Genomic DNA, 72,089 nt, shown 5'->3' on the forward strand with positions numbered 1-72,089 from the left:
CTAAGAATTAAAACAATAATTAGGAAAGAGATCCAGCATTTAGGAACTCTTTCAACTACTGGTATGCATGTCTGTCCATGTGTTAAATCGCACAGAATTGAGAGAGAGAGGCCATAATGAATAAGCTCCGTGGTCTCCCTCCCTAGACCTCCCGTGAACACTTCATATTGATTCTCAAGTGGAAACCTGAAGAGGAGACAACGAAGAACACTGGCTCAGAATGCTGAAGAAGAAATCATCTGCGTGTTTCAAAGCTGTTAATCTTGGGTGCCGTGATTGCCACATGCTGGCCTCCTATAAATAAAGATGATGCTGAGCATCTGTAACCCCCACCCACCCCACCCTGCATTTCTGAAAGAATGGGGAAGCTGGTCCCTAGAATTATTCATGTTCCATCCCCCAGATAATGAAGTCGTTAGGCTGTGACTTATAGGGTGACTTGTTAAATTGAGAACATTAGTATAAACTTCATGGGTTGGAAGCTGAGCAAATGAGTGCATGTGGAGTAATGAGGATGATAAATGAGTGACTATGCCATAACTCACTAGATTCCAGGTTGAAGGCTTTCCAAAGAACTTCTTAAAAAAATAAAACAGTAACACTCATAAAGGAAGACAACAAAAATACGATCAGATGGTAAATGAGAGTTGCATCAATAAATCAAGAGGACCAACTCATCCTGCATTATCATCACCTAAGGGTTGTGGTTAGCCATGAACATACATGGCCCAGGCTAGCCTGACCTCAGCACATCATTGAAACTAAGCAGGAACAGCCCTGGTTAGTACTTGGATAAGAACATCAGAAGAGCCCTGCTGGATCAGACTGATGGTCTATCCAGTCCAGCATTCTGCTTCACAAAGTGGCCAAGTAGAGCTTCTGGAGGGCCAGCAACTAGACAGAGAGGTCCAGGCCTTCTTAAGAAAATAAGAAGAGCTTTGCTGGATCAGAGCAGTAGTCCAGCTAGTCCAGCATCCTGTCTCACACAGTGGCCAACCAGTTCCTCTGGATGGCCAACAGCAGAGCATAGAGTCCGAAGCCCTCATAAGAACATCAGAAGAGGCCTGCTGATCAGATCAGTGAAAGTCCATCTAGTCTAGGGTCCTGCCTCACAAAGTGGCCAACCGGTTCCTCTAGAGCAGGGGTAGTCAAACATCCATGGACATCTGGAGGGCCACAGTTTGACTACCCCTGCTCTAGACAGCCAACAACAGGAAATAGCAGCTGAGGCCTTCCCTTGATATTGCCTCCGGGCTCTGGGATTCAGAAGGTTATTGCCTCTGAATGTGGAGGTTCCCCTCAGTAACCATGGCTAGAAATCATTGGTAGACTTTCCCCCCATGAATCTCTGTAACACACTTTCAAAGCAGGTTGTGCCTGTGACCATCATCCTTTTTCTTTTTCAAGAGTCGAAGCAGCAAACTAGAAGCCTCTTTCTCCTGGTTTGGTAAGGACAGACCAAGAAGTTCTTCCAAAACAATCAGCTCTTTTATTCAGTCCAACTCCAAACACCGGACAAGAAGCACAACATGAATTTATATACACTTTGGATGGGTTGCCCGCCAAAGAATCTGATTGGTCTTTAATGGGCCCAGTTCATAGGTTCATTTCTAGAGTCTTACAAGAGCCTGTGATTGGCTCCAACTGAGAAGCCTCCAAGCCTTCATCTGCATAAGGTTATTACTGGCATAGGATGCGCACCTACATAACAGAGTCTGTGTCCTAAAGATAGCCCCAAAAGACTGGCAGAGCACCCGGGGTCTGCTAGCATAGCTTTTGAGATAACAGAGAGAGGAAAGCTCCTATGATCAGCGTTTGAGGGCAGAACTCCTTAAGGAAATAAGCAGGTTGGTCAAATGTACAGAACACCATTTTTCTGATGTTGTCCTTCTATATGATATGTGAAGGAAGGTGGCCCTGGTGAGATCTGAGAGGAGCAGGACAGCTCAGTGATAGATCTGCTCTTCTAGCGTTCCAGTCCCATCTAGCCTGAGTGACAAACAACAACAACAACAACAAAAGGGGGGGGGGGACAAAAAACACCAACCTGAAATGGAGTTGAGAACCTAAAAAGGTTGAGAAAGCTGCACCTTTATCTAATATAGATAGAAGACAGATATATTACGTTTGTATTTTATTTAGGGAGCTCAAATATATACAGATATTAAAAACAATAAAAACAGCAGGCAGCAACACCTTTTCTATGGGTCACACACATATAAGTTAGTTGTATCCTAACATCCAAAGACCCAATGTGTTTTGACCTACACAGGTCTTCTGCAGAGGTCAATATTAAGCGTACCCAATAGCCATAAAATATGCGTGTAAAACGTTTTTTCTCAATCACAGGGTAGTAAACCAACCAAACGTATTATCTCTACCTATATTCTGTAAAGGTGCAGCTTTCTCAGCCCATCTAGCCTGGGATCCCAGTCAAGACCAGAGTGCGGAGTTCTCCATGCCCCCTCTGGGATATGAGCCGCAGGCCCTTCCGAAGACGGCCGCCCCGCAACTTGGCAGCCTCACATCTTGTGTGACATTTGGAGAACCTGGAAGGGACCGTAACGAGTCTTAAGGGCCGGCTTCCTGCCACCCCACTCCTTTCCCACTTGTTCGATGGGTTTATCCTCCTTGTGGAAAGCTAGTCATTAGGAGCACCGGCCTTTATAGCTGACAGTCGATTCCACCAAGAGGGGGGAAGAAATCAATGAGAAATGTGCTTCGTGGCTGAAAGCTGCTGGGTTGCATCCAAGAGACACAAACTAAATAGCTCTTTAGACTTCAGGTGCCGGTTTTGAGGATTTCCAGCCGCCTCGCGCTGCAGTCTGCCTCATGTTCACAAACCGAGCTCCAGAACCGGCAGCTGGAGCCGTGACTAAGTGGCACCACAGCCACAATGATGGCAACGCAGCATCGACTTGCAGGGAAATCGATTCTTGGTTTTACAAGGTCCAAAGCGGCAGATAGCAAAAGAGAAAGTAGACTTAATTATATAACGATAATCATTATTCTGTATGGATACCCCCCCCCCCCCAAATAAAAAGAGTTGCATGGCAAAGAAAAACACCCTATTGATCTACTAGTACTAAACCTGGCCTGCTCTGGTTGGTCCCGAGTGGCTCGTATCAGGAGATGGAACCGTATTAATTGAAAGCTGGGAGGGCCTTCTTATCTGTAAAGAAGGGGTGCTCCTCCAGGTCTCAGCACTTAGCAGCTGTCAAAGCCCAGGGGGCACTAAAAGAGCAGATGTTACTGCAAGGAGGGTCAACAACTTTTATTTATTTATTTTAAATGTTTCGATGTCACCTTTCCACCCAGTCAGGGTCCCCAAGGTGACACAGAAAAGGCAACCACGACAAATGGCATTTAATGTTTGAAAAAATTCAATTAAACCAGGGAAGAGGGCCAGTATCGATTATTGGAGGGTATGGATAACAAAATGAAAAAGTCTTTGCCTGCTGGCCGACGACCTCAATAGAGGGAGACAGGTGACCCTCCCCCCCCCCCCGGGAAGGGAGTTCCAAAGTTCTGGAGCCTCATCCGAGAAAGCCCTTTATTGGGGTGCCAGGAGTGTATGGGTAGGTTTATATGGGAGAAGGTGGTCCTTGAGCTATATTGGTCCCCTTTTATTCAAAATATTCTGACAGATGGGGGAGGCCAGTGGGTGATGCTCCAGGAGTGGAACCAAGTGACATGTGACTGGTGGAGAGCAGTTGTGAGAAGTGAAAATGTCCTGTTAATTGCAAAATAATTAACCCCCCCCCCCCCCCGTGGCTGAGAGTGACATGGCTGGTCTCAGCACCTGAATTGTAGCAAGTTGTGGAGAAGCTGAGCAAAGGAGTGCATGAGCCATCTCTACTGATGCTCAGCGTATGACTAAAATGTGAGTTTCACCACCGAAAGATCCCAGGATGGTGCAGACCGCTTTAAAAAGGGATTAGATCGATTCATGGAAGGTAAGTCTTAATGCCAGTCATGGGAGACGACATAGGTTTGGCAGCCCCTAAATGACACCTGGATATTACAGTTGTTCCCACTATGACAGTTGTTCTCCCTATGACCAAATTCAGTTACCCCACAGATAATGGCTGCTTTGGCTGGGTGGGTTTATTAATTATTTATTTATATTTCATCGTCTATACCAGGGGTAGTCAAACTGTGGCCCTCCAGATGTCCATGGACTACAATTCCCAGGAGCCCCTGCCAGCATTCGCTGGCAGGGGCTCCTGGGAATTGTAGTCCATGGATATCTGGAGGGCCGCAGTTTGACTACCCCTGGTCTATACCACCACTCCCAAGTGGCTTGTGGCAGTTCCCAAAGGAAAATCTCACAATAAAATCCTCATATCTCTAAGGCTCCAGTCATAAACAGTAAAAACGTTGATGACAACCACCCCGTTGGCAGCGACAACACCCACCCATCCCTCGGCTCACAGAACTCCTGATGCAAAAGTGTCAGAGGAGCCATCTTGGGAGAGCCACGATCTCACACATCAATGAGTGGCCCAGATCTTCCTTGCCCTGGTTTCAACAAAAAACCTTGTGGAACATCTCCATTTTGCAGGAACTGCGGGACTGAGAAGGTTACGACAGGGGCCGCAGCTCTCATGGGAGCTCATTCCACCAGGTAGGGGCCAGGTCCGAAAAGGCCCTGGCTGAAGCCAGGCAAACTTCCCTCAAGCCAGGGACCTCCAACAGAGGAATGGGAAGGTGAATGTAAGCCACTTGGAGCCTCCTTCGGGTAGGGAAAAGCGGCATATAAGAACCAACTCTTCTTCTTCTTCTAGATTCATACCTATAGAGTGCAAAGCCCTCTGGAGGGCATAAAGAACAAAGTGGTCCTGCAGATATGAGGGGCCCAGACAGTGGATGGCCTTAAAGGTTAATACCATAACTGTGAACTTGATCCGGTCTGTAACCAAAAACCAATGCAGCTGGCTCAGCACAGGCTGGATGCGGGCCCTCCAAGATGTACCTGCAAGGACCCTAGCAGCTGCATTTCGCACCAGGGTCAGGGACAAGGGCAGGCCTGCAGAGAGCAAGTTTCAGAAGCCCAATCTGGAAGTCACTGTTGCATGGATCATTGTAGTCAAGCAGTCCGAGGACAGATAGAGTGCTAGTAGCCTCTCCTGGTGCAGGTGAAAAAAATGCCGCACAGACACCTTTTGTGACCATTGGTAAGGCGGCATCCAGGACCACTCCCAAATTCTTGGCTGAGGGTGAGATCTTAAGCTACACCCCAGCCAGGGTAGGTAGGCACACTTCCTGATCTGTTGCCTTTCAGCCCATCTTGGAGGGGCTGAGTTTCAGATGACTCTGCTCTAACCATCCAGCTACAGCTTCCAAACATATGGAAAATGGATCTGGTGGGAATCCGGGTAGCCATCCATCAGGAGATAGAGCTGCGTGTCCACCACTTATTGAAGACATCCCAGCCCATAACTTTGGACCAGCTAAGCCCAAGGGCACATAAAGATGTTAAACAAAAAGTGGATGAGTACCACACCCTGAGGAACCCCACAAGGCAGTTGATAGGGACATGACAGCTCTTCCCCCACTGCTACCCTCTGTGTCCGGTTTCAGAGGGAGAAGCATAGTAACTGTATCCCTGTCCCAGCAGGGCTGCAGTCCAACAACTTGTGGTTGACCATATCAAACTCGGCCAACTGGTCTAACATCATGAGGATAGCCGAATTGCCCTGATCCAACTGGCACTGGAGATCATCCATCAAGGTGACCAGAACCATCTCCATCCCATGACCAGGACAGAAGCCCAACTGGTATGGATCAAGTGCTGAGGTTTCCTCCAAGAATGGCAGGGGCTGGTCTGCAGTGGCCTTTTCAACTACCATACCCAGAAATGCCAGACGTGAGACTGGTTGGTAGGTGGCTGGGTCCCATGGATCCAGCTCAGGAAATGGCAATGGGGAAGGGGTGTGGCTGAGTAGAAGAGCCTCTGCTTTCCACACAGAAGATTGCAAGTTCAATCCCTGGCGCCTCCATTTTTAAAGGACCAAGAAAAAAACTTCCGCCTGCGACTCTGGAGAGCCGCTGCCAACCTGAGTAGACAGTAGTGACCTTGATGGACCAAGGCTCTAATTCAGTATCAGATGGATTACAGCGTCGAGCAATGGATCCTGTCATGGATACAGTAATAGAGGCATAGTCCAAACAAAATGGCAGGCTTGGATCGTCTTCCATGACTGCAAGGCAATCTCTGCTGTGGAATGCCCTGCCTCTTAGGATGGTACGCCCTTGATGGATGGTTTTCGAGGAGCTTTGTGCATAAAGTATTGTTAGTGAAAGAGAAACTAACTGTCCAGCCAGCAAAGAACGCCGCACAAAACCAGCACATCCGAAATGCTGGCTGTGTTTCCTGGGATTAAAAAGTTGGCTTTGGCTGCACTTGTGACTGAGGTGAGCATTTATCCTCAGAATTCAATGTTCCGCAGGAAACTGGTTTTTAATTGATCCATTTAAAAAAGCCATAAAGTGGGAAAAAAAGAAAAGGTCCTCTGGAATGGCATTGTTGTTTTGTCAAGCTAAGACACGACACGGGCCACCAGTCCAGACAATAATACTCACAATATTGTGCCATTAATATCATTGGGTTTGAATTGGTGGTATTGTACCAGGGGTAATAATAATTAGTTACCGGGGGGGGGGGGGGAGGCTTTCAAAAAAGCAATGCTCGGCCCCCTCTCTTTATGCCTGTCCCCTGAAGCATGTTTAATGACACCATTCCTTCCTGCTGTTCTGAACAGACTGGCATGTTCCTTTATGTTTCAATAATACAATAATAATATAGTAAATAATGAAAACCATTGATCCCGGGAGTCAATATTAATGGGCTTTCTGGAGAACGCTTGTGATTTGCATTGGCAGCTGGCAAAAAAAGAAGAAAAAAAGGAAAAGGGAAAGGAAAGGAAAAGAGTTTGATGTAAACCCTGCAGTTGTTTTTCCAGGACTAACTTAGTCAATGGCAAGGGGAAAAACTCCTATTCGTTTTTTTTTTTAAAGACAAGAAAAGAAAGGCAAATCAGGAGGAACAAATACTTCCTTTACAAACTGGCTTTTAAGCATAACTTACCCATCCCCAAACCTTCCTCAGGCTCCACCCCAAATCTCCAGGTATTTCTCACCCCAGAGCTGGCATCCCTACTTGTGTGGGAGTTCAGCTAACTCTGCCCCTTGCAACCATGCATTTGCTTTCAGCCAAGGGGGACTTACTTCTCTGGCAACCAAAGAGGATTGAGCTATAGTGGCAGACCAGCCTACTGGGAGCAAATGGAGATGTGGGTGGGTGGTGGCTTGAAAATATGAGGGACAGAGAGGTTGGTGACTCCCCCCCCCCAGGCTCTCCTTAGCTGCAAATCTCTGGCCCTTCCAGAGCAGGGGGAGTGGAAGGCCAACACTGACAAGGAAGGGGAGAGGGAGGGCTTCAAGGGAAGCATGGCAGTGACCTTGTGGCACCTTGGAAGGTGATCCTTTGCCAAGTGACCTGGCTATACACAGCTTTGGGCAGGCTTCCCACAGTCTCAAATTGAGACAGGGGTCCCTGATCCACAGATTGTGGGAGGCCATTCCCCCCCTGCCCTTTGACCTTTTGGGGGCGGGTTTCGCATGGAGTATAGCTGCAGGTTCTGGGACAAGAGAAGGGAATGAACAGCCAGCCCACAGAGTCTTGCTTACCCGGTGAGTGGACCCACCAAGCACCTGCCAGACTACTGTCTTTCAAGCAGGTGAGATGTCCAGGATGGGCAAACCAGCCCCACTGCTAACAGTCCAGGGCTTCTCACCTGAATGGTCAGTCACCAGCAAGACACAAGGCCTCATTTTCAAAACAACTGGCTAGGAGATGAGAGTTCACGTGGCTGTTTTGGAGCCTAGCTGGAAATAATAATAATAACAAGAAGAAGAGCTGGTTCTTATATGCCGCTTTTCCCTACCCGAAGGAGGCTCAAAGCGGCTTACAGTCGCCTTCCCTTTCCTCTCCCCACAGCAGACACCCTCTGAGGGAGGGGAGGCTGAGAGAGCCCTGAGATTACTGAAGAAGAAGAGCTGGTTCTTATATGCCGCTTTTCCCTACCCGAAGGAGGCTCAAAGCGGCTTACAGTCGCCTTCCCTTTCCTCTCCCCACAGCAGACACCCTCTGAGGGAGGGGAGGCTGAGAGAGCCCTGAGATTACTGAAGAAGAAGAGCTGGTTCTTATATGCCGCTTTTCCCTACCCGAAGGAGGCTCAAAGCGGCTTACAGTCGCCTTCCCATTCCTCCCCCCACAACAGACACCCTGTCGGGTGGGTGAGGCTGAGAGAGCCCTGATATCACTGCCCGGTCAGAGCAGTTTTATCAGTGCCGTGGCGAGCCCAAGGTCACCCAGCTGGCTGCATGTGGGGGAGCACAGAATCGAACCTGGCATGCCAAATTAGAAGTCCGCACTCCTAACCACTAGACCAAGCTGGCACTTCCATTCCATCAGAAGACCTCTAGCAGAGTGTGCAGGTGGAGGGTACAGAAGGAAAAAATTCAGTGGCACCCCTTTCAAATAGCACCCTGCTTTTCATACCCAAGACAGGCACCTGGCTACAGTACATTTCCCTTGAAGTGCCAATAGTGCTCCCAATTCTGCCTTGGTGAATGCTGGGAACTTTGGAGGTGCCACCTGGAGATGGTGGACTTTGGAGATAACACAAAGTCAATTCTGGTTTATGTACCAGTCTGACTTGCCAATCTCTGTGGTCCTGATCATACGGACAAGTGGAGATTCCTAGAATGGCACTATAGGAAGGCCATTTTTTCTCCCACATCTCAATTCCTTTTGGTCAGAGCATCAATACACACACACACACACATACTGGTGGCTAAATGGGTGGCTTAAAGTCAATGTGGGGACAAGAATGGTACTCTCTGAACACTTGCACACAAAAGGCATCATGCACAGATATTTTTGTCTCTATTAAACCAAAAGTGGGACAGGTCTGCTGGCAAGAGATCTGTGCTTCTCTTTTTATTATTCAAGATTAAAGGATTTGTTTTTATTTATTTATTATTTTCTTATGTTTATCCTTTCATTTGTGACAGATTGTTGCATGTAAGAAATAGCTAAATGCTTGTATGTATTTCGGTTAGTGTTAAAAAAAATTAAAAGCCTTGCAACTGTCCGGGTGATTTTGCATCTCCACATGTAAACTCTGAACATGTAAACCTTGCAATGAAAACCCCAACAGTTTATGCATTCATGTCACCTGAGGAAGGGGGAGCTTCCGACCTGCCTCTTTGTTTTTGCACATGGGGATCCGATCTAAGCCCCCTGGACTGAAGAGGCAGTTCATAAATATTTTGATTTTTGATAGTGGATATGCTGCCTCTCCAGGACAGTGTAGACAAGATAATAATCTGAAAATATTTACGTGTGAAAAGGACAGTACAGCTTTTGAAGGTAGCCATGTTAGCTTGCAGAAGAACTGCCAGATTCAGTTCCAGAGCTTTGACTCTGAAAATCTTGTTGGTCCCTAAGGTGCCACTTGTTGGCAGATTGCCAGCTTGCCAGGAGTGGTGGGGAATAAATTCAAAATAAATAATAATAATTTCAAATATGCAAAGGAGGAGCAGAGCATTGGCTGCTTAAAGAATAAGTCACTTTATTAAGAAAGGAAACAACTGTGTAAAGGAGAAAGGAGAGAGACAGTCTTAATAGTCTAACTGACTAACTGTTGTTCTCCTAGATGCCTTCAAGAAAGAAGTGTGCTCCAAGAACCAGAAAGTTTCCAACTGAGCCAGGAGATCATTTGAAAAATACCAGGATGTTCCTGATTTAAAATTGCTAACTAGACTGTGGGAGTCCAGCTGATTGTTCCCAATAAGCAGACTTTGTTGAAGAAAATCTCTTTATTGAAGATACAATGATGCTCACATCTCTAAGTCATTGCTAAGACTAAACGTCCAGAAACTGTTGCTGCGTTTTAACCTCCAGCTTCCTGGCTCTCCCCACCTGCTTATTTGGGTGTGAAACTCTCCAGATGCCACCCCTCTAGCCAGGCCAGAAAGACGAGATTGGTGCCTCCTGCTGCCCCAAGGTTGGGGAGAAAAACAACACATTCCCACACATCAAAGCATTGCAGCCAAAATTCATAGTACAAACTACACTACCCTAACCAATCTACAATTCACACCTAGGGCAGTCAGTTATGCAGAACCAACAGCAGAGTGCAAACAACAAATGACATTACATTTACAAAAGACTCACACCCCTGCAGCAAGACATACACGTGCTGATCTATACATAACATGGGAACAAAACAACCGGAATGGAGCTGGGGAGTTTCCAAATGCACGGGTTCCACTTGGAAGACAAGGCCTGCCAACATGGATCTCCGGAGCCTGGAGAGAAATCAGGATGAGAACCCTTTCAGAAGCATCCCTAATGACTGTGATGTATAAACAGTGATTGTTTCCTGTACAAACATGCCGAGGAAGGATAAATATTTGAACATTATGCAGTTGTGTAAATAGGGCCAGCAACAATGGAAATGATCTTCTTTATTAATAAAGGGAATATGTGTGCTTTTATCCTCCCTGAGACCATCGAAACATCCTCATTTCATGAAAAATCCGTAATGCCTTTGATGTGCCATTAATGGAATTGGTGTTACAAGACTAGGGTTGCCAACCTCCCCAAACCCTTCGCTCCTCAGGTGCCACCCCCCATATCTCCAGATATTTCCCTACCCAGAGCTGGAAACTCTGTCAAGGCTACATTTCATTCATTCATTCATTCATTCATTCATTCATTCATTCATTCATTCATTCATTCATTCATTTATATACCACCCTCACTGAAGGCTCAGGGCAGTTTACATAGGAACAAAGAACAATACATACAAATTGTATTTGACAGACATCCTTTTGTTCTCCTTTCCTCTTCCCCATATTCTCCTTCCAGTTGAACATTGTTTGCCCTGTCCCCATCTCTCGAAAGTCATGGATTGGTCATAGAATCATACAATCCTCAAGTTAGATGGGGACATGCTGGTCAACCCCCTGCTCAATGCAGGATCAGCCTCAGGAGAAGGATCTGTCCAGCCGCTGCTTGAAGACGGCCAGTGAGGGGGAGCCCCCCACCTCCTGAGGCAGCCCCTTCCACTGCTGAACTAGACTCCTAGAATCCTAGAGTTGGAAGGGGCCATGCAGGCCATCTAGTCCACCCCCTGCTCAGTGCAGGATCAGCCTCAAGCACCCAGGAGAAGGATCTGTCCAGCCACTTCTTGAAGACGGCCAGTGAGGGGGAGCTCCCCACCTCCTGAGGCAGCCCCTTCTACTGCTGAACTGGACTCATAGAATCCTAGAGTGGGAAGGGGCCATGAAGGCCATCTAGTCCCACCCCCTACTCAGTGCAGGATCAGCCTCAAGCATCCAGGAGAAGGATCTGTCCAGCTGCTGCTTGAAGACGGCCAGTGAGGGGGAGCTCCCCACCTCCTTAGGCAGCCCATTCCACTGCTGAACTAGACCCGTAGAATCCTAGAGTGGGAAGGGGCCATGCAGGCCATCTAGTCCCACCCCCTGCTCAGTGCAGGATCAGCCTCAAGCATCCAGGAGAAGGATCTGTCCAGCCGCTGCTTGAAGACGGCCAGTGAGGGGGAGCTCACCACCTCCTTAGGCAGCCCATTCCCCTGCTGAACTAGACTCCTAGAATCCTAGAGTGGGAAGGGGCCATGCAGGCCATCTAGTCCCACCCCCTGCTCAGTGCAGGATCAGCCTCAATCATCCAGGAGAAGGATCTGTCCAGCCGCTGCTTGAAGACAGCCAGTGAGGGGGAGCTCACCACCTCCTTAGGCAGCCCATTCCCCTGCTGAACTAGACTACTAGAATCCTAGAGTGGGAAGGGGCCATGCAGGCCATCTAGTCCAATCCCCTGCTCAGTGCAGGATCAGCCTCAAGCATCCAGGAGAAGGATCTGTCCAGCCGCTGCTTGAAGACTGCCAGTGAGGGGGAGCTTCCCACCTCCCTGTCACGTGCCAAGTCCTGCGGTTGTCATTGGCTTAGCTGCTCTGATGTCACAAGGGGGCCTTACCGACCTGGAGAAAGAAAATTGCTTCTAGGAAGGCTTTGGGGGCCTCAGAATTTTAATGATGATAGCTATTAACATCTATGCTAAATGGCATTAGCTCATCTAAACCAGACTGCCAAGAAATTTCAGAAGTCACCCTGTTGGTACATATTAGACATGGTGCTTTGGAGACTTAATCTAGAGAAGCTGATTTTATGAACTTAGGCAGATGGTGAGTGGGTGGGTAGGAAGGGTGGGTAGCCCTCCAGGCATGCTGGATTCTGGAGATTTTTGGTGGGGGATGGATCACTTGGGTATGAAATTGGGGCCACTGTGGGTGGGGAGGTAGTTGTGAGTTCCTGCATTGTGCAGGGGTTGGACTAGATGACCCTGGATCATCTCTATGATCTATAATTCTAAGACAGGTATTATTTCTGTATATGATGACTTATTGTCACATATCTGTCCATCCATCCATCCATCCGTCCCTCCTAGCTTCCCTTGTGGCTTATCTGGCCATTCAATCAGCATCCACCGTTAACTGAGTAGTGCCCTTGAATTCTTTGACCACCTATTGCTATAAATGGTATATTGGGTAAATTGGGATTTTATTGTTTTTACAATCTTATGTTGTGAACTGCCGCGAGACCTGTCAAGGATTGGCAGTATACAAATCCAATAAATGAATGAATGAATGAATGAATGAATGAATGAATAATCCAGTGTTCACATTCATTTGCTGGCTCTGATAAGCAGGAATTGCTTGCCTTCTATTGATTTGGCTTGTTTTTCTGGCATTTTTACTGTGCAAACCTTATGGTCTTTATTTAAACTGTTGCAAAAAGTGAATTCTAATCTCTTCCTATCACACCAAACAATGAAAAGATGATAAATTCCCTGCATGACTTAGTGGGCATATCAGATCCCAACCGGAACAGATAACAATCATGTTCTTTAGGAAGTAACATGAAATAGTCCCTCACCTCAGCACTTACAAGCCTGGATGTTGGATAAAATAACTTCTTGCATACAATATACACTGAAAAGTGTGTCTGTGCAGGGAGGCAGGATGCGTATCTCTTCCCGTTCCTTAACTGACCATGTGCAAAACAATGCTAAGTCATGTGCTGGAAGTATGCATTATGTGCCAAGCGTATTAATTGGTCTATGGCCCTCATTCCATACTACATCACCATGAACGCAATACATTTGAGTGCAGCTGCTAACCTTCTTGAGCTTGAGGGTATTCCTACATACTGAGCATGTGAAAAACTAAAGAAGCTGTCCAATCTCTCCCCTTGGTGTGGGAATGTGCACCATTTCTCTTTTGATTGCATACCTTATTCTGCATGTCCCCAACATGATGCCCACTGACAGTATTCCTGGCACCTGCCCAGTGTTTTTGGAAAGTGGCAAAATTTCAAAGGGGCTCACGGGCTCAAAAAGCACGGTGATCCCTTTGAAGTATGTTTTCCACAGATATAAGGGCTGCTTAGAAAAATATTTTCAAAAGCCTGAAAGTTAATAAAACAGGATGAATCCGGTTCAAAGTTCAATTCAGGGCAATTTGGGGCAATTCACACTCCTTGTCAGAACGCCCTGCTTCTGCCATGATGAATGGTAGCTTTGTAGTCTGTTAGTTTATTTAGCCTACTTCTTTATGCGCACAAAAAATGATCCCCAGAACTGAACTGCGTTGGCCGTCAAGGGGTCCCAGACCTTGAACTCTGTCCCACTGCGTCAGACCAACGTGAAATGGAAATGGAAAGCTGATGTTCTGAGGATGCCCCACATCTCGCTCTGGGCTTCCCCCTGCCCTTCTGCTGAACCAGGGCTTGTGTTTCTACAGTGGCTACAGTGATGTTTCCATTAGGGGAGAGAAATGGTGGTTGACAACCTTCCTGGATGATTGATTGATTATTTATTTATTCATTACATTTATATACCGCCCTCCCATTCTTTTATTTCAGGATATTCAGCCTCAATAAGATTAGCAACAAAACTCCTTTCCCCTTTTCAGGAGAGTTCAATGACTGCATTTGGTCAAGAGCGGTTTGGAGACTCAAAGCCTGTTCCAAGCACGGGAAGGGGGAACTGCCTGCCTGCCCTTCTACCAGTCAGGTTCAAGCAAGCACCAGCCACATCCAAACCTCCCTTGGGTGCCATTCTTTCATCTGTGATATCAAACAGGGTCAAGCAGATCCCAGCCTCCCAGGGACTGGCTCTTCCTCACCTTAAGGCTTAATTTGGGAGAATGTTAAAACCAGTTTTGGAAATGGTGTAGAAAACAGTTCAATGTCCTTTCCAGTCTGAGCCAGTCGGTATCCTTTTCAGTAGGAGGAAGGTGGCATGGGACAGCTTGCTCTCGTCAGATCTGAGAAGCTAAGCAGGGTTAACTCTGGTGGGTCTTGGGTGGGAGACCTCATGGGAGGACTGCAGAGGGAGGACATGGCTCTGCTCCTCACCTGACCAGAAAACCATTTGCTGGGGTTGCCCTGAGTCAATTGTGATTCAATGGCACTTTACACACATACAGCTTCTTTCATTGTAGATTATTTTGTTGAATCATAGAATTGTAGAACTGGAAGGGGCCATGGAGGCCATCTAGTTCAGCCACTGCTCCATGCAGGATCAGACTAAAGCATCCATGAAAAATATCTGTCTAGTGAGAGAGAGCTCACTACTTCCTTCGACGGCTGATTCCACTGCTGAACTACTCTGACTGTGAACATTTCCTCCCTGATATATAGCTGGCACCATTCTACACTTCGTTTAATGCCAGTGCTGTGGGTCCAATCCTCTGCTGCCAACAGGAACCTTTCCCTGTCCTCCTCTAAGTGACAACCGTTCAAATACTTAAAGAGGGCTATCCTGTCCCCTCTCTGCCTCCTCTTCTCCAGGCTGAACATTCCCAAGTCCCTCTGGGTTTCCTCAGAGGGCTTGGTCCCTCGGCCCCGGATCTTCCTCATCACTCTCCTCTGAACCCTCTCAGTTTTGTCCACGTCCTTTCTGAAGTGAGGCCTCCAGAACTGCACTCAGGACTCCAGGTGGGGTCTGACCAATGAGGTAAACAGCAGGACTAGGACACCTTGTGACCTTGATGTGATGCCTTTGCTGATGCAGCCCAAGGCTGCCTTCGTTTCAGAGGCTTCTTGTGCTGCTCAGTGGCAGAATCATTTGATTCGAGTGCAGGAGCACCGCAAAGACTCTTGGGAGCTGATGCCCTGTCAGTCTTGTTGGCCTCTAAGGTGCTCACATCTAACTGTTTTGCATTGCAGATTCCCGGGGTGTATCAGTATATACAAGTGTTGTTTAAATTATCACATTAAAAGACCCAAACACCTAGAGGTGAGACAGAATCCCATGATGCTTTCTTTTGGAACGGTCCTTTCATCACAGGCACCCCTTGTTTCTCCCCCTATTGCTTCAGCACTGAAGGAGGAATCCCTTGGATTGATTCCCTTCTGCTGGGAAAAAGTTATCCTGGGGTCTATTCGCATGAGGTACAGTGGCAGGCCCTCAGGGCAGGGGCAGGGGCTGGGGCTGGGGCAGGGGCAGGGGCAGGGGCTGGGGCTGGGGCTGGGGCAGGGGCAGGGGCAGGGGCAGGGGCAGGGGCAGGGGCAGGGGCAGGGGCAGGGGCAGGGGCAGGGGCAGGGGCAGGGGCAGGGGCAGGGGCAGGGGCTGGGGCTGGGGCTGGGGCTGGGGCTGGGGCTGGGGCTGGGGCAGAGGCAGGCCCTTGGACCCAGCAGCAACAATCACTTGGGCAGAGCGTGGGGTGGGTGGGGACCAAGGTAGGTTTGCCAGCTCTGTGCAGGGAAATAGCCAGAGATTTAGAGGGTGGAGCCTGAGGAGGAAAGGGTTTGTAGAGGAGAGGGACTTCATTGGGGTGTAATGTCACAGAGAGAGAGAGAGAGAGAGACAGAGACAGAGACAGATAGAGAGAGCGGGAGATTTCCCTCTTTTCTTTCACATGCAGTGAATGATGAAGCACGAGTGCCTCCCCAGAGAGTGATGAGGAAGCGGAGCCGATGGAGATGCAGCCTGGCGGTCCAGATGGCCTTTGGACCAGGCAGCCTGACCAAAGTGTCTTTGTACTACCAATTAACCATCAAATGAGGACGCTGATGGCCCTGCTGTGTTGGAAGTTGCCTGTTCTCAAATGGGTTTCTGAGTTGCTTATGCACAAACAATGCTTGGATGTTCGGCTAGTCTCAGAGCAACACTAAGCAAAGTCCAAGGAAAGCTCACAAGCACTGGCCCAGGGCATTGCACTGCAGCCATTCCTCTCCTAGTGCCCAGCTTGCCATTGTGGGTGAGCGGATGGCTCCTCCTGAGGAGTGTTGGATTATGCAAGATCTCTAGTATGCATGATTCAAATGCATGTCAGGAATATCTTACAGGGGGCATTGGAGGAGACGCGTATTTAGCATAGAGGAACTTTGGGATATTTTTCAAATCTCTTCTCTGGCAACATGATTGGTCCATGTGGAGACTTCCTGCTCCTTTGAGCACACCTCCTTCCCCCCCCCCCCCCAGAACACTGCAAGGCTGAGGTAAGCGGTGCGGGATCAGGGATCATGGTAAAAAATTGTGCTATGGGATCAACAAGAGTCAGACACAACTGAATGGCTAACAACTACCACAACCTTTCTGCTTGCATCCAGGGCAGACTAAGGGCCATTCCGCACAATGAGCAACATTGCTAAATCAGTGTGCTATTGAAAAGCGCTGCAATCAAAAGCGGCAGGTCTCGTTAACCCACACAGCCATTTCTATAGAAAAAAAGGGTCTCCCGCTAGCGCTGTTCTCATAACGCACAAATTTCCGGTCTCACCAAAATCACAACAAAGGAGGCAATATTTTTCCATGCTTACTCCCGCCCCTGGCCCTCAATCAAACAGAACAACCAATTAACTGTTGTGTTCGTGCTTCCCTTTAAAAACTGGTTTTACCCAAAAACACCTGCAACAATGCATATTTGTTCATTTGATGTATCAGAAAGTATTTTTTCGCTGGCGTAGGAGCTGGTACTTAATTGTTTACATGCTCCTAACGTTAAACCCCCCCCCCCAGTTCAATTTCTGGCTGAAATTATGGACAGTGTCGAACAGGGGGCTGTATTGTGCTTGGAAACTTTACAGACAATTGCTTGTGGAGGGATTTCAGCCAAAGAAGCATCGCTTATTCGTTACTTTTGCTGGTTTAAGGGGGGGGAATGGCGATCGTGATGCCGGAAGCTCAGGTGCGAGAGCACAGGGACGGACATGCTTGCTACTACTACATTGAGAACACACATGTCTTTTTCGGATGTGTTGCAGGTTGTTCTCAAGAGTCTAGCAGGTTTTTTTTAGGGGGAATCCACTTTTGTGGAGTGAATGATGTGAATTTTGTGGATTCCCCGATAAGCACTACAACAAAGCAATTTTTGTGGGAGTGTTGCAGGAGTGTTGCAGATTGTGTACAACATCGTGTGTAACATAATAAAAATAGTGTTACACAATGATAAGACTTCAGCAACATTAGCGCTGTGCGGAATGGCCCTAAATTAATTTTACAGAACAGCTACACAGTTAGGTCCCTCTTTCTATACAAAGTTGTTTCTCTGCTTAATAATTTTTTTTAAGCCACCTGGTGCTTGGATTCTGTTTGCATATGTAAACTCTGCCAACAAGGAGCTGGATCATTCCCTGTTATTTATGAGCAAATGCAACTGAGAAGTTCCACTTGTATGAACTCTGCCATTAGTTAGAACAGATCATTCATTCATTCATCCATTCATTCATTCATTCATCCATTCATTCATTCATTCATACTTGGATTTATTAATCGCCACTCCTGGCTACAGCTGGCTCGTGGTGGATTACAATCAATGTCAAAATTACAATTCCATACAAATCTTTAACCAATGTAAAGGCTGCTTTCAAAGAACCATTGAGATGCGATCAAATCTGCTCCATGAGTTAATTGACCGAGTATCTGGTCCCAGTGACTTTTGGCTCCAGTCAACTGTGGTCTCACATACAGCATGACAATCAAGGGAAAGCTGAGAGCTGAGAAAAAACAAAATCTAGGGTTGCCACGCCTGCTGGTCATCATAATGGGAGCAAGTGTGTGTGTGTGTGCGCGTGGGGCTTGCATCAGAGTCCAGAGGTGATGTCACTTCTGGTTGGCACTCTAGGAGTGCCTTAGATCTCTGTGGTAAAAACTACAGAGATTTCTGGGTGGTTCTTAGAGCGTTGTTTGTTACTCCAGGGTTCTGGATGCAATTTCTGTCTCTACTTTCTCTTACTCAGAGCCTTTTAGCCATGCGAAAAAGCACTGCAGCCTGTGCCCAGAAGCCTAGGGTAGAAATACTCAATAAGACCTTCAGGGTACACAAGAAGCACTTGAAGAAAACCACTTTCTCAATCTGAAGGGCTGAATGTCCTCTACATTGGCAGACAAATTTATATATTGCGCCAGCACCATTATTAGCAAAACTCTGATGGCAAGAACCAAAGTTTCTATATATATACATATATTTTCCCCCCAAACACACATATTTCTATCTCTTTCTCATATTATTTCTTTCACACACATACACACCTTAAATCCCTTTGATAGCAGTTAGATTTTTAATTACACCGCATATATTATTGATATGAAGGGTTTAAAAATGCATTAAAATTTGAAACGCCTGCTTTGGTAGCTGTTGCTTCTCAAGCAGCGCGTTGCATTAGCAAAATCGATTTCCACATCATTTTCATGCACCTGCAGTAGGGCTCCTACACTTGAAATGCAGAGACTCACGGGGAGGACAGAACATTGCCTCCAAGCATGAGGCAGCACATAGATTTATAGGGATGCTGAAGTTCCATTAAAAAAAAAAAGAACTCCACAGTTTCTACATGGAGTGCAAATTCAGAAGACCTGAACTCTGTCATATTTGTGCGTATATTGGGAGGAAGGACATCTTGATGCAGGTTGGTCTCTCCTTAGACCATCCCCGTAAGGTCTTTCCCCATATGAAATTTTGCCATCTGCTTGTGGTTGTAATATTGTCAACTGGGATTTTAATGGGTTTTATTGCTGGATTATTGTTGTTACCTGCCGCGAGCTGGTTTCAAGATTGGTGGGTTATAAATCCAATAAACAAACAAACAAACAAACAAGTTGTCGCTTTTTAAACTAGAAAACTCTTTTGCTTTTCTTCACAAGGCAGGTGATTCAACACCCTAATCATCTCGATTCCCTCCTTATAGCCAAGATAGTACCCCTGATTAGTTAAAATTAAGAAGAACGATCCCTTGAAAGAAAACAGCTGCGAAAGCCGCAACACAAGTAGGAAATGGCCTACAACCAATGGCTGCAAATCTACGTGAAATGGGGTGGGGGTGGATCAAGAAGAAAACCAACCAGGAAACGTTTGGCTCCGACTAACCTATGTGCCTCTGCTGGCAGAATTGCTTTCTTTCAGGACTGAAAAGGACTTTCGCTCTTGGGAGTTTCCTCACGTGGCATAGGGGAGAAGATTTGTTTTGCTGAGCGTTGGGCTCATCCATCACTCACGGAGAGTTCAGTGAGTACTGACTGCACAAAATCATTTTTCTCCCCATGTATTGGGGATGCTTCGCTTGTCACAGGGCCTTGAAAGCCGCCTGTTTTCATCAACAGGGCCTGACAACACAGGGGGGAAAAATGAGTCACCTGAAGGTAGCAGAGGGCATGGCATTTCAAGAGTGATCTCCGAAGACTGATGGTGCTCTGTCCTTGACACCCAGCCAAGGGCCAGATACAAAGAACATTTGGGATGTAATGGAGCCTACAAATCAAAGCACACCCAGAGACCTGCTAAGCCAGCAAGGGAAGGGCTGGCTCCACTTTAGCTCCATTTTTATGACATGCTGCAAACTTCTGACTCTTTGATAGGCCCCGTCACTGAGTGGCCCCTGACAGGTTTGTCCAAACTGAATGCTATCAGAATGGCTCCCATTGAAGCTAATGGGAAGAACGTAAAAACGTGGCTGCTGTTGGAGTTGATTAGCCCAGTGCAACTTACAAGTATGGAACGGGCCCAGACATGAGACCTCCAGCCTGTTGAGAGCAGCCGACTCTAATCTGGAGAACCAGGTGGAGAACCACAGGTGGTTTGCCATTGCCTGCCTCTGCCTAGTGATCCTAGACTTCCTTGGTGGTCTCCCATCCATGTACTCACCAGGGCCAACCTTTGCTTAGCTTCCCAGATTTGACAAGATCAGGCTAGCCTGAGCCAGACAGGTTAGGTCAGCTGGCCCCAATTCCTCACTACTATTGGTACAGATTCCGGTGGGTTGCTCTGAAGCATTAGGACCAAGTTGGAGACCAGGAGCATCTTTAGCCCCAGTCTTTGCCTTGTTAACATAGTTTGTATGTAGCTCATTCATTCCTGACCCCTTCTCACCTCACTCTGCTGCTATTAGGCAAGCTGGAAAAAATCCTGTGAGTCCTAGAAAGAGGCACTGTGCCTTCTAGACTAGAGCATTGTCCAAAACAGAGTTCTCAGAGCGCAAGAAGCAGTGATGAAGCTCCTGCTCTATAAATCATGGTTTGAAAGGACACTTCTCTTTTCTCCCCTTTAAAATGATCAGAGCAGAACAGAGAAGCCAGTTTTGATTCCTGAAACTGTAAGGTGATACTAGTACAAAACACTATACTGCCAATTCATTCAGCCTCAGTTTGCTTTGGGACTAACTTTTCAACCCGGACTCAGTTTCAGGAATCAAAATGGGCTCCTTGGCCCTGCTCTTAGGATATTAAAGGGGAAAAGGAGAAGTTCCCTTAAAAACATGTGTTTACACTGCCAATAACAGGGAGCCCGGTTTCCATTAGTGAAGTCCGAGGATTGAAATCTCCCCAAGGCCAACAGACATGGCAATTTGGACGTGACAGGTGGAAAGAGATGCCCCAACTTTATCCTGTTTGCTTTTGCCCTCTCTGAGGTGGCCAAGGTGTATTTTTAGCTGTAGCATTTGAGACTGAACACTCCTTTATATTGCAGACTCCCTCCAGAGAGAAAGCTACAGGCAAGGGGAGGGATTCTCAAAAGTACGAAGGAGGTTCCATCACCTCAATCCCTCCTGCAATCTGAAGCTGTGCAGCTGACCTTAGTGAGGACTAGGCCTTAATTTTCAAGCCAAATAAGCCTGCTCAAGAAATGGGGTGGCTGCTGAATCCCACAAAGCTTTCTAAATTGGCAGTCTTCAAGCAAAGGCTGGATACTTCACTGGCAGTCTTCAAGCAAAGGTTGGATACACACTTTTCTTGGATGCTTTAGGATGCTTTGGGCTGATCCTGCGTATGCAGGGGGTTGGACTAGATGGTTTGTATGGCCCCTTCCAAATCTATGATTCTATGATAAATTCAACTAGCCAATTGGCAGGATGCAAAACAGCAGGGCCCGGGGTACATTTCCCTCTCTCAAAATTAAAAGTTAAAAGATGTTCCTTCCCTATGTTTCATGCCCAAAGTTATTACTGCAAAACTCTTGCCAGGAGATGGGTAACTTCTCATTCCATGCTTCTGATGGCAAAATGAAAGCTTCTTAACACATGCTGTAACCCCGGCGACCTTGTGGCTATTAAACCAGGCCAGTACTTAGGGGGAAACTGCCAGTGATTTATCTAAATAATGTTTCCCAATCTTTGCAAGCAGACTAATATTTATAGCTGTGTTGCTGAACAGAGCCAAGGAATTAATTCAATTTTTAGAAAGAAAGTTATATTTCATACATTAAACAAAACCTTCACAAATCTTGGATTTTGCCTCATGTCTTTCAAAAGTGCTGATATTTTTAGAGTCAGTGATGCATTTCCCCCCAGCTTTCGCCCCCCTTCCCAAATGGAATTGTTTTGTTTTTTTCAGCTGAGGTTTTAAAGGGCAAGATGCAGGAATACCAAATAATTATCATTCTGTAATATGTGTTTGTTCAGTCATTCGTTGATTCATTCATTTATTGATTTATATGCCGCCACTTTTGGCACATCACACATGGTGATTCCCAAGCATTTGTAAAGGTTTTGTACTGATCACCGGGGGCTCAATGCCATTTCCACCTCAAACGTCTACCCTTCCACTTATAAAGGATCTCTTGGGACAGGTAGGATTAGGTAGGATCTTTACTGAACTGGACCTGAAGGAGGCTTACCACAGAGTGAGAATAAAATGCAGTCAGGAGCACCTCGTGGCTTTTAACACCCCTCTGGGACAGTTTAACTACCCTCTTATGCCACTTGGACTCTCTGTTACTCTGGGAGTGTTCATTAATTTCATAAATGAGGTCTTGTACAAGGAGGTCCTATTTTTTTTAGATGATGTATTAGTTTATTCAAAAACAAGGAACAAGCATGTACCCCTGTTATGAGAGGTATTGAGAAGACTCTGAGCCAACCATTTCTATGCAAAGATGTCCAAGTGTGAATTCCATAAAGAAAGCCTGAACTTCCTGGGCTATTGTCTGTCCCACAAGGGTTAAGCATGGACCTGGCCAAAGTGAGTGACTTACTGAACTGGTCTGTGGCCTGCACCCAGAGGCAACTGCAAAGTTTCTTAGGATTTGCAAATATCTGTTGTGATTTCCTTCCACATTTTATGCAGGTCACCCTTCCCCTCACAGACTTACTAAAGACCAAGGGGAGTATTGGCGAAGCAGCCCAGGGCATGACTCCAATGATCTGCTGAGTGCCAGCTGGCTTTTGAGGAGCTCAAGTGGCTCTTTAACACTGAACCCATCCTCCGCCATACTGACCCCACCCAGTTGATTCTAATGACATGTTATGGGAGATGTCGTCCTGCAGCAGGGGGAGGATGGGGAGTTACATTCCTGTGCATACTTGTCAAAGAAGTTTAGTGACACAGAGAGGAATGGGGCTATCTGGGAAAAGAAGGCAGCCACCCTCAAGCTAGCCCTGACAACTTGGTACCATTGGTTGGAGGGGTCCTTGTCCCCAGCTGAAGTCTGGACTGATCGCAAGAACTTACTGGTACTGCGCAAACTGATAAAATTGTCTGCCAAGCAGATTAGGGGGGCAGAATTATTTTCCTAGTTCTCCTTCTCTCCCAAGCACCTCCCTTTCTATCTTATGCCTTGTCTCACCTTCCACAGCATGGAAGCCAAGCAGACCCAGGAGTAGACTTCATTTTCATGCCTGCCCACCTGGGGCTTGTGGCTGTGATGTGACACTCCATCCAAGGGGCTCTTTTGCAAAGCGGATTGACTCTATATTCCTGCAACCACCCAACATGATTGTGCCATGATTCATAGACAGCAGGTCACTTTGGTTTTGCAAAATCCCTCCACCTGGTACAGTGGCAAAAACCAGTGGCCTTCCCAGTGCAAGGATGTGGAGTCTTATGTGCAGGGTTCCCTGGTGTGTCTCACGTCCAAAAGGGCAGGAGGAAAGACAGGGGGAGGCTTCTGCACCCTCTAGAGAACCCAGCTGTCTCCTGGAGAATTGTCTCTATGGATTTAATTATGAATCTGCCTCCCAGCCATGGCAAGAACATTTCATGGGTGGCTCTGGGCCTGTTTTCCAAACAAGCCCATTTTGTGCCCTCTTCCTCCCTCCCCACATCCCAGAAGATGGCATCCTTTTTTGTCCAGAATGTGTATAGATTACATGTGATGCTCCACAAGCTAAGTTCATTGTCAAGTTCTGGCGGAAGCTCCTGATGTCCTTGGGGGTCGAACAAGCTCTTTCATAGGAATCATATGGAATCATGGGCAAAACAAGTGGGTTAACCAGGTTCTATAACAATATCTTTGGTGCTTTGTCAGCTACCAGCAAAATTATTAGGTTGACCTAATCCCACTCGTTGAGTTTGCCTATAACAATGGGGTACACACAAGCACAAGGATTCCTTGCTTTGAGGAAGTTTATGGAACTAATGTATTAGCCATGCCCACGTGAGTTCCTCATCCCAACAGTCCTCCAGACCTGCAAGTTTGGGCATCATGCATCCAGGCAACTTGGCTGACCACTGTGGCCATCCTAGACACGGCTAAGGGGGAATATAAAAAATGGGCTGACAAAAAAGCTTCCCAAAGCCCCCATGGAAGGTGGGGGGACCAAGCATATCCACCTACCAAGCACCTTTGCTGCCAGCAGCCTTCTCACAAAATGGGCCCTCAGTTTGTGGGACCTTTCACAGTTTCCCATATCCATACTGAGGTGGTGAAGGAGCTCTCTCTGCATAACATAAAAATGTCCATCCTGGGTTTCATTGTAGCAAGCTGTACCATGCTCCTGAACTGGACAAATGGCATTCCGGTCCTGATGCCCCAATCCCAGTTGACGTGGATGAACATATCCACTATGAAGCAGATCTTCGACTGCAGGATGCATTGAGGCAAACTCCAGTGTCTTGTGGATTGGAAAGAGTTTCCCATGGGGGAATGGGAGTGGGTGAATGCTGCCCATGTTAGGGTACCCAGGCTGGTCCAAGACTTCCACTCAGACTACCTTCTCAAACCTTTCCTATCATCAATTGCTGCTGGGGGTTAATTTTAGAGTGATGGTATGTCATAGCCGTGTTGATTCTGCCTTTATTTAGTGATGTTTATGTAGCTAGGAAGAGTGTTAGCCCTGTAGGGGTTGGAGTTGACCAGCCGTCTTTATCGTGTTTTAGTGCCATATATTCTCTTTATGGCCCTGATGCTCTTTCCTGCATTCCTCCCCTCCCTGTTCTTCCTCACCCCTGCCTTATTCATCTCCATCCCTCCCCGTCTCTCCTGGAAACTTGGAATCCGTTTACTGTGGTGTTTTGACTGTTCGATGTTCTCCCACTTTCTCTATACTCCCATAAGGTAGAGTGGAATCAGAATTATATGTGATGGCCCACATTTCTTGCCTCAGTTTCAGCAATGCCTTGTTGAGAGTGCTTTCTTACTCAATAAATGAAATCTTTTGCTTCAAATCAAGAGTTTGCTTTTCTGGGTAACTGAAGATCCTCACAGGCTGACCCTGCCTGGCTTCTGAGATCTGATGGGATCAGGCTCTCCTGGGCTACACAAATTGGGTTACATCAAGGTACTGGTGTATCACATGCCATTGTGGTGCCTGTGGATACACTGGTGCCCTATAGCAGTGTTGGTGGCTGTGCAATTCTTTTAAAATGTTGCTTTGTCAACAGCAACGGTCACAGCAGAAAGCAAGTGAGAGCAGCCATTTTGTGGCTGTGTCCATCTCCTCCTTAGATCAGCTGCCTCCCTATATGGCTGCCACGTCATCAGCATGCCATTCTGTAACTAGTGGCTTGCAATCGCTCCCATGCAATTGCTAGGTTCAACACACCTGAGGGCGGTGCTTTTTTGGTTGTATTTCTTGTGAATGTGCAAAGGGAACACTGATTTGTGGTTCTGGTGATTTGCCAGGATTGCCGCCTTAGAATGGTGCTTTAGAGTTCCAACATGGCGTCATGGGTAAGAGCAGTGGACTCTAATCTGGAGCCCTGCATTGGCTTCCACTCTACTTTTCCACCAACCTTGGGCCAATCACAATTCTCTCAGAGGTCTCTCACCCTAACCTACCTCACAACGTTCCTATTGTGCGGAGAGGAAGAAAAAGAGACTGAAAGCCACTTTGAGATTTCTTAAGGTGTGGGAAACAGGCTGTAAAACCCAACGGCACGTTGTGGTTGCGTGTTGCTGTGGTTGTTTGTAGTACACATAAATACTGAGTCCTTTGGTATTACTTGGTGTGTGCATGTATCGAAAGTGTGACATTTGTTGTCTTGCAAGGACAAGGAAGTTATTTCTGTCAAACCACACCATTCAGTGTCCTCTGCCAAGCCTCCGCATTCACTGCCCAGCCCCTAGGCCCTGCCAGCTTCTCTCCTGGGTGTGCCACTTTGTGCATTCTCAGGCCTTCTGCCTTTCTTTCCAGGTAAGTCCAATGCAGGTCTCTACCCTTTTCATCATTGTGTCTGCCTGACTTTCATGGATCCCCTCAAGTTTCACCTCCTTTCTTGCTGCCTCTCAGATTAGGAGCCAAAATCTCAGCAAGGAAACCCTGCAGCCTACCTTTCCTGAGGGACCAACGGCAGTTCTTAGCTTTCTCCGGGTAGCAAAGTCCTGCCTTATCCAGGCGCTCTCAGTGGTCCAGAGAGGTCCAGTCTAGGGTTGCCAACTCGAGGGTAGGATGTTCCTGGAGATTTGGGGGTGGAGCCTAGGAAGGGCCTGCTTTGGGGAGAGGAAGGACTTCAATGACAGACAGACAGTTTATTTGGTCCTTTGACTCATTTAGTAATATCAATAGGGCCATACCAAGTATTGGATAAAGCTTAAAATACATTAACAAATATGTTAAGATATTTATGTCAACATTTAAAATGCCTCCCTTTTTAGGCACTTACGGTAGCTCACAATCCGGTAGAAATTGGGCTCTGTGGCACAGCACCCTCCTGAGGCCCCTCCCCTATCCAAACGCTACCCTCCCCAGGGTCCACCTCCTAGGTCATTCCAAAAGCAGAGCCAGCAACCCTAAGTCCCCCCTCCCTCCCTCCATTCTCTTGCCGTCTTATGTCATCTCAGATTCTTCTTTCCACAGCCCGGACCAGCTGAGGAAGGCAAGACAGATTAGGGGCCTGGGTGTCTTCTCCCCTCACCTGTGGCCCCTCACCTGGGACCACCCATTCCCCCTCACCTTAGTCTGGGATGGCGGAGGCAGATGATGCACAAGCAGGGCTGGCCCCTTAGAGCAAAAGCCTGGACCAGCCAGCCGTCTCCCATCAGCATGCTAACCCTTTCTCCTGCATCACCTGGTCATGCCTGTTCCCTTACCTGAGACAGTGGCAGATGGTGGTGCTGCATCGTCTTAGGTGAATCATGGCGCGAGAGACCTGGGCCGGGTGCCAGCGGCTGTTCGCAATCCGCTGTGAGAACAAGAGAAGCTGAACCTTACATAAGATTCACAAGCAAGAGCCTTTGCATTTTAAGCAGACATCTGTTAGGACCTTGCAAATTTCCCTGTTATCAGAATTCGGACTAAGCTAGCAGCATGGCAGCGTGCCATATTTCTCTCCTCTGGTGGGCCTATCAGCTCCTGCAGAATTTAAACTTGCATGAGGAACATAACGTCTCGTGTTGTAAAGCAATTGTTCCAAATCTGAGCTGAGTCTTTAGAGGAACTGAGTGATATTGAAGCTAATTCTTCTTCTCGTCCTTTATTTGCTACATTGCCTTGGATAGGTGTGAATGGAAGCCTTGGGCCAATGCAACTTTAGACACAATGCCCTTGTCTTGCTGCACTTGGCACCCTGCTCTGAAGAACCAAGGAAGAAATGGAACAAATGCTGCCACCAGGTCTTTAATTCTTTCGGAAAGGTGACTTGTCAAAGCACCTCCGTTTCTGACAGGACTTTCACCACCTCATCGCCGACAGGTAATCCTTTGCTTTGGTGATGGAATCAGCTTTTCAGATAACTTTCAGGCAATCTTTCAGGAAGGCATAAAGCCTCCCTCTTCTGCCCCTTCGCATCGCCTTCCATTTTTTAAAACATATTTCTGAAATGGAACCAAAGGCCATATGCAGTCAGGGCCCAGTGCACCGGACTGCCTTCCTGCCTATGCCCCTCAAAGAGCTCTACGCTCCACCACCACCCACTGGCTAATGGTCCCTGGCCCTAAAGAAGCCTGCCTGGCCTCAACCAGGGCCACAACATTCTCTGTCCTGGCCCCCACCTGGTGGAATGAGCTCCTGGAGGAGATCAGGGCCTGATGGAGTCTGCAAAAAGGAGCTCTTCCACCAGGCATTTGGTTGAGGCCAGGCGTAACCAACCAATAACCAACAACATCTGTAGGGCCCCTATTCCCTCCCAGAAACCAATTAATGCATTCTGCCCCTGGACCTGTTTGCACATTTATAATTACCATTGTTACACTCCATTGTTAATTAATAATTAATGTTATGGTTATCTATATGTTATGGAAAAACTAAGTTCCTTGTATTGTTATATCAATACTAGCAACGTGGGCGTTGTATTTTTTAAAATTGAAAATGAAACCACTCATCTTCAGGGTTGGGTTGGGAGGAGAGGGAGTGGCTTGATGTAGATGACAGTCCAAGCATTGGAAAGTGGGTGGGGGGAGTAGGCGGGACAAAGGAAAATGATGGCAACATTATGCACAAATGGAAAGGCGACACAAATCAGCACCCAGAAAATGACCAGGGTCAAGGTAGTCTCAAATGAACCAGGAAAAAAAATGGTGGAGGCATAAGTCGGAAACTAAAGGCACGAAAATGTTTGCAGAGATCAGGAAATAAGGCAATGCAGAAGGGGGTCAGAACTGATGGGGGGGGAAGCCTAGGGTAGTCCATCAACACTTATGAGAGCCAGCTTGGTGTAGTGGTTAGGAGTACGGACTTCTAATAGAGCGAGCCGGGTTAGACTCCCCAGTCCTCCCCAACATGCAGCCAGCTGGGTGACCTTGGGCTAGCCATGGCACTGATAAAGCTGTTCTGACCGAGCAGTGATATCAGGGCTCTCTCAGCCTCACCCACCTCACAGGGTGTCTGTTGTGGGGAGAGGAATGGGAAGGCGAATATAACCCACTTTGAGACTCTCCTTCAGGTATAGAAAAGCGGCATCTAAGAACCAACTCTTCTTCTTCTTCTTCTTCTTCTTCTTCTTCTGTTGAATGGCATTTGCTCATTAGAGAATGTGCCCCCAAATTCTCTCACTGTAGGTTTTGAACTTGTAGCTTTACTAAAAAAGAAGATGCGGCAGAAAGCACTCTCTGTGCAAGCTCTGGGCCACATTTCATCAAGGGCTTGCAAATGTAACCTCAAGCCAGGGGAATCAATACTTCTCCAGGAACGTGCTGTCATTTTGGGTCAATTGGCTTAGTTCCTTACACTCAATACTTAGAAAACTGAAAGGGTATTGTGAGTTTTTCCCTGTTGAGATATTGGACAGAATACTGGTTTCATGTTTCAATATATATATATAGCTGTAAAAATGTGAGCTGATCCAGCATACTGTTTCATTACATGAGAGAAGAAGAAACCAGTTGTCCTGAAGACTGACAAAGAAGCAGTTCTTTTTTGGGTGAACTTGCTCATTTACACTATAGGGTGCCTCTTAGTTCCCGAACTATGGGAAAGGGTGGAAGCTCAATGTGATGACTGTTGTTGTAAAGTAAGAAGTTCCAGATGCTTCATACCTGGAGATTTGAGGGGTGGATCCAGAAGAGGGCATGGTTTGGGGAGGGGAGTGACTTCAATGGAGTACAGCAGGGGTAGTCAAACTGTGGCCCTCCAGATGTCCATGGACCACAATTCCCAGAATTCTGGGAATTGTAGTCCATGGACATCTGGAGGGCCGCAGTTTGACTACCCCTGGAGTACAGTGTCATAGACCCACCTTCCAAAGTGGCCATAGTCCTCAGGAGGGCTGATCTCTCTCTGTCACTTGCAGATCAGTTGACATCTCAGAGATCTCCAGCCAGTACCTGGAGTTTGGCAACCCTCAGGCTTTCTTCATAAGGAAGCTGCTCCAGTCCCTTATAATGATCCTCTCATGCACTTTTTCAACTCTCCAAAATCCTTGTTGAGATATGGCATCCAGAACTGCTCACAATATTATAGGGTTGGGCGCTTTGGTGTCCGAAGCACCCGTTCCCACCTGAAGCAGCCTGCCCAATCCTAATTGCAAACAGGGAACTAGACCGAATGCTGCAAGGCTGGTAATTTTATTTCTGATTCCTTGCCAAACAACCCCCAGCACGGAATTTTGCTGTAGCTCCAAATTCAGACCTCTCCGTTTAGACTCCTGAGATACAAATAAGAATGCATATCCTCCAGCCATAAATATCTGGGTCAGAAAGTAGAACGGTCGACATTAGGAAGGGTCAGTTGGAGTCAGGATGCAGAGGTACAGATTTAATCAGCTGGATTAGAATAAGGAGATCTGCAGAGAGGTGAAGGATATCAGCATCTGTGATAAGAGTCCTTATTGAGCTGCGGATTGGGGGGATCCATTCTCCTGCATTTGTTAATTAATTCTAGTTTAACAATCTCACGTTATAATCTCTATCTCAAGATTCTAATGGAGAGAACCTTTGTTACATCTAGACTTTGTTTACTGCTTAAAATAGATAATACATTATGTATAATCATAATCATTCCATATCTGTGCCACATAATATATTCCTGGTAAGGCCTAGGAGGAGGAATATGTCTCATAGCTTGAGTGCCACTCAGCGCTTAACACCCACTCAGGGTGGCTGTCCTGCCCCAGAGCACCTCCTCCTACAACCAGCTTGCCTGTCTGTCCAGCACCACCCCTGACCACCCCCTCCTCTTTCTATTTCCCTCCGAGGCTCGGAGGCTGTAGATTCCTGCCACGTGAGAGCTGCCCTGCCGGTGATTTCCCAAAAAGCTGCCTGCCGCCTTTCAAGGTCCTGGGGGTAGGGAGAAGCCATCTGCAGAGTTCTTTCAACCCCCCCCCCCCGGGGCTTGGTCCCTAGCATATATATATAATACAAATCGTGGTGGTGATGACTCACTTTTTCCCAAGCAACCGCTATGCAATGTCAGTCAGCATTCCCTGCTGCAGCATTGGCCAATCAGAATCATGGATTCCTGAAAGTGATAGTTGCCCTGCCCCCTTAAGGGTATGCCTTCAAAATCCTGGCAACAAAGCTGGCGATTCATCGTTGCCATGCTCCCCCGAGTGAAAAGAAAAATCCCCCCCCCTGCACGGTTTTCGGCCGAAAATAAAGGGAACTGGCAAACGGGGCTGTGTTGTGCTTGGGGACTTAGGGGAGCTTTAAAGCACTTCTGTGGAGGGACTGTAGCCGGAGAAGCCTCGCTGGGTGAATGAAGCCTCGCTGGTTCGTTGCTTTCTGCTCGCTCCAAGAAATAAAAATGGCGATCGCTTCGCTGGAAGTTCGGAGGAGAGAGACTTTGCTGCAACCGCAACAATGGGAATGCACAGGTCTTTTTCGCTACTGTTGCAGATTGTTTGCAAGAGTGTAGCGCTTTTCGGAGGGTGAATCCACTTTTCCCAATTTCCCTAGAAGCGCTACAACGAATTGCTTTTTGCGGGACTGTTTCAGGAGTGTGGCACCTGGAGTTTGCTAGTGCTACTCTTCAGGCTTTCCATATAAGAAAGCTGCTCCAGTCCCTTAAGCATTATAGTTATCCTCTCCTGAATTTTCCTAGCTCTTCAGTATCTTGTCTGAGGTCCCCAATCTTTTTGATCACTTATCCTCTCAATCTCAGAGCCTGGAGGCAACATCAGGGAAAGGCCTCAGCCTCTATATCCTTTTGCTTTTCAAAGGAACTGATTGGCCGCTGTGTGGAAGAGGATGCTGGACTAGAGGGTTTGATCCATCAGGGCTCTTATGTCCTTACGAGTCTGTAGGCATTTTTGGAATTCTGACACAGTGTGGTCAGCACAGGCACAAAACAGCTGCCACAGGAGGCTGAACCCCCTCAAAATGGCCGCCCCAGCTTCTCTCCCTTGTGCTGTGGTGACAGCTGCTGGCAAAGGAATTGGATTTTGAGTGGTCGATGGTTCCACCCACCTGGTAAAAACACGTGGGGGCACCAGAGAAGGTGTCAGTGGGTCCCATGGAGCACATGCATTAGGAACCCCTTCAATGTACAACTTGTATGCCCATTTTCTGCAACTTGTATAGAGGGCTTCTATCTCCAAATCTGAAAGCATTTCTGAAACAGTCTCGGCTTCTTCCAAAATCCCTTTGAGGATTTCCTTCAGCATTCACTTTCAAGTGTCTCTTTAAGTGGAATATCGGTGACCACTAAGATTTCAGGAAATATGAAAGAATCCTTCAAGCATAGGCAACCCACTGCATTAGAACGGAGCTAAAAAAAATCAATATATCTTTCCCTCTCTCTCTCTCTTCCTCTCTCTCTGCCATAGCCTTACAAGTTATAGAGCTGTAAACGTCTTCTGTGCCATGAAGCTGTGATCAAATTAGAAACCTGCGCATGAAATGATTCACCAGAGCTCTGCCTTTTATTGCCAACAGAGGAATGTTTACCATTATGCAGCCTAATCGTAGAGCCAAGTACTTCCCACCTTTTGTATTGGCTCTTATTACAGGTACCCATCACTATAACAGAGTACTTTCATTTCGAACCCATCATGGTGCTATTAAGAATTCTCCACCAAAACACGTAAGATTAAAAGCACAGAGAGTTGGGCAGAAAGACTGTAGTTACCTCTCCCACCGTTTTAGCATCAACGTTTTTACGTCCGACACTGGTTTTCTGCGCACAAAGTCAGAGAACCGGCTTCCCTGGGCATGGTTGAGTAGCACGGCCTCCAGAGTTCTGAAATGCTTACTTTTTGACATTTACTCTGTCCTTTTTCTTGAAGTAATTCTACTGAAACCGTTGGCTATACAGTCATAAAACAATATGGTCAAGAGCAATTTTGCCACTGAATGCCGCAAAGCTACAATTGTGCCCCCTGTTGGTACTTATTAGAGAATGTGAGGAGAGTGGTGTGGAATGAAATGGGTTTTGCGATGGAGTTTCTCAAGCCAGGGCTCTTAAGATCAAAGTCGTTAATAATTCAAACATGTTGGCACTTCAGAGCGTTTCAGATTTACTTTTTGTGCTTGAGATAATCCTTTGTTTAAACATTGCCTTTGTGTAGCTCTTACTGTTCCTTTCATCCACAAATCCAGAGTATCTAAGGAAAGACATTCCGTAAAAACAGGTGTCCGTGTCTTCTTGGGACTGTAACTACTCCAATGCTACAGGTGGGTTCTCATTAAAACAAACCCCCTACAAACCTTTACTTTACAAACCCATCCACATACCACAAACACTATGTGAGCAGCGAGAAAGATTTCTGTGGGTGTCAGAGCACCCCTCGGCACCTCTATGGGGACTCTGATCTGAAGAGTAATGTACTCAGAACTTTCATGCATTCTTCCCTTACAGTTTGGAAAGGCCACAGTCCCAGGAGAAGATCATGTACTACCTAAACATTTCTGGAAGCTTCCCTTCAAAGCTATAGGGAAGAGATTGAATGATGCCCCATACAAACATCTGCAATGAACTGCCACACCAAGAAATTACATGTGTGAATGTGCAGTCCAGAGTCAGCTGGACTGGGTTATCTGAACTTGTGATCTTAGTGGCATGTTCTCTTGTTGCCATCTGTTCCTTGGTGTCCCATACGTTGCCCTGTGGATCATGCTTCTTCCCATGAGGTCCATGCTTCTTCCCATGAAATCCTGGGCAAGGCCACAGGATTCCCTGTGCCATGCAAAAAATAAAATAAAAGGGTTGGGGGTGCTCCCACAAAAGCTTCTACCCTGGCACCATTGTGTTAGTCTTTGTGCTACTGGACCCTCGCTCTTTTCTGTTGCTACAAACAGACTAACATCAGGGCTCGTTTCTCCATGTAGCACATGTAGCATGTGCTACGGGCCCTGCACTTACAAGGGCCCCGCGTGGTGCCTCCCCCCCCAGATCAGGGCTGTAGCCTTTCTCCTCCCCCCGTTTCACCCCTTTAAGGACACTCAGAGAGACACAGTTTTCCACTGTGTAGGCCCTGACCGAAATGCCCAGCTCTGGCGACATCTCATGAGCTAAGCAGGGTTGGCTCTGGTTGGTACTTGGACGAGAGACCACAGGGGCAGACCAGGGTTCCTACAAAGAGGGAGACAAAGGCACAGAAGAACCTTTGAAGGCCTCTTTGTTTAAAACCCCTCTGGGAGCTGGCTGCAACTTAACAGTGAAGGGCACCATAGTCACTGTGCTCCTTCCCTTGCTGAAGTCTGTGCATAGATGGAACCCAGATTATATCAGGGGAAGAATGATGCTGGCATGTGTCAGCTGGCTGAATAATAATAATAATAATAATAATAATAATAATAATAATAATAATAATAATAATGATGATGATGATGATGATGATGATGATGATGATGATGATGATGATGATGATGATGATGATGATGATGATGATGATGATGTCCCCATGATGTTCTGATGGATACGTTGAAGGACTGCAATCTGGATTTTCAGATAGTTAGGTGGATAGGGAATTGGTTAGAGAACCGCACTCAAAGAGTTGTTGTCAATGGTGTTTCATCAGACTGGAGAGAGGTGAGTAGCGGGGTACCTCAGGGCTCGGTGCTCGGCCCGGTACTTTTTAACATATTTATTAATGATCTAGATGAGGGGGTGGAGGGACTACTCATCAAGCTTGCAGATGACACCATATTGGGAGGACTGGGAAATACTCCAGAAGATAGAGACAGAGTTCAACGAGATCTGAACACAATGGAAAAATGGGCAAATGAGAAGAAGATGCAATTTAATAAAGATAAGTGTAAAGTTCAGCATCTGGGTCAGAAAAATGAAAAGCATGCCTACTGGATGGGGGATACGCTTCTAGGTAACACTGTGTGTGAACGAGACCTTGGGGTACTTGTGGATTGTAAACTAAACATGAGCAGGCAGTGTGATGCAGCGGTAAAAAAGGCAAATGTCATTTTGGGCTGTATCAACAGGAGCATCACATCAAAATCACAAGATGTCATAGTCCCATTGTATACGGTACTGGTCAGACCACACCTGGAGTACTGTGTGCAGTTCTGGAGGCCTCACTTCAAGAAGGACGTAGATAAAATTGAAAAGGTACAGAGGAGAGCAACGAGGATGATCTGGGGCCAAGGGACCAAGCCCTATGAAGATAGGTTGAGGGACTTGGGAATGTTCAGCCTGGAGAAAAGGAGGTTGAGAGGGGACATGATAGCCCTCTTTAAGTATTTGAAAGGTTGTCACTTGGAGGAGGGCAGGATGCTGTTTCTGTTGGCTGCAGAGGAGAGGACACACAGTAATGGGTTTAAACTTCAAGTACAACGATATAGGCTAGAGATCGGGAAAAAAATTTTCAGTCAGAGTAGTTCAGCAGTGGAATAGGCTGCCTAAGGAGGTGGTGAGCTCCCCCTCACTGGCAGTCTTCAAGCAAAGGTTGGATACACACTTTTCTTGGATGCTTTAGGATGCTCTGGGCTGATCCTGCATTGAGCAGGGGGTTGGACTAGATGGCCTGTATGGCCCCTTCCAACTCTATGATTCTATGACTCTATGACTCTATGATAATACTAATACTAATACTAATACTAATACTAATACTAATACTAATACTAATACTAATACTAATACTAATACTAATACTAATACTAATACTAATAGTTTGTTTATAACCCACCCTTCCGAAATACTCAGGGTGGGTGACAACAGTAAAATAAACATACAAGTCTAAAACATTTAAAATTATTAGAATATACAAATGTTCCCCTCTAAAATTTCCGGATAGGGGAGTCGTCTACCAGGGAGCCAATCTTATGACTTCTCCTCCTCCTCCCAGCACTGAAGCCGGCTGTTTTGGTGGATATGATTGTGGGCCTTGACATGGAAAAATGCCAGGTGGGCTGTCTTCTTGATTTGGGCCTCCATCGATAAGGAGGGGTCCAAAATCACACCCTAGCTCTTGACAGTAGGGGCCAGTGTCAGTTGCACCCCTTCAAGTGCTGGGAGCTGTATGGTCTGTCTCTCCAGTGGTCCCCAATATTTTTATCACGGGGACCGGTCAACACTTGACAATTTTACCGCCTGAGCCCCTGCTCCACTTGCTTTCCCCCCTGACTTCCCGCCACCCACTGGGGGGCGCTGCCAGCAGCATCTGTGCAGTGCCACACCGAGGGGAAGCCCCAGCCATGGTGGCCGCTGGAGAGCATTAATGGTGAGCCGGCAGCAGAGTGGCGGGCAGCCCCCAAGGCAGCATCCAGGGAGGAGGACGAGGATAAGCCGCGGCCCGGTACCGACTTATCTTCGGACTGGTACTGGTCCCCAGACCAGAGGTTGGGGACCACAATGTCTCTCGACATGCTGACCTGGCCAGTAGACTTGGATTCTATTATACATTAAGGGGGCATTCCTATTGGGGCAGATGTAGTGCTCCCAGAACTTAATCTTGAAGCAGTAGCTGTTTGCTGGCACTTCCACTTGCACATGTATGTAACAGGCAATGTAGTAGTAGTGGTAGTACATAAAAAATAGCTTAAGAGTGGCTACCTAAGAGTTGACGTTCAGCATCTCAATTTGCAAACTCTATTAAACTGGTATGAATCGGAGGTTAATGGCAGACCTGCATAGCCTCCTATCCACAGATCACGTACTTCTTTGAATCTCTAGTCCTTTTTGCGGCTTGTCCTTGACTTTCATTAGGAGAAGGTGCCTTTCATGCCGGCGCTTTCTTCCTCTATCTCTCTCCTCTCTACCACCCCCCCCCCCGACCTCCCTCTTAAATAGTGAACATGATATGCAAGTTGCTAACAAAGAGGCTTTCATGTCAAATTATTGGGAGGGGGAGTGGAGCCTGATTTGCCTAATAGGATTTAAATTCTTTATCATCTCGGTGATTTTTCCGTATGTAGTAATATTTGAAAAGAAAGGCTTAGATAATTTTTTAAAAACCCCTGACTACTTAGTGCATGTTCCCTTACAACCTCCTCCACATCAGCACAGAAGTTACAAGGCTGTGGCATGTTAGCACCGCACCGCAAAGGCTCGGACGAACTTAGGGTTGCTTCTGATGTTCCACATTTGGTTGGAATGTGCAAGAGCTCCTGTGCATAAATATAGAAACATCCCGCAGGGGCCGTAAAGGGATCAGCAAGCCAGCATGGGAAGGGGAGGGACCTCCCCCCCCCCCGTTCCAAAGCGGTCCCTTCCTGCCTCCTGATTGGCTTCCCTTCAGAGAAGGGTTGGCTCCCTCTTCCTCTCTCCCCGCCAGGTTAGACGGACAGGCTGCTCTCTCTCCTGTTCCCTATAAAGTTTGCTCTATCCTTTAATAAGCCAATTTATTCTTAAGCTGTTTGCGCTCAGCTTTGCTGCATATTTAGACTTTGCTGACACATTTGAGACCCAGGAATGTCCCTCTCCCAACATATCACTTCTGTGTGTGAAAAGGTGATGTTAAAACGGAAATCTGAGACTGCTTAGGGAGAAAGACACGGGTACCAAAGAGGTTCTGGCATCTCTCAAGCTTCATGTGGCAGGAGACCTGCCAAGGATGTGTGAGGGGTAAAGCCCTGGTTGCCAACTCTAGTTTAGGAAACACCTGGAAATATTGAAGGTAGAGCCAAAGGAGGGTGGGGTTTGGGGAGGGGAGCCTTAATGCTTCCAAAGGAGCCATTTCTCTAGGAGAACTGACCTCTACCACCTGTTGCAATCCAAGGAGATCTCCAACCACCACCTGGAGGTTGGAAACCCTGCAGAGCACCTGGTCTGTCACAAGGCACACAACTTTGCTGTTTTCCCCTGTTGGGTCACCTTTTAGGGGGCACCGGCTGCTTGATCTTGGAACCCATTCCTCAACAACTAGAATTTGGGTCAAAAGAATTTGGGTCAACTGCTGGCAGGGGCTCATGGGAATTGTAGTCCATGGACATCTGGAGGGCCGCAGTTAGTCTACAGCTGTTGTGATTTTAGAGATGAACAAAATATTACAAATTGTCAAGACATTTTTGTAGACATTGCTAGGAGCCTTTCATTAAAAAACCGAATGTGAACATTCTTCAAACCAAGATTCCAGGAGTACCTTCAAGACCTTAAAATCTGTGGCAGGGAACGAGCCCTTATGACTTACTGCTCAGTTTCCCAGATAGTCTTGAAGGTACTCCTGGACTCTTGCTTTATTATTATTATTATTATTATTATTATTATTATTATTATTATTATTATTATTATTATTATTATTACTTTTTACTTTTTACTTTTTACTTTTTACTTTTTACTTTTTACTTTTTACTTTTTACTTTTTACTGCTTACAGACAGATTAGCATGGCTACTCACCTTGATCCCTCAAAACCATGTGTGTTTATTTTGAAAATATATGTGCCATCTTTTCAGAGTATTCTACACTCCGTTGCAGGGAGGGGAATACTCCCGTCCAGGTGGTAGTGGGGACATTCTGTGATCACTGCCCTCAGTGAGTCTGCCCGGAAGGAAGCTCAGGCATATAAACTACGACGCCTGTTTGATCCAGGCTGTAGGTGTTTTTGAGCATTTCACTGCAGAGATGTGTAAATCTTTCCCAGTCTCTGCTCTGAAGAACAGGAATCAAAACTAAACACCACTCACTATTTTTTAAGACGTTAAAGCAGACTGATCCATATTGTGTGTGTAGGGAGGGGGGGGGAGAGAATTAGCATGTAAAGCTCCTACCTCTTTGATGAATTTTTTATGAAAGTAGGATTAATCACGGCCCATGCGCCTTTCACCTAAATCAAATTGTGCTCACACAAAAGCAGATCACCTTCCTTCTGGGCGGAAAGGGCTTCAGTTCTAGACTGCTTTTGCAGGGGGACCGCAGAAAGTTTCTCATCTCTCAAAAAAAGGTCTAATTTAAAGGAAAAATCGCCCACAGGCTGGATCACGAGTCCCCATCATGGTGCCCACCTTCACCTTTCCTGCTGCTTGTCAAATGCTTTTTAGAAAAGGGGTGTGGCCAAGTTTTGTTCATTGTGGCTTCTGATTGGTTGTGTGGATTTTTTAAAAAGGTGCTTTAGCAGCAGCTGCTGCTGTTGCCGCACAAAGATCTGGGAGCAAAGCTCCCTGTATGCATTTTAAAAAATATGTTCCTTTTATAAGGTCTCCTATTAAACAGAGCTCCAGCAAGAAGTATTGAAGAGTTCCCACGGGAGCCATGCATAACTTTAAACTCTCAAGTTTCATCATCGGTCCCACGCCTCCTGGTGGCCATTTTGTCATAGGCTCTACTTCCTGAAGTCACCATTTTGTGTTTGCACACACCAGGAGACCTGCCATCTTCTTCCCTTCTACCGCAATTCATTAGCCAAACATTATGTTTTCCCTTCAATTTCAAGCATATGTCTTAAGAAAAACATTTTCTCTCAGCAGGAGAAACTTTGAGTCTGGTAGTATTTTTAAGACCAACACAGTTTTATTCAAGGTGTTAGTCAAACTGCGGCCCTCCAGATGTCCATGGACTACAATTCCCATGAGCTCATGGACATTGTAGCCCATGGACATCTGGAGGGCCAAAGGTTGACTACCCCTGGTGTAAGCTTTTGTGTGCATGCACCCTTCTTCAGAGAGCTGAAGCTTATTCAAAGTTGTGTCCATAGCTCCTACCATGAATAAAACTTTGTTGAACTTAAAGGTGCCCCTGGACTCTAACTCTGTCCTGCTGCTTCACCTGATCCATACTGCATGTAAACCGGATGGGCTGCCTAATTCCCCAGAGGAAATGACGGCCATTTAAGGAGATCTGGAAAGGTTGGAAAAATGGGCCATAGCCAACAAAATGGCTAGGGTAAAGTATTACATTTGGGTGATAAAAATGTGATACATAAATATAAGATGGGGGATACCTGGCTTGATGGTAGTACATGTGAAAGGGATGCAGGATTTCTGGTGTGTCATAAGCTGAACAGGAGCCAACTGTGCAATATGGCAGCTAAGAAGGCTAACGTGATCTTAGGCTGCATTGCTAGGAGCAGAGAATCTAGAGCAAGGGAAGTGATGATACCTCTCCATTCCTCATGGCATAGGCCTCATTTGGAATCTTGTGTCCAGTTCTGGATGCCACAGTTCAGGAGGGATGCTGACAAGCTGGAGTGTGTTCAGAGAAGGGTCACTAGGATAGCTGAGAGGTTAGAATCCCTGCCTTACGAGGAGAAGCTGAGAGAGTTGGGGATGTGTGGCTTGGAGAGGAGGAGGGCAAGGGATGTTAGGAGAGGTGGACTACGTCAAAGGTAGACCCCTTGAAGAGGGGGCAACTTGTTTATTGAAGCTTTAGGGACCAGGGTGTAAACTGCACAGAGCTTTTATTCCAACCCCAGATCGATTCAGTCCCTGCTCTCTACACAGAATGGCATTTCCGTTTGGATTTTGGGCGATTTTAATTTTCCTTCTGCAGCAAGAAGGATTGATCCGGAGTGACCCTACTTTTATTGTGTGATATCTTAGAGTGCTTTTAATCCTGAATATATTCAGAAAATCTCATTGTTTTGAATCTGGGCTCTCCTCCGTGGTTGAGGACCCGTGATTGGCTACAGGTGGTCATGTGACAAGCCTACCTTAAAGGAGAAGCCCCTAAGTTCTCTCAACTTCTGTCGGCCTTGGATGTTTTTTTTTGTGCCTTCCTCGTCCCCCCCCCCCTTCAAGAAAAGAAAGGATTTTTTCCTCCCTCCTCTGACTTCTTGGATCCTCTCCCCCGCTTCAAGAAAACAAAGAAAGAGTCTCCATTTGCCCCCTCACCTTCTGAGCCTCCCTAACCACGTGCAGAAGACTTTCCTGTTTCAATGGGGGGGGGGGGGGGTAGAGGAAGACCCAAGTTCAAAGTGATCTGAATTCAACAGGATTGACAATGGAATAAACAAAGTAAGTGCAGACTCTGCCCAGGACTGGGGGTCATGCGTTCAAATGGCAGGGATGGTGAGGGCAGTTCATAGATGGACTAGGCTGCCTTGGAGGGTTGGGGCATCTCCTTTGTTGGAAGAGTTTAGGAGGAGACTGGCTGAGCGCCTCTCAGGGAGGAGTGGTTTAAATATTTGTGAGACCCGTAGCACCAGAGCCAGTTTAAGGGTTTGCGGGGCCCTAGCAGGGTACAATGGTGGTGGGAGCAGTCAGACTGGGGGTGGAGAGGCCCTCCCACAATGGGAAGGGGTGTCACTTTGAGTGTCCGTAAAGAGGGGAAATGAGGGAGGAGAAAGGCTACAATCCTGATCTATGGGGTGGGGGAGAAGGCACCATGTGGGGCCCCTGCAAGTGTGGGGTCCATAGCACATACTAAATATGTTACATGTAGAAACTGGCCCTGCTGTGAGGAGTTGGTGATTATTAAGTCCTTGAGAAGCTGGAGGGCTTGACTGGATGACCCTTGGTGGTCTCTTTGTTTGATTCTGATTCTGAATGTATTTTCTCCCAGGAGTCTTAAACTGAAAAACTTTATTTGCTGGGAGGGGCAGGGTAATGTGCTTATGCTTATGCAATAGCTGTTATTTTACAAAGGGAGAATTAACTTTGAAATGCTGCAAATCTTCTTGTTCCTTGTGATCCCGGACTCAAATTGAGTGGTTGCCAACCTCCAGGTGGTACAAGCAGAGACAACCCATCAGCCGAAGATGAATAAACAGAAAGAAATTCCAAGCTGGTGATGACAAGAAGCTTTATTCAGAATTAGTTCCTGGGTATAAAACCTCGTTTTCGTATTTTACTTCCTCAGTAAAATTATTTCTGAATTGTTTTTTTTTTCCAGGGATACAAACAAGGTCTTCAACCCACTATCTAATTCTTATCATTTATATACCTTATATTTTATATTTTAAGTCATATATTTTAGGTCTATTAGTATCAAAGGTCCATAAAAGTAATCTTATAAATGACCCCAAAGTTGGCAACCTACTACAACAAGTACAACAGCTACCAAACTGGGGGCTACAGTGCCCCCCAGAACAAAACACTGAAATAAAGAACTGTAAAACTGAAAAGTGAAAGAAAGAACTGTAGAAATCAACTTAAAAAAAAACACAACCCCAAGAAGAAAAGGCAAACAATGCTGCCCCTCAGATAAAAGAAGAAACACTAGAAGAAACAGTAAATCCCAAAGCTCCCCCCAAACCCACCCCACCCCACCCACAGAAACCAAAATAATAGTTTGGAACAAGTGATTAGGAAAAGAAGGGAGGAAATATAAGAATCCCTCAGTCAAACTATTGATGTCCTGCCAGAGTAAGCTCAACTTTCAAGATATTTGTAGAAGGCAATGGTTAGCTGGGAGAAATTAGCTCACTTACAAAGAGCTTATTTTTTAAGATCTTTGCAGAGGATCTTTGCAGAAGATCTTTGCAGAAGATCTATGCAGAGGCAAAGGTTAACTGGGAGCAACTAGGTCACGTGCAATGAGCTCAGGTTGCAAATGCAATGCAATGGGTAAACTCAGGTTTCAAGATATTTGCAGAAGGCAATGGTTAGCTGGGAGCAATTAGCTCAGTTGCAAAGAGCTTATTTTTAAAGATGTTTGCAGAAGACAAAGGTTAACTGGGAGCAACTAGGTCACTTGCAAAGAGCTTAGGTTGCAAATGCAAGGTTGCAAATGCAATGCTGTGATTGTCTAGCTGGGGGCAGGCTGTTAAGCCAAGGAGGTCTTTTAAGTGCTAAAAACTGTGCTGGAAAACTCAGCTTATATGCGAGTATATACGGTATTTTGCAACCTACAGCTGGCAACCTTACCTGCTGAAGATCTTGAGAAGTGCTTGAGCCCATTAGAAAGGTGTGCCAAAGCTGAAATCACTAGAGTGCAGCTTCCTACACAGAGGCACCAACAGAAACAGAAACAGGGCTGTATGTCGCCATATCCATCTGTGTCAGTGGCCCTTCTCATGTTAACAAACAAAATACTGTTAGATATGTTAGTTATTAATCGCTTTCCAAATTGTCTAGCTACAGGCCGAAGGGTCACAGTGCATGTCTTTAGTATCTCATGGAGGACTAGGTTGGCTGTACGTCACAAAAGATGAAACATGATCTAATTTATACTCAGTAAAAACAGAGCTTCAAATATAATTGGAGGGAGAAAACAATATGTCTGTATGAGAGAGAGAGAGAAAGAAAGAAAGAAGCAATCAGTACAGTGATCTCAAAGGAAAAGTGATCTTATTTCAAAGGACTATAATATATATTATTTCCTAAAATACAGGACTTCAAAGGAAGCACAAGAACATGCAGATAAATAGATTATGCTTCTGAGGCGATTCATCATCTCAACAATACTTACGATATTTTTTTTGTGGACTTCCACCTGAAATTACTTGAGTCCTGGCTTCTAAAGGAGACGCTCCTTTTATCTATGTCATTTTTATCTTCTCAAAGGAAGGGAGGGGGAGATACCACTGATCACCTACCTACATAACATTGTTTGATGTTGTCTCTAGACCCCTCTGCAAATACAGGAAGATTACTGTGGTTTACAAAACCCTGATGAGTGCTCCTACTGTGCTTTATCCTCATCTGGAACACAAGAAGAATGGGGAAGAACACATGCCAGGAAGCTGAATTAAAGGGAGGAAGATTTGTTATGATCCCCAAACCACATTAGAACTTCTTTATCAGGGCTGTTGCTTCTATAACAAATACGCAGATGGGCAACTTGTATATACGGATCATCCAATGGTTAGCTTCACTCAAGCAGTTTGCATTTCCTTTTCTTCAATCCATTTCCTGTTCGCTCCGGACAATGAAAGCTGGGCATGCTTCCTCTCAGTATGCCGTCTACCAAGTAGAACCACTTGGCTATCGTAACCAGAGGACCAAGGCCCCAGGGCATGTCAACGTTCCATTCTCTGGTGACTTGTTCCAACTGGTCACCAGGTACCCGAGAAGACTTCGATGTCCCAGGGAGAGGGAGATTCCTGGAGGAAACTTCGGCGCTTGATCCATACCAGTCTGGTTTCCATCCTGGCCACGGGGTGGAGACAGTGTTAGTCGCCCCGACAGATGACCTCCATCGCCAGCTGGATCAGGGCAGTCTGCTGTGTAAATTCTGTTAGATCTGTTAGATCTGTCGGCCATGTTCGACGTGGTTGACCATGAACCACTGGCTAGCCGCCTCACCGGGACGGCGTTACGGAGCACAGCCTTATGCTGGATACGCTCCTTTCTCCTAAACCGGACCCAGAGGGTGGCAGTGGGGGAGGAGTTATTGAGACCTGTTATTGAGACCTGTTCAGCTCCCATGTGGGGTCCCGCATGCCTGAGTTCTTTCCCCCACCTTGTTTAACATCTTTATGTTTATGTTTAACATCTGGCCCAGATGGTACAGAGCTACGGCTTGGGTTGTCATCAGTATGCAGATGACACCCAGCTGTATCTCCTGATGGATGGTCGCCCGGACTCTCCCCCAAACCATTTGCCAGACGTTCGGAAGCCATGGCTGGATGGCTTGAGCAGAGTTGCCTGAAACTCAACCCCTCCAAGACGGAGGTCCTGTGCTTGTGTTATAGGGGGCAGGGCTGGAAGTGCGCCTACCCACCTTGGCAGGGACGCAACTGGCCATCTTGTCCCAGGCCAGGAACTTGGGAATGACCTTGGATGCCTCGCTGACATTGGAGGCTCAGGTCAAGAAGGTAGCCAGCCAGGCATTTTTCCATCTTTGCCGGGGTGGGGGCACAGGTATGTGGTGGAGGGGGAGGGGTCACTGGTTTTCTTATAAGATATCCCGATCCATATTAAGAGATACAGCTTACTTTCTTACTGGCAGCTTTGTGGCTACAAATTGACCTAGGCCTCAGTACTACAAAACAAATTTACTTGGGGGCAGGAATGAGGGATCTGACAATGCCAGAGAAGACTGTCTTACATATATTGAACAGCTGGAACAGCATTTTGACATTAATGAGATTCTCTCAGAAATAAATGGATCGGAGAGTTACAAGCTGGGAAATGCATGCAATCTGATTGTTCCAGACAAGCCAGCAGCAGACACCTTTAAAAAGAGAGGCCGCTGATTGTTCACAGGCACTTATCACTCAATACGGCAGGAGGGGCCAGGCTCCACAAACAGAAGGGATCTGAAGATGAAACCGTCTCCTCACGAGGAGTGAACCTGAAGGGACTTCAGAAGTGTGCAGAGCCAAGGATGGTTTGCCGATGGAGCAAATCGGGTGCAGATGGAGCCTCCATTGCTAATCAAGAAAGCTGACAGGAAGAAAATTGATTCCTTTGAACTGTGGTCTTGGAGGAGAGTTTTATGATGACCGTGGACTGCCAAGGAGACTAATAAGTGGGTTCCAGATCAAACCAAGCCTGAACTTTCCCTGGAAGCTAAAATGACCAGACTGAGGCTTTCATGCTTCTGGCACATTCTGAGAAGACCAACGTTGCTCAGAAAGACAAACACAGGCTGGAGAGCCATCTGACGGAGAGGCTGATTCTGTGAAGGTTCAAGGGGGTGGCAAGTGACAGGGGATGAGCGAGAGGGTTGTGAGTGTCTTGCAAAGTGCAGGACCAGAAGATCCAGGAGGTCCCAACTCTATGATTCTATGATTCTATGATTCTATGATTCTATGATTCTATGATTCTATGATTCTATGATTCTATGATTCTATGATTCTATGATTCTATGATTCTATGATTCTATGATTCTATGATTCTATGATTCTATGATTCTATGATTCTATGATTCTATGATTCTATGCCAGGAAAAGTGGAAGGCAGCAGGAAAAGAGTAGGACCCAGCAGGGGATGGATTGGCTCCATCAATGACTCCATCCACGGCTCCCAGTTGGCAAGACTTCAGCCCGGTGGTAAAGGAGAGGACGTTTTGGAGGTCCTTCATTCATAGAGTTGCCAGAAGTTAGAGGCAACTTGAGGGCAATTAACACACACATGCACACACACACGTGCACACACACACACACAGAAGCTTCATTACAAGGATATGCGGAAGAAGGTTTTGAAATGGGATGCCATCTACCAATTAGAACCACTTGGCTATCGTAACCAGAGGACCAAGGCCCCAGGGCATGTCAACGTTCCATTCTCTGGTGACTTGTTCCAACTGGTTGCCAGGTACCTGAGAAGACTTCGATGTCCCAGGGAGAGGGAGATTCCTGGAGGAAACTTCGCTCTCATTAGGGTACATGTGGAATCCCAAAGCAGCAATTTGTAAGCAGAAACACTCATAAATGGGCATGAACCAGTCCAAGTAAAATCCAGGGGAGCATTAAGCACATCTCTGTCTCTCTCTGTCTCTGTCTCGCTGTCTCTGTCTCTCTCAATCTCTCTGTCTCTCTCTCTGTGTCTCCCTCCCACACCTCTCAAATCAATGGAAGTACCTCATTTGGCCTGGATCACACAGTCCTATAATGAGAGAGAGAGAGAGAGAGAGAGCTCATCATGTATTTTGATGGAAGGCCACCAAGGAAGACTCTGAAGAGGAAGGCAACACCAAACCGCCTCTGCTTCTCACCTGCCTTGGAAGCCACCAGAAGTCAGCTGCATCTTGATGGCACTTGACACACGCCTGCCGTTTTCAAGATGCCCAATGCAGATGGTGTGATAAAAACATGCCTGGTAAAGCATGCAGTCATTTCTGACCCTGGCATGGGACAAGAAATGCCAGAGCCCGTTCCTTATGTAGAGCCAGTCGCATCCCTACGTGAGAAATCTGAGTCAGGGTCAGGTCAGTTGGACTCTGCAGTGCCCATCCAAGGACACCTGGGAAAGGCAGAGTTCTTCTGTAGGGCACGATGATGGTTGGAATCTATGGATCTGTTTTGAATTGGCAACCACCATTAAGGTAGCAAGTGTCAACATGGCTCAGACTAGCAGACAGGCCATTCGTCTTCAGTGACTGGAGAAACTCTGGGGAGGGACCTCAGCTCAGAATAGGGTCTGGGGCATGACTCTGTGGCAGTGTCTTCTCATGTCCACAGTGAAGACTCTGTCCTGGGGCTCAGAGGGAGGGAGATGCAATGGTGCAGCCAACATATGCAGAGGAGGAAGCATCAGCTAACGTGCATTGACTTTGCTTCTGTGTCACTGAGAGAAGTGGGAGCAGCCTGAGGGGGCGTTATGGACCGGAGCAAATAAACTTCTTTGGTTTTGTAAATCCATCAGGAGGCTGCAATCTCTTCCGCAAAAGCCTGTTAAAAGTAGACCGGAGAGTAACCGCCCAGTTCTGCCTAATTTCATGTGGGAGCAGTCAGCTCAGGGAGGGGCTGTAGCTCAGTGGCCGAGCATCCACTTTGGTTGCAGAAGGCCCCTGACATCTCCCGTGAAGTGAAAGACTACTGCCTGAGACCCCGAAGAGCTGCTTACAGTCTGGGTAGACAATAGTGACGTGGACGGACCAGGGGTATACGGCAGCTTCATGTGTTCAGGTCAATGTTCAATGAAGTCCGGGACAATGAACTCTTTCCTTGCCTGTGCTTTGCCCCTGAAACCTCCCCCCGCCCTTGGAGAGGGCAGAACACGGGGAGGGAACCCCAACGTGATGTTTGGAATAGACAGGGGTAGTCAAACTGCGGCCCTCCAGATGTCCATGGACTACAATTCCCAGAAGCCCCTGCCAGCGAATGCTGGCAGGGGCTTCTGGGAATTGTAGTCCATGGACATCTGGAGGGCCGCAGTTTGACTACCCCTGGATTATAATCTCATGCTACTCCTGGCACAGGCTGCCGATTGATTTGGCCTCCTTTGACTGGATTTAAAAATCCATTTTTAAAAGGGATTAGACAAACACGAGAGTCGGGTTTCACAAAGACTTTACAGAACTTGTTCAAAGGCATCGAGCAAAAGGATGCTCCATCCCCGGGAGTTACAACAAAGAGGCGGCTGTGATTAAAATGTGTTGGGTCTCAGAAAGGGAGCCCAGAAGCCCCATAGAGGGCCAGTAGGTACTCTGTGATCCCTTCCACCCTGTGACCATCTCTCATCAGAACTCCAGAGAGAGATCTTCACACTGGATGGGGAGATGTGGAATTATTAATCCAGCCTAAATGTCAAGGCAGAAAACGACATTCTCCATTGACTGACACCGGCTTTTCTTTCAAATGCAAAGTTTGAAATTTCTTTTGTATTCTGTAATATTTTTTTTTGACAAAATATCAAGCAACACTTTGAAGATTTAGGAAAGCAAATAATAATAGTGAAAAAGGAGTCTGACTGTAAATTTGAGCAAACTTGTTATGACAAAGACTGTAGATTAATCTCTATTGTCTGTTTAAAATTTAACCAGAAAAATTGCGATTGCTTTCAGGAACTATGAAAATGCCTCTCCATGAGTGATCATACATTCACATATCTTTTTAAAAAACACACACAATAATGAGATGTAGAAATGATAAAGAGATGGCATAAAATAGGCAGAAAGTTGTGACAATTGCACTGCTTTTCTTTTTAAAGAATCAATAGGAGAACTGGAGTTTTATACCTCATTTTTTTCAGAACTCAGAGTCCCTAAGAAGGTTACAAACACTTTTCCCTTCCTCTTCCTCTTTTGTGTGTTAGGAACTAAAAGTGCTTAACATTTTCTGGGTGTTGGGAGCATCACCTCTTTTTTTCTCTGACCTCAGCCACCCTCCTTGCTCCAGCCCTGCCCGTTCTTCCTTCAGTCCTCACTTCCTGGTCCTCAACCATCTCCCCCACCCAACACCTCCTTGATTTTGAGAAGCCCAGGTGAAAACTAGGTCTGTAGAAAGAGATGGTGGGTTGATTGCAAAGACTGACTTGCCATTAGCCTCTGATTCCCTTTTCCTGCTGCAGACCCTCTCTCCAGGTATTCCTCCCAGGAGAAATGTTTTCGGGTGATCAGTGGGTTGCAGGGATGCCAGCCTTCAGGTATGACCTGGGGATCCCCCAGAATTATAGAACTCGTCTCCAAGCTACAGAGATAAGTTCACTGGAGAAAATGGATGTTTTGGAGAGTGAACGGCAGGGCATTGCACGCCACTGAGATTCCTCCACTCCAGGCTCCATCCTCCAGTCTCTGAATTTCCCCGCCTGGATCTGGCACCCCTATCTACTCACCCCCTGCTGTTAGCCTGGGGGGACCTGACAACTCTAGTGGGCTGCACTGGGGTGAGTGGGGAGGAAGATGCAAGTTTTCACAGATGCAAGGTTTAGTCTGGAGCCAGCCTAATGTCTGAATCTGTTCCCTGTGCAGCAACAGCCTCAGGGATGAATGGATCCTTCCTTGGGCCTTCCATTCAGCCCAAAGGGCAGGGCTGTTGACAAGCAAAGGCAGGGCAAGACCTATCTTGGGAGACCTTGTTCAGCCCCCAGTTTTCCGGTGCAGGAACCCCAGCTTGCCACGGAGACAAGGCTGCAGGGCTACAGCCAGGTGGTTTCAGTGCAGAATCCTGGATGCACTTGATTTTGAAAGGTGGGTTTATCCAAGCGCGCACGCACACACACACATGCATGCACAAAAACCGCTGCCTATCAACCCTACCGTATCTGTTCTTCTGAATTCCTTGGAGAAAGCGCAAGTTAAAAGTGAAAGGAAGGTTATAAATTTAACAAACCAAATACTAAAATGTAACACACCCCTCCCTAAATGACAGCTTCAGGTGTCAGCAGATATAAAGGCTGTTTATATGATGAAGTAACCTTGGCGCCAAAGTGGAGCTTTCAGGGTACTTGTTTATTTTTAAGACATAGGAAATAAACAGCTTCAAGATCATAAACAGTTATTTTGGTAGGAGGCTTAGGATATTGGATGGAATTCAAGTTGGAGGCCATCTGGGAGTTCACTGATAGGCATTCAATACCATTCCAATGCTTGTTTAGCAAGCAACAGCAAAAATGTGTGACTAAATTAATAAATGTGTGCGTTGGGAGAGGGCTATAAATATATTTTTCTAATGAATAGCTGGCTACCCTGGTGAAATCAACCTCTGAGTGTTCTTCACTTAAAAAAAAAAAACTTCCAACCAATGTAGAACAAAAACAGGACAGATCTATGATAAGACTCGTTCAACAATAAATCATACAAACAATAAATCGTACCAAGCTATCGGCTGCCAAGTTGCTTCCAACTTGAGGCCACCCTGTGAATTAATATCCCCCAAACATCCTATTGTGAGCAGAGGGCCTTGTCTTCCTTGGCTGTCCATACATCTTATCTTGGATCTTCCTCTTGTCCTGCTGCCTTCAGCTTTTCCTAGGGTTCCTGTCTTTTTCAGTGGCTCTTGTCTTCTCATCATGTGAGCAAAGGACAGTAGTCTGAGTTTCGTCATTTTAGCTTCTGGGGGGGTGTTCAGTCTTGATATGACCTCAAGCCCACAGATGTGTCTTGCTGGCTATCCATGAAATCCATACAAGGTTCCTCCAACATGACAATCCAAACACATCAACTATCTTCCTGTCAGCTTTCATCATTGTCCCACTTTCACCATATGCTACTACATATAAAACACCATAATATGGTAATATGCATTTCATTGAGTTGACCTATCAATTAGTTGAAAGAGACATGACTTCACAATTAAAAGTATGCTGTAAAATGGCCTAATCTTATCCCATATGTTATAAGGGCCAAGTGTAAATCCCAATCTGATTGTGATAGGCTTCATTTGAGGTTCCCCAGTATGAGAAAAACAATTTCCAGTTCATGTTGACCACGTGAGTACATAAATCTAGAATGACATGTGTACTTTGATGTACAAAATAGCTTGGTCATTTGCCTTGATGGAAGGCATAGTTCTAGAACTGCATCCTGGGAGGTACCTGGAGATATCTGCTGAAATGAATGATGAAATCCATCCAGATAGGAAAGGACTCTGTTAACAATGGCCAAACGTGAATTCTGTATTTCAACCCTATATTCCAGTTCATGGTAAGATTGGATGAGATATTTAATGATCTCAATATTCTGAGTCTTGCTAAATCTGGGAGATAGATCTGCTTTCATTCTTACAAGAAAATGGCAATGATCCTGCTAGAACAAGTCCTGGTGAATCCAGTCAGCAGGACACCCAATTTACCCACTGAAATAAATGGGGCTTAAATATGTTTCAGTTTGGTTAGATCATGCCCAATTTATTTAAGATATGCAAAGCAGATGACAAACAACTGATGACATGGATGAAATGGATGATCTTACTTCAAATGAAAGTCACAACCCAGTTGCCTTGGAAATTATCCCCAGTGGTGTGTTTTACAATTCAAAGCATATTTACTTAGACTGAAACCCCCCAGTATGATCAGTGGCATCAGTGTCCCTGTAAATGCTGTTTAGGATTGGGCTTCGAGGCTGAAATCCTGAACACATGAGTTTGAAAGTGATGTCCATTACACTCACACAACATTTATACCAATAAATGCATTTCCTTAGGCCGTAAATCAAATTGAATAGGGACCAACTGAACTCTTATGCAGTAAGGAGAAAACTCTGGAAAATACATCACAGACTTTTTTTGCGTGAAAGTCCAGAGATCTCCAGATTCTGTTGTGGAGTAGAATAGCAGGCCGTAAGTGGGATACCCTGATTTGAAGCAGAACAGCCCAACATTTCTACCAACTTCGATGAAAATTCATGAGACGCAATGCGCCATTTTGAATCCAGCATCTGGCCATCAACATTTATTGTGGCAACTGCAGAAAGGTGACATTTTGTGACACAATGCCATCTGTGGAGCTCCCCCACACACGAGAATCTCCTAGCATGGTGGTGATTTTCTTCCCATCACACACAGTTCAGGTGTCAGTCCCCAGACACCAGGGAATTTAAGCAGCATGACGGCCAATGCGAGATGCCAAAATGTCATCTAGGCAATGTCACCCTCATAAAACAGAGGTGCGTTCAGACTCCAAGCAGATCTCCTTCTGTCACCACCTGTCGCTGCAAAAAATTGGGGAAACTGCCATATGGAAACAGGGGAGGAGTAATTTGGAAGTATCTTGGGATGTGGAGGACTTGTTCAGGGCCACACGTGTGAGGAAAATGTTCCTGACTCAGGTAGGATTTCAGTATTGTGGGCAATTTCTCCTGTCCTAAAATAGAATCACACGAACATATTGAAATACAAATGCACAGTGAGTCCAATTTAAAATATCACCTTGGGAAAAATTGATATATGGAGAGGGTTGTCGGGTTTTTTTTATAATACAGATTTGAATAAAACCTGCTTGCTATGTATGAGTGTGAATATATACATTTAGAATATTTATGACTTGCTTTGCAATGCTGATTCTTGAAGTGAGTTACCAAATGAAAATAAAACATTAAAATCAACTACAATTTAAAATCAACTGATTCCTTAAATACATATCTAGATATAGGAATATACACATTCTCGGGCAAAACCAAGATTACTCAAGCTTTCCTGCTCATCTCCGTTGTGCATGTATAGATTTTAAATGAATAATCTTTATGAAATAAATCAGTTCACATACACTCATTGAATCGGTACAAACATTGAACATGGAATAATCTTATCTAATTTCACAGTGAACTGTCACCAATAATATACCAAATGTTTAATACAAGCTAATTTGTTTCTACTTAATTAATCAGTATAAGAGAGAAGAACCAGTCCTACCTTCCCCTTCCGTACCATGCGAGGAGCTCTGTGGTCAACTTGTAGCAACGCCAGTGCCCATTTATTTCAGGATTGTAACTAACAATTCACCTTGGGAGGTACAGGAGCCTCTGGGGAAATCATGCCAGTCTTATCAAAGCTCTTTTGGCTGCCCATGAAATGTCTCAGGAGTTTGGTCTCTGGAGGATTCTTCTGCCCTCCGTCTTTTTGCTTCAGATATGTCATAGGTTCAATTCAGTGTCCAAACAATGGCAGGCAGAACCCCTCTGAGATATTTTGCCAGCCTTAATCTAATCAGGATACAAGAAGCCCACAAGCAATTCCATCTTGAGAGGATGCATATTAAAAAAGAGAGTTAGCCAGATGTAGTGGTTAAGAAGAGCAGACTCTAATCCAGTGAACCGGATTTGATTCCCCGCTCCTCCTCCAACTACAGCCTGCTGGATGACCTTGGGCCAGCCATGGTTCTCTCAGAATTCTCTCAGCATCACCTGCCTAATGGGGTGTTTGTTGCTGGGAGACGAAGGGGAGGTGATTGTAAGCTGCTCTGAGATTCCTTAGGGTAGAGAAAAGTGGGATATAAAAACTTATTCTTCTTCTGGTTAAAAAAATAATAATGTTCCCCACACATCTGCTATGAAACCTAGGTAAGCAACTAAAGGAAGTTGTCCACCTGAAGGTCTAAGCTGCTTATGTAGTCCGCATGTAATGCCACTATATGCCTAATGTAATGTGGCTCTACGTGCCTTTGAAAATATAGAATCATAAAATTGGAAGGGATCTTCTAGGTCAGTGGTCCCCAACCTTTTTATCACCGAGGACCACTCAACGCTTGACAATTTTACTGAGGCCCACTGCCCTAACGCTCTCTGACTCTGGTCACTATGGTAATGTTTAAACATCCCTTCACAATAAGATACAGACCCGCCACAACAATGAACATAAGGAACATTTTATTTTCATTGAAAATGTAACTCATGAAAATAACAAATCAATGGGAACCCTGAGCTTGTTTCTCTGCAACGAGATAGTCCCATGGGCGCCTGCCGGATCGTGGAGGAAATAAAGGGTCGGGGGGGGGGAAGAAGGCATCCTTCACGGCCCACCTCCAGTTAGTCGACAGACCACCTGTTGGGGATCGCGGCCCACAGGTTGGGGATCGCTATCCTAGGTCATCTAGGTTAATCCCCTGCACATTCACATCCTCTGTAACCTGCCACCCCCTTGAGCCTTCACAGAATCAGCCTCTCGGTCAGATGGCTCTCCAGCCTCTGTTTAAAAATTTCCAAAGATGGAGAACCCACCACCTCCTGAGGAAGCCTGTTCCACTGAGAAACCGCTCTAACTGTCAGGAACTTCTTGGGTCCCTCCTTGCTGTGGGGTGCACTGGGTCCCTACTTGGAAGAAAGGTGGGGTATTAATGAATTAACTAAACCAGAGGGCCTTTTTGTGAGGGCCTCGTTCCTGTCTTTGCTAAAGGGAAGAAATGGAGACGGGGGACTGCCCTTTTTATCCTCAAAACAGTCCGTTTTTGAAACCTCATCTTACAGCCTTGGCCAAACAAGCCAATTAAACTTGTCATGATTATCATTGCAATATTGTGGCTATCCAATTATTCCACTTTATTGTTATTGTTGTTGTTGTTGTTGTTGTTCGATTTATTTCCCACCACTCCCTACAGGCTCATGGCGGGTAACAATAGTCTTAAAATCCCCCATTAAAACCCCCGCTAAAAGACTATAAAAATACCCAACACGGTGGAAAATACCACTCTCCCCTACCCGAACAAGGGCATTGGGGGATGGAGGGTGATGATGACTACTTCAAACCCCCCAGCGGGGCAATGTTCTTCCTCGCCAATCCCAGCCTCAACCATAGACCTGGCGGAAGAGCTCCATTTTACAGGCCCTGAGGAATGCTGACAGCTCCCGCAGGGGCCGCAGCTCACCCGGGAGCTCATTCCACCAGGTCGGGGCCAGGACAGAGAAAGCCCTGGCCCTGGTTGAGGCTAGGCGCGCTTCTCTATTGGTATGCTTGGGGAGTTCACAGACTAAAAATTGATAATGGGGAAGATTAAAGAGGGAAGGAAGAGAAGAGAAGGTAGAGGAATGAAGCCTAAAGGTTATGACGAGGTGGGTGAAAGAGAAAGAGAAAGAAAATATCAGCCTGGTGCTAGAACTCTGTCTTCCCAGGTCATTTCTCTTCCGGGTCAATTATGCTGTAGCCATCACTTTCCTGAGAGGTCGTGTGTATGTCCACGCTTTCAAATTTCAAATTTCCTTCAACGACGTTCAGGGAGAAGAGTGAGACATACATTTTAAAATACTTGAAATTGTTAAATATTGGCAGGACTTGGGTCTCTTTCTCCAGAAATAGTTCTCGTGTGATTCTGTCCTCCTTTGTGGGAAGGCTTGTGGCTCAGTAGTAGGCCCCTGGTGCGACCCCAACATCGCTAGCTGATTGGACGAGATGGCCATTGATAGAAAAGACCGTTCTCTGCTTGAGACCCTGCAGAGCTGACCTTGCTGGGCCGGGGTTCTGATTCAGTAGAAGGCCATATCTGATCCTATATCTGCATCTCTTGGGTGTTGAATTAATAGCATGAATAGCAACATGGAGAGAGGAGAAAAAGGTTTACAGTAGCAAGCTCCAACACACATGCATTCAAACATGCACAGAAAAACTGTGCATCCACATTCTACATGAGCTGGTTTCTCTCTTTGTAATTACAAATTGTGTCACAGTAGAGAGTCCCATGTGCAGGCATGCGCAGGACAGCTGCCCCACTGGATGACGATGCTTGGGTTGGTGCAATGCCTATCCCGTGCACAGTCATTCTTCCCAAACTGCCGTGTGCCTCTTGAAGGAAGCAGTCCACGAAAAAGACCGCAGGAAATGCCTGAAAGATTTAACAGCCCTATTTTGTAGAATTTATTCTTTGCTTTCTTGGCAAATGTTCAGGATAATAGAGAAAAGGGCGCGGCAAATCGTACTCTTAAGGCCTGTCAGATGTTGAAGTCTGCCAGATTGGTGGTGAGAACTGACAAGCGCATCAGTCATTGACACAAAACAGCTGCCAGGTCTCTTTATATGCAAGTCATTCAGCGTTGTATCAAAACAGTGTGAATATAATACTCATCCCAGCACTTCTTGTCGAATTAATGCCCAGGTGAGATCTCTCCAAATACCACGGTTGTATCAGTGCAAAAACAAGAAGCAGTAAAGCATCTTACTCATTAGGACCCAATTTGCCAGAACAGCAGCCAAGTGCTTCGGCTGGCTCCCAGCGGCGCTGGGGAGGGAAGGCTGGGGAATAAAGCAACTCAAATTAAATTCATCGTGTTGCGCGCATTTGAAATTCAATATTGACAGCTCTAATTACACCCCTTTTCCCATCTCACGTTCATTACGGCAAAGTAAAAAGAGCAGGAAACAGCAGGAGCCAAAGAGGAGCAAGTGGAACACTTTGACGGGACTGTCCGGCCCCCTTTTGCTGGGCGTCTGATGCAGGCCTCCGTCCCGAGAGGGGTCGGCTGCCGCTCTCCAATATGGAGGTTGGTGATTTACTAAAAATAGAGAGCAAAAAGGAGCCAGACGCTTGGCTATTATGCACGGCAGGAAACCTCGCAAAAAGTCTGCCCCAAAAGATATCTTCTGTGTCTTTTTGGCACCGTATTTAAAAATTAGATCTAGCTGTACAGCAGCTTTTCTTTCATGACAGTACTGAGGACGCCTGTTTTTGCATGCATAAAGGCTAGCATGTTTTTGGTCTCCTCCCCTGTGGCTCCATTCACCAACGGGTGAAAGGACACTCCCTAGTCCTTCATGCACCAAAAGGAGTAGGGTTGGGCGCTTCAGCTTCTGAAGCAGCCATTCACACCCAAAGCAGCCAGCCCAGTTCTCTCAGGGCTTTCAGCCCCACTTCCCTGACAGGGTATCTGTTATAGGGAGAAGAAGGGAAGGTGATTGTAAACTGCTTAGAGACACCTGAGGCCTGCTGGGTGAATGGGGGCCATTCCGAATGGAGGCAGAAGGAGCAGGGCCACAGAAGTGGGAGGAATTGGTTGCCATGTAATCTCCCCGTAAGAAGAGTTTCCAGTCTGATTTTCCCTTCACATATCTGAGGACATGGCTCTGGAAAGCTCATCTGTAACCACTATGCCACAATTCCCAAAGGTCAGTCCTCTCCCACACTCAACGAACATTCCACACCACAGGTTCTTGACACCCATATCTCCACACCCATGCCCTCATTTGCCACCACAACCTCCCACACATTCAACCCCATGCCATTATAGACTGCACAACCCCTCCCACTATTCTTCCCAATGTGAAGCTCTCTCTATCTTAATCACTCTCTTCCTATTTACTTCCCTCCCTCTTTGCTATTCCTCCCCCGCTAGCGCCCGTTGTATCTGCTACAACGGGCTTTAATTCTAGTTTCCATATAAGACAAATTTCATGTGATTTGTCAATGAGGGAAAAGAATCAGTCAATCAGGAAAGGAATGAGTTAGCATACAGATAAGAAGACATGCATGGATTTCCTCCCCTCTCCCCACCATGACTCCTGTTTTGCTGGGAATTTGGTATGAATTCTTTCAGCAAGCCTCAGGGGACAGCCTGGAACCCCGGGGTAGTCAAACTGCAGCCCTCCAGATGTCCATGGACTACAATTCCCAGGAGCCCCCTGCCAGCGAATGCTCCAGCCTTGATGGACTAGGCCAGGGGTAGTCAACCTGTGGTCCTCCAGATGTCAATGGACTACAATTCCCACGAGCCAGCGAACACTGGCAGGGGCTCCTGGGAATTATAGTCCATGGACATCTGGAGGGCCGCAGTTTGACTACCCCTGGCTTAGAGTCTCAGTTGCAAAGAGCCTGACTGGTTGCTGTTGCTGCTGTTGTTTGTTTCCTGCTCCTGTGTGGCCAGTCTCAGTGTTCAAGTGACTTGGCTTTCTGTTTCTGCTCCAGTAGTCAAGCTTTCTTTAGTGTTTTCCAGATGCCAGAGTATACAATTGTAATTACATCAGTGTCATCTCCAAAAAAGCCATTTCCCTTCTTTAAATATGCAAAATTTCCCTGTGATTAGTAAACATCTGTTACCAGGTTCGCAGTAGAATATTTTTATATCCTGCTTGGAATGAATAAGCTTAATCACTTCCTATGACTAAAAGAGGCAGGGACATTTGGAAATGGCTTGCTTATTGACAGCCATCCCTGCCATGTGGGAGAACGCTGTTTGGTATTATTTCAGACCATGAATATTCATGGCTGATTTTGTAACGCTATGCTGACCCCTCTTTAAGAAAGAAACAAAAACCGGCACGCGTTTTACATAATCAGATTTAATGGCAAAGCGATGTAATCAAATCATTTAATCTATCTGAAATTATTTGCCAGTACTTTGTTACAACTACAGAATAAATTGATCAGATGTGAAGGGGGGAGGGATTACTTTTGAATTCATGCCTGCTGAGACTATTGCCAGGAAAATGTCTTCCAGTTTTGGAGTTGCCCATGCTGCACAACAAAAACAAATGAATATGAGCTTGCCAATATTGTGTTAGTATGTCAAAAATTGGAAGAGGGGTAGCATGTTCACTAGTTCTGCATTTGCCTATTTTTATTGTATTTATTGTATTTATTTAAATTGCATTTATTTATTGTATTTATTGTGTGTGTGTTATTTATGAATTTCCCTCAGGTCAGACTGGCCAAGGATTCTGGTTTTTTTTTTAGGGGGGGGGGCATAGAATTGGGGTCACTGTGGGTAGGCAGGTAGTTTTGAATTTCCTCCATTTAGTTTTGGACTAGATGACCCTGGAGGTCCCTTCCAACTCTATGATTCTATGATTTGTAGCCCTCTTTACTTATTTGGAAACCAGACAGAATCCACAGATCAAGTCAATACCATTGAAAGATGGGGCATTCTGTGAACAAGGTAATAGGATTTAGGTTGTAGAACCAACCAGAAGTCACAGCTGTGGCATAAAAGTATGGATTAGGGATGGACATGAACCATCCGACAAACTAAATTTCATCACACATTTTGGGCAGTTTGTGACTCACTGGGCAATGTTCATGAACAGAAGGTCCACCATGAACTTCCACAAATTTTGATTGCATTTGTGAAGAGCAGAAAAAAGGCATTTAAATGGCTCTGAGTCATAAAGCCCCTGCTTTCTGCTCTTCACACACACAAAAAACAATAAGCTGCATGGTGGGGAGCTTGCTGCCGCTCAGTTTAAATGCATCTGTGCCATTTAAATTTCTACTATCTGCTCCCCGCTGGGAGGCATTTAACCCCCACTTTTTGTTCACCATGACCTTTTATGCATGGCAGCAGCTACCCCATGCTGCCACCGTGCTGTTGCGGCGGGACACGATGCCCCACCATTCCCCGTTTATGCATGAGGGCGGGGCATGCTGGGCTGGCCCAGCGTAGCACGCGCACATTTTACGCTGGGGTCAGGAGTAAGCTGAAGCGGTGGGGAGGGGGAACTGGGGAGGAGTCAGAGGGAGTGGGGGGGCAGGCCCCCTCCACATGCACTGGCGGGAGCAGGGGGTTGCCCCTGCCAGCTCTGCGGCTCTACGGAGCCCACAGGGCCGTGCGGTGTCCCTACAGGGACACTGTAGGTTGGGGCTGGGTGAGCCGAAAGACCCGGCACTGGCTATTATGCACAGCGCCTGTCCACCTCAGCCCCTGCCAGCCCCCAGCATACCCAGGAAGCTGCGGAAGTTCCTGCGTTTGCTTAACGCGGGCCTTCTGTAGCCCTGGGCCAGGATGCACCCGCGCTGGTGGCGGTGGCGAGCATTATCAGGTATTTCCCCCGAAGCGCTGCCACCGCCAGCACAGGCATTATGGCCCGTGCATAATAGGCCCATGAAAAGCCATGGCTAGCAAAAACCAAGAGGAGAGCCAAAATTAGGAGTTTAAATGGCTCAGAGCCATTTAAACCAAACAGCAGGGCAGGCTTTTGTGCACATGGAAGTTTTGGAAGAGGAAGAATACTCCATGACAGAGAATATCTAGCGCACATGGAACTTGGTTCCGTGACTCAAGCCACTGGGTTTTTATTGTGATGCTCTGTGCAGTGATTGGAATGTGCTGTCATGTCTTTGTTCAAGCAAAGGCCTGGCTTTCTCTTTACCCCAATGGCCTTTTTTTCCACAGCATGAATCTGTCTTGGGATCAAGGGAGGCCCTGGCTCCCTCAAGCCATGGCTCGGATTGTTCCATGGATCATCAGTCAAACAATGTAGCAAGGGAAGAAACAACTCATGCAGCTCTTTGCTCCTCTGCCATCCAGAGATGGTGAATCCCATGTGCTCTCTGGAAGAGAGTATTTGAATTTCCCATCCCTCTTTCTTACGGCTGGGTCTTCAAACTCTCCTCCTTTGCTCTTGCAGAAAACTCTAACATGTTTTTCTAACTACACCTCTGTTCAGAGAGTCACCCCTGCCAACTTTCATTGAAAGCTTTGAAAATGACTCAGATCTTGTTTTCTCATGATGGCGTGCAACAACAACAGTGACCATAGTTTCCCACAAAATCTGCGGTGTAAGATTCTTTCAAGCTCACTCTCTCAAAAGGTCAATCTGATATGCTCATAATTCAAAAACAATGAGGCAGCGCCAATTAGAAGCCAGGGCCATGATTCATTGCAAAGTGGGTTGCGCCCACGTGTGCAATTTTGCTTACGTCTCTGTTTTTCAGTGCATGCTTTCATAAGTTAAATGGTGCATGATGTACCCTTTTCACAATAATGCTCCCAGGTGCAAATTAAGATAAAGGCAACTAATTAGGTATATACCTATTTTCATGAAAGTAATTAACCATCATTATGTGTTTTCCTAATAATAGCAGAGTGAGTGCTTTCATGTGGCATTTGCATAGAACTTTATCATGGTAGAAATAGTTCTGATGAAAAATTTAAAGGAAACAGGAAAGTCATGCCATAATAGAAAATCGCTTTCATTCTTACAGAACACAGACTACTGCCTGGGGGGGGGGCATGAAAGGGCCTCCTGCGGCTCTTCGATAACTTTATTAAATTCCGTCAGGGGGGGGGTACATATTTCCTATAATTATGAGGTTCCCATTCAGTTCTAGGACAATGGTAGAAATCAGCCCAGTGTACATTTAAGATGAATGCCTGAAAGTTTATTTCAGCAATATACAGACCAGTCCAAAACTCAGCATTCATTAAAGACTTGACTTAAAAAAAAAAGTTTTAGCTGATGAAATAAGAAGGCACCAGAAGGTTGATGAAGAAGGCAGAACAAGCTCTTGTTATAAACTCCAACTCGGAAGATGGCGGAGTCCTCAGTGTCTGGGAGACTCTTGAAAATATTCAGATCAGTACATTACTTGAGGAGTCTTTTTTTGCCAGGAGCCCAGGGCCTGTGAAGACTGGCTAACATCTACAATATGGGTCCCCAACCTCTTTGAGCCCATGGGCAGCCTTGAAATTCTGACACAGTGTGGTGGGTGCAGCTGAAAATGGCTGCCACAAAATGGCTGCCACGGAAGAAGGAGCCAGAGGCAAAAATTGTCTCAAATTGCCTTCAGTCACTCTGGGAAGACTCTTGTGCCGTGATGGCAACTGCAGTCAAAGCAACGTTTTAACAAATCTGCACAACTAATCAAATCTTCAGTAGCCAACCAAGCATCAATAGTGGTATAAAAATCAATCAAACAAACAAATAATTGGACAAGCTGCTTGATGGGGTTAGGCCAACTGCTTGTCTCTTTAAATCCTGCCCATCTCAGCTAATAAAAGCTAACTGGGGGAATGGCTGAGTGGGCTGAGGGAGAGATAAATGCCTCTTTGGGGATGGGGAGGTGCCAGCCGTGTTAAAGTGTGTGATGGAACTCCCCCTCCTCCAAAGAGCCTCCTCAGATTCAGAAGTGTTAATAACTACAGCCCAGTGAGAGCCAGTTTGGTGTCGTGGTTAGGAGTGCGGACTTCTAATCTGGCATGCCGGGTTCGATTCTGCACTCCCCCACATGCAACCAGCTGGGTGACCTTGGGCTCGCCACGGCACTGATAAAACTGTTCTGACCGGGCAGTGATATCAGGACTCTCTCAGCCTCACCTCCCTTGCAGGGTGTCTGTTGTGGGGAGAGGAAAGGGAAGGCGAATGGAAGCCGTTTTGAGCCTCCTTCGGGTAGGGAAAAGCGGCATATAAGAACCAACTCTTCTTCTTCTTCTTCTATTATTCCCTTTTGGGGCAAGGTGTTGGAAAAGGTGTTGGCTCCCCAACTCCAGGCCTGCTTGGATGAAGTGCATTATCTAGACTCATTTTAGTCTGTCTTCAGGGGGGTACTGGCACACTTACTGCATACATCAGCCAATATTTCTGATTTACGTGATTGGGTGCTCAAAGCTGACTCACTGACTGACCACTCTTCAATTCAGCTATCACAATCAGCCCCATGGTATAAAACAATTAAAAAAGACCGTTCTAGAGCATCATATTTAGTAAACATAACAACACACAATCTTAGAATGGCCCTAACATTTTTGTGGTTCGAAATGATGCCATCAGCCATGCTCTCTGGGTGATATCTCCGAATACCCACAGCCCAACACCTGTGTATATGTGGAAATCCATCTGTGGAGGACCTGCCCCACTATGTTTTGGCTTATCCCCTGTACTCCAAACCCAGGGGCAAATTCCTTGCAAAATTCGCTGGCAGGGGCTCCTGGGAATTGTAGTCCATGGACATCTGGAGGACCGCAGTTTGACTACCCCTGGCATAGACTCTACCCTCCAAAGCACATATTTACCTCCAGGGAAACAGATCTCTGTAGTCTGGAGATGAACTGGAATTCCAGGGGGTCCTAGGTCCCCTCTGGAGGTTGGCCTGTCTAGTTGGGAGAAAGAAAACTTTGGAATGAATTTGCCTTTCTTCCTCATTGCAAGGTCATATAAACAAATGCAAACAAACGTTCTTTTCTTCTAATGCAATTCCTCATTTCCTTTTCCTGCTGGACTCACTTGAAAATGCTGAATCTTTTCTGAAAGTTTTCTGCTCATCATAAAAACACTGAAGTACAGTTTGACTGTCTCTTACTGAGTTTACCTGCTCTTTCCTGGAGGTAGTTTTTCCTACCTGCTAGAGCTGTTTCTCATCAGTATCTCAATTGACTAAACAGCAGGTTCTCATGGGGGGGCAGGAGTAGAAGTACCCTTCTTGCCACATGTGCTGTTTTTCTCCGAGGCTGTGTCTCTGTTTGAGCAAACATCTCCCCATCTGACATGCCCGTGGACTTCTGGCTTGAGTGGGGAACTGCTGTTTTCTCAGAGCCTTCGGTGTGTTTAATCTCTCCGGGTTTGTGTGTGTGTGTGTGTGTTTTAATCAAAACCTGACGGCATTGTTTGGCAGAATCCTGATATTTTCTTCCCTACCAGGAGGAAAATGAAGAGTCCATAAGCAGAAGGGAAAAAAGAGAACCCTATAAAATGATTCGGAGATTTCCTTCTTTAGACTCCATCTGAATGCCTCAGGCGATAAAGCTGGTGTGTCAGCAGGGGCTCAGATTTGCCAGACGTTATTTCATTTTTCATCAGTAGGTACTACAGAAATCTTATTATCTTATCTCTGCCAGCTCTTAGAGACTTATTAAGGCTCTTCCAATACGGGACGGCAATAAGTCTTGCTGCCTGCCATTGGCTGTGCGTTTAGGGTAAACTCTTGGCTGTGCTAGGTGAGGTCTTTGGGTCTATTGAGCTACCACAACTTGCTCTTCAGACTGAAGGCCAGATTCTCCTGGGATCCACATCCACTGCAAACAAGGCAGAGCAGTTGTTTGACTCAGCAAAACACAGCTTTGGATACAGTCATTTTGGGGGAGGGAATTTGGCTCCATGTAACCTAGTGGGGCATACCTCAGTTTCCCCAGTGAAGCAAATTTGAGGTCCGTTCACGATTGGGATAATGGTGTGGTTTGAAGACCAAGGAGTGTCCCTCATTCACCATGGCCCTGATCCAAATTAGGTTCTTGCATCTCTGAAATTGCGTTTCAGAGAGGTGTGACGAATGGAGTGCCCGAGGCCCTGTGCTGTTCAACATATTTATACATGATTTGGATGAAGGAATAGAGGGAGCACTTATTAAATTTACAGATGATACCAAACTAGAAGGGGTAGCAAACAAACCAGAAGACAGAATCTGGATACAAGATGATCTTGACAGACTGGAAAACTGGGCTAAATTGAATAAAATGAATTCTAATAGTAATGAATGTAAAGTTCTTCATTTAGGTAGGAAAAATCAAATGCATCATTATAGGATGGGCGAGACTTGTCCTGGCATGTGAAAGAGATCTGGGGGTCTTTGCATATCCAGGGAATTATTGACCACCACTGTGGGATGATAGGCGAATTCCCTCCAGGCCAGGCTGGATTCTGGAGATTTTTGGAGGGGGGGAATCACTTGGGCATGAAATTGAAGTCACTGGGGTTAGGCAGGTAGCTGTGAATTCCTGCATTGATCAGGGGGTTGGTCTAGGCACCTTCCAAATCTATGATAATATGATTCTAAGTGTACAGAACAGAACTCACAAAGCATGTTTGACTGTAAGGATCCAGGCCAGGCTGGGGTGCTAGTGAAGTTTAATCTCCAGTGAGAAGCTCAAACTGTACTAAGTGTGGTTAATATATTTCAAGGTAATGGAAGCCCCCCCCCCCAAAAAAATATATGCATTTCTTTAGTCTTTCCGGCCACCCCCTGCAGGTATTTGAATAGTACTTCCCACAATAAACACATACATACACCAACTGTAATTTCTAATCAGACTTAGTTATGTTTGTTGATGTTAGCATGTTTCCAACGATGGATTGCATGCCACCATTTCTTCTTGCAATGGAATAGCTTCTTCCATGGGAGAAAAGTTGCTCAAGTTGCATGTTTCTGTGTGTATATGCAAAGGGCAGTGATATCAAAGCAGACTTATGGAAACCCTGTAAGATTTTCATGGAAACATACTAACAGCAATGGTTTGCCATTGCCTTCCTCGTCATAGTGACCCTGGAGCTCCTTGGTGGTCTCCAATTCAGGTAAGAATATGACATAAGAACATAACAGAAGTCATGTTGGGTCAGGCGAGTGGCTACTGCAGTCCAACACTGTGTGTCACTCAATGGGCAAAACCCAGGGTCCATCAGGAGGTCCACCAGCAGCGCCAGAAATCCAGAAGTCCTCACACTGTTGCCCTCCAATCACCAAGGAGATAGAGCATCTCTGCCCCAGGGAGAGTGTTCCATCTCTTCCTTGTGGTCAAGAGCCACTGGTGGACCTCTGCTTCATATGTTCATTCAAGCGCCTCTTGAAGCTGTCTGTGCTTCTAGCTGCCACCACTGCCACATGTTTGTGAAGAAGCGTGAAGGACTTCCTTTCCCCTGTTCTAAGCCTCCTGCTCATCAATTTCATTGATTGCCCACGAGTCCTTGTATGGTGAGAAAGGCAGAAAAGCAGTTCTTTCTTGACCTTCTCTATCCCATGCATAAATTTGTAAGCCTCTCTCAATTCACCCCTCAGTCATTGTTTGGCTAAAGAGCCCTTCCTTAACCTTTCTTCCTCACCTCAGAATTTTGCTTCAATGTTGTCTCATGACAAATATTTGCATGTGCAGTCTTCAGCACCCTTGAATGCCTAGTTGGGCAATTTTTTCAACAGCAATAAAAGCTTCCTCTGTGTGTGTGAAGTTGTGGTAAACATCACAGGGACAGGTGAGTGCTAATGCATTTCTAAGTGGATGAGCTTTGAATTCTGAATGGAACATTAGCATGGCTTTGGGAAACGAACAGGACCTCAAGATCTGTGTGTCACCTCTTCTGTTTTTCATCCTCCAAAATACATAATAGTGAGGAAATGCAAAAAGACAAAAAAAGGTAGACAGGAGAGAAAGGCAGAAAACCTGTTCCATCTACCCATCATACTGCTGTTGTTAAAACTTAAATATTCATAGAATAGAATCATAAAGTTGGAAGGGGCCATACAGGCCATCTAGTCCAACCCCCTGCTCAACGCAGGATCAGCCCTAAGCATCCTAAAGCAACACAATCCACACTCTGGAAAACAGCACAACAACTCAAGGGTTGTGAGCTATGAAATTGCTCACTCCAATCCACTTGATTGCCTCAAGCAAATGACTGCTTCCAGCCTTGCGTTGGGGAGAGAGGGCCAGTCCCGCCATTAGGGCCAGTGGGATGGCTAGGGGCCAGCTCCACAGCCCTCAGTCCTGGGGCATTCAGCCTGCCTGCATCATGGGTAGGATCCCTGTGAGGTTCTTCTTTCCATGGGGACCCATCGCTGTGGGTGAGGGGGTTGAGGTGTCTGGGCTCTGGGCCAGGAGTCCGGGGGGGGGGGTGCAAGATTGGGATGTACCAGGCATACCTGTGTATGACAGGGCTAGCTCTAGGAATTGCCTGGAATTTTATGATCAGAGCTTCCTGTAGATAGAGGAGGGCTTCTTTTTCATGTTTATTTTCTCTTCAGGACAATTACTCTCCTTCTGGTGACAGTTTCCACTTGCCAATCAGCTGAGCAGAATTCTCTTGAATTCTGTGGATTTTTTTTTTTTGGGGGGGGAGGGATGTCCTGTCAAGAACAGAGAAGAACAAATTAAAAGAAACCGTAAGATTCAGTTTCTTTTGACATCCCAGAACCCTGGTATAACTGAACCAGTTGCAAAGTTTTTATATCTTGCCATGAGAAATCATGAATGTATTATGTCTTCCTCTAAAGCATGATCTCTGCCTTTGTTTTCTCTAGCAGTGGATCCTTTTGCACTTTCCCTTCTTATATTGCACTTTTATATGCTATTAAAGGCTTGTAGTCGTAAATTAAAAGAAACACGGTGATTCAAATCAAAGCAGAGCGGTCGTGGATTCTGGGAATATTCCTAATTTTATGACAACAACAACAAAAACTGACCTTTCCTTCATTTCCTCTTCCATTTGGACTCTGATTGGAGTAGGAATTTGTCTCATTTACTGCCTGTTAAGTGTCAGATATATAATTGAGCCCTGAAAAGAAATAGGTCTAAATCCACAGTCCACCCCCTTTCTTTCTAATTTTACTTATAGCAGCCGTGTTGATCTCCGGATATTTCAGGACCTCCATCAATGCGAATGCACGTACTGCAGAATTTTTTTTTCTTTCTCTGAAAAATCCTGCAAAAGCAGTAAAAGGTTTAATCAACCCAGCTTGATTTCCTATCATATTTTGGATGTGCTTTGCCATGAAATCATTCCTCGTCCCGCCCCCCTCCCGTCCTCATTTCATACGGACTATCTCCATGTTGGAGGAGCTGACAGATTGGATAGGTTTGACGGGCGTTGAGCACATGTCCTTCTTCTCTGAGATAATGTGAAAGGAATGTTTTTGGGATTATAATCAAAGCTTCCATTTGTATCGCCCGTGGCTGTCCCATGTCATAAATATGCACACGTCCCAGGCTGCAGCGAGAGTTTCCCAAGCCCATTTCACGGTACTTTTCATTCATAGGCACTGGATGGGATTTGTCTATAACTGCTTCACTATGATGCAGGGTATTTTAAGAAATGGGCTTTTAAGACACCCTGGTGCCGTTATAAGGCCGTCCTCCTCTCACAAACCCCCGAGTTTTATTAGCTGCCTAATAATCTGTTACCGTTATTGTTTCTGGGCCTGCTGGACGATGGCCACGGCGCCTCCCTTACCCAGCGATATCTCCCCGGCCATGTGTTTGCCCTCAGTTACCATTGTGAATTTTTCCAGCAGATAATGACAGTGTTTCTCATTCGTTGCCATGAGCCACGCCACCCGCCCCAGAATACAAATGTGCCGGAGGTGGTGGTTTCATTATCTTAGGGTCAGTAGAATTTCAAGAGCTCCGAAATTACCTCTATCAGCGATGCAAGTGTCAACTTAGTTTTAATAAATCTTTCGAAACAGCCACAAGTTACTTCGAGGACATCTTCTTTCCCGGAAATACATCATTCAGCTGCCAAAACTCGCTATCAGTTGGTAGCAAATAGAATTCCATCCATTAAATGCAAAGCTCCACTCGACTGCAGCACGCCATCCCCCTGTGATAGCCGGGAGTGTGATTAACTCGGGTGTTTAGCTGATATCCATCCCAATGTGTGCTATTCCACTTAAATTGGAGCAGGGTTTTTTTGGGGGGGGAAATTGGTTCTCCCGCAGAATATGTATAGAATTTACTGCATTTGCCACTCCTATGATTAATTCTGGGATCTGAACTTTGGATGCCATTAATGTTTTGAAAATAATCTTGGAAGAGGAAGGCGGGGTGGGGGTGGGGGTGGGTTAACTCGCGGGGGGCTTGGGAGGTGTGATAGCAGCTAGTTTTGCTCTGAAGTGCAAATCCTGGGTCTCAGTCTTTAATGCCTCGATTCTAAACACATTAACTTGGAAGCTGGTCCTATTAAGTCCCTAATTCCATATAAGTGTACTTAAACGATGAGCTAGTAAAGTGACTTTGAAGGACTGCAGATATCTTCCCCAGAATCCTTTTCCTTATAGATCTCCTGTCCCCGAATGGGTTCTGGCAACCTTTGGGGTTAAACCTCTGTTCTAGAAAGCTGCTTGGCCGCAGAGCAAATCGGCTGGTCTGTAGCACGGCACTAGCACTGGACAATATCTCTTTGTCCCTTCCTGTCGCGTCTGGCGCAACTGACCTTTAACCTGCATTTCACTCCCCTTGGCAGTGGCTGATGGGCCTGCTGATATGGCATCAGAGACCAAGTATACAGTTCAAAAGGGGGAACTCAACAGCAAAACGGCCATGCTTGGCAGCACCTTAGGAGTACCTGTGAGCTCTTCTGCATGATCACCTTCCTCTCTTCTAGGGACCTGTTGCTTGGGGCTCCCCGCTCTCATGTTCTGCACATGCTTCGTTGACTGGATATTGCACCAGGCTTTGTCCAGAGCAGGGGTAGTCAACCTGTGGTCCTCCAGATGTTCATGGACTACAATTCCCATGAGCCCCTGCCAGCATTCGCTGGCAGGGGCTCATGGGAATTGGAGTCCATGAACATCTGGAGGACCACAGGTTGACTACCCCTGGTCCAGAGTATCCCACTGCAGATTTAAACTGCGGGGGGGGGGGGGTCGTAGGGGGTGGTTGCCAGATGTACAATGGTGTAATCCTGAAGCAAACACTAAAGGGAGCAAAACATGGGGACCTTCCTTAAAACAATGGGAAGCTGCAAGTGAAGGAAATGAGAAGGCAAAGGGGAGAGGCTGTTTTATCAAGTCCCTGTGAATTGTGGCGACTGGCTGATTCATTTGGCTCCCTGCACGGAGTGAAGAGAGCTGGGTTTTTATTAGCATCCCCTCCTGTGGGCAGTTGCAGGGGCCCCGGGTTTCCTGCAGGGCTCACAGTTGCCTGTCTCCCCAAGGCTCACTCAAATGCTAATGCTGAATAAAGCATGCTCCCTGCGACATGCACTGCTTAGACCCATGGGCGCCAGGGCTGCCGGCAGCTGAGAGCAGAGAAGAAAGGCCACCCCAGCAGGCAGGTGGCAAGCAAGGAATGGGAGGGAAACAGGGCCCGAGGGGCCCGGGGCCCTGGGCACTCTCTGCCTCCCTAAACCTGGAACTGGTCCTTGACGAGAGAGTCCAGGAGGTGTGTGTCGCTTGGCCTGCAGAGCTTATTTTCAAATATACGGGTTGAGCAGGTGGTAAGCGACACAGCATGAATTGCCTTCAAGCAACTATCCATTGTGCTAGCTTGCCGAGACATGTTCTGACCGGCTCACTCCGTAAACTTAGATGGTTACTCTCTCTGTTCAGCAACAAGCCATCCTCTTTTCCTCTCCCTGGGAACACTTCTGCCCCCCCCCTCCCTTCCACTGGCAATACACTCTTTCCCAGTTCACACTAGCATGTAAAGAACCTGTGTTTCCAAACAGGTGTTAGTGGTTAATGTGTACATCATGCACAGATCTAATTAGGGTTCCAAAAGCTCGGCTGGCCAATTTGCGGGGATGTGGGGGGGGGGAGCCAGGGGAGGCTAGGGACCTCAATAGACTACAACACCATAGAGTCCCCCCTCCAAAGCAGCCATTCTCTCCAGAGGAACTGATCTCTATGGTCTGGCAATTGGCTGTAATTCCGGGAGATCTCCAGGTCCCCCCTGGAGGTTGGTAACTAGCCAAAGCAGATGGGAGATTGTGAACCAGAAAGGGATATGGCTCGTGCAATGATAGAGCACAAATGCTGAGGGTTTCAGTTTTGCGTTTGTCACAACTTAGCAAATTCCAAATCGATAGAAGAAAAATTGCAACCAAACTGCATAATAAATATTTTTAAAGGACATATTTATATAATATTGGTGACAGCTACATTGATTAAGATCTCTCGTGGGCAGGAAATGCAGGAAAGAGAAGCACCAAGAAACAGAACAGGTGGAGGGAATCTGATGCATTTCTTGAATTTGAAAATAATGAGATTCAGTTCAGCAGTTCAGGGTCAAGGTTCTGAGTTCAAATTTGAAAGTGGATTTGTTCAGCTATCAAACTCCAATTGAATTTTGTTACAGAGACAGAAGTATTGATGCCCATATTCACCCATAAGTGTGTCACTTTTTTGACAATAAAAGGTCTCCTAGTTTGAGCTTTGAATTCTGCAGTGTGATTGAAATCAGCAATTCTTAGCTCCAATCTGCCAAGTAACTGTAGAGAGGAATAATTTCCTTATTTCCTATTCCTTTCTCTTGAGGGGTGCCGTGTAAAGAGTCCTGGAGGTGTATTCGTATACTGAAATGGCTGCGTTTTAAAAGGGCTGCCAAGGGATGGGAAGGCTGGAATGGTCTGTGCTTCCCCAGGGGACACAGGGAAGGGAGAAGGTCACCTGCCCCAATGAGGATGCAGGAGTCCAGCCCCACCAGGGGGAGGAGCTTGTGGGTATTTAGGCTCCAGTCCACCTGGGAGGGGGAGTCTCTCCAGGATCTCCAAGGAAGAAGGTGGCAGAACTCCTCTCCAGAGAAAAGGCCCTGCTTGCCCGGGGCAGAGGGACAGGGCTGACCTGGCCACAAGAGAGAGTGGGAAGCCTTCTGCCAGGCATTTGGTTAGGGCCGGGTAGTTGATCCTGGAATGTGAAATCTGGTGTGTGCCCCCCCCCCCGCCTTTGGTTCCTGTGCATAGTATTAGACGGCACCAGAAACCTTATGTCATCTGTTCTATGAAAAATTGCCAATCAAATTTATCATCAATACTGGCCTTAATGGTCCAACGCTTGAGTAGAGGTTGATATTATGTTGTGTATTCTGCCAATTTTATGATGCTTGGGTTTGTTTTTAGGATTACTGGGGATTGTTTTAAGTTATGTTTTATGAGGTATATTGTTTTGTTTTTTCTACTAGCTTCTCAGTGGAACAGGATTCCTCGTGAGGTGGTGGGTTCTCCATCTTTGGAAATCTTTAAACAGAGGCTAGATAGCCATCTGACGGAGAGGCTGATTCTGTGAAGGTTCAAGGGGTTGCCGGTGACAGTAGATGAGCGATAGGGCTGTGAGTGTCCTGCACAGTGCAGGGAGTTGGACTAGATGACCCAGGAGGTCCCTTCCAACTCTATGATTCTATGATTCTAAAGCCTGTTCCTAAGAACTGTCCCCTGACCTGGCCAGGCAGCTTAAGATGGCTTTGGGCCGCAGCTCGCAGCCGGATCTAGTGGGGGCTGGCCAGCTCGTTAGCAGGCCGGGGACAGAGCTCCTTAGCAGGCCCAGTCTAGCAGGCCAAGAGGCCCTTATTAGTGTTAGCAGGCCCTCCACCACGCACCTTTGCCCAGGGCCCTTTCCCCTTACCTGCTGCTGGCTCCAGGCACTGAGGTGCATCTGAGAGCAAAGAGGCTAGAGTCCAGGGAAAGAGGGCGGGAGCTGCAGGGGCAGGACCAATCAGGGTGCAGCCAGCTTTGCTTGGACAGCTGGACATGTTCCACCCCCAGGCTGTTTCACAAATATAGAGAGGATGAACCGCCGTGAACCAGCTTGGTGGGAGAAGTGGTATACAAGTCAAATAATAAATAAATAAATAAAATAGAGAGATGAGTGTCATTGCTAAGTTCATGCCTGGAGTGTGTATAAGTGATGTGGCTTGATTTCATGTGGTGTGCTGGAGGGAGTGTAAAGTTAACAATCTAACTCTAAATAGTTTAATAAACCTGAGTTTTGAAACTAAACAGGGGACCGGTACTCTGGACCACCTAGTCTCACCCGCTTGGGTACTACTAGTGCATTGGGATGGCCCAGGGGAGGACAACCAGGTAAAACTGAGTGGTTGCCAACTCTCCAGATGAGACCCAAAGATTAAGGGTTTTGACACTAAACACCAAGAACCTAGGCGAGAGGTCTCACTGTCTCTCGTGAAGGGGTAGTCAAGTCAGTGAGTGGTGGCAGCGACGGAGAGGAAGAGATAGGCCCCTCCCAGGGAAAGGCTGTAGGCTAGAATAGGGCCTCAGGCTTGGCAGCCATGGAGTAAGAGGCCTGTTGTGCCACAAGGGGTGGAAGATGCCTGGCGTCTGGAGCAACGGCAGTTCCCACGCAGACATGAGAAACGACAATGGTTCAGTGGTGGGTTTGATCCCTGATATCTTCAGTTAGAAGCTTCAGGCAGCAGGTGACATGCAAGACCTCAGCCTGAGACCCTGCAGAGCTGCTGCCAGCCTGAGTAGACAAGACTGACCTTGATGGATCCAGAATCCAATTCAGTGGACGGCAGCTTTTCATGTGTTCTTGTGACGTTCCAGCCCCAGGCCCAGAAGAAAGACTGAACTGCATGTTAAAGGCAGCCAAGTTTCTCAGTGGGGTGCTCTGTCTCATATGGGCATTTCGAGCAGGAAGTGACATCATAGCACTCTAGGAGTTTCAAGTCTCCATGCTTTTACTATAGTGATCTTTAAATTCCTAGAGGAACATGAGGATTCAATTCAGGAGCCGACGTCCAAGA

The 72,089-nt window shown here is 46.4% G+C and overlaps 1 long non-coding RNA gene across 1 annotated transcript; it reads right to left on the minus strand.

The window, feature by feature from the left end:
- Positions 1-26,130: 26,130 nt before the first annotated feature.
- Positions 26,131-52,161, minus strand: LOC143840814 (uncharacterized). The gene is made up of 3 exons (XR_013232436.1): positions 52,129-52,161; positions 26,841-26,932; positions 26,131-26,237 (listed from the first exon to the last, which is right to left on the minus strand). It is a non-coding gene; the product is annotated as an uncharacterized LOC143840814 (long non-coding RNA).
- Between the last annotated feature and the right edge of the window lie 19,928 nt (positions 52,162-72,089).

This window comes from Paroedura picta, chromosome 6, assembly GCF_049243985.1.
Source record: "Paroedura picta isolate Pp20150507F chromosome 6, Ppicta_v3.0, whole genome shotgun sequence".
Lineage (NCBI taxonomy): Eukaryota > Metazoa > Chordata > Lepidosauria > Squamata > Gekkonidae > Paroedura > Paroedura picta.